We start from the raw sequence: 72,089 nt of genomic DNA, 5'->3' as shown, positions 1-72,089 counted from the left end.
GTAAAATATCAGCCGCGAGCCACAATGTAAACATGTTTTACGAGTGAGCGCAGCGAACGAGCTTAAAAGTTTCACATTATCATGATAACGTCGAGTGGCTGATATTTTACGATAGCTATACGACAAAATCCCGATTATCTGTTTTTCGTTTTATTACTGGTCTTTTCCCTCTTCCTAAGACAGTTTTAAGCATGATTAAAACAAGCTTGATGACGTCTCCTCTCGCATTGTGACGTCACTGATAACTTCTCCTCTCACATTGTGACGTCGCTGATAATGCCTGGTCTCGTTTTGAAGCCTTTCTACGATTACTACGGAGTGACAGAACAGGGTGATTTAGGCGTAGGGAAGGACAATAAAACCTTATATATGTGTATCGAATGTCAGGCGATTGTAACCTATTTGTGACTTGTACTGAAGTTTCCATGATGCATGATGATGTCGTTGCTATATATTAATATTGTTAAGGCAATATAATATTTCTAATTAAAGGCTAAACAAAGGAGTATACTTACTAGTTTATACTCGCATATGTAGCGATTAATAGAGGTACAGGGTTCTCGACCCCAAGACCATGTACCCCATAAGTTCGCAATGCTCACACAGGCTTCATTTCTACTAACGGAATGGCCTGAAATAATTTACCGAACATTAATTTTGAATTTCGTATTAAATAACGCAAAAGGGACATTTTCAATTGTTTGATACCACTTTTAGAGTTAAATCGGATTGTGATTGTATTAGAAAAAATTATAAAAAAACAAATATACAAAACGATCGTCAAACCCATTTGTCAAAAAACAAACTTTAGTAATTGTTGTTCGGAGTGAGCAAAGGCTCCGTGTTGAAGATAGTAATTTGACAAATGATAGTTTACTTTTACAAATTGTGACTTGGCTGGATAGCTATTTCATTGACACTTTTATCCATCTTCTTTTATCTATTCACAATGCAATGAAAAAAACCCGGAATTATACTAAGAGAAAACAAAAGTAAATGAAATACAACATATAAAAACAAGCGGTGATGTCAGGTGCTCTGGAAGGGTAAGGAGATTCCACCCAACTAGTGGCACATGTTGGTTGTAAATGTAAGTACAAATCCGTAGTTCAGTGAAATTAGGTAGATCACATTCGAAAAATAACTACTCGTTTTTATTTTTTTATCTTGTTATCGACCAAAAGAGAAAGTGTTGAACACTATTAATCTATTAATTTTTCCCAACCTTTTTATACACATATATTGTTGAATACAATGTACTGTCCTGTAGATGACGCAGTTTTTTGTGTTGTTTTTTTTTTTTTGCTGTCTCATCGACTTTTGGTGTATATACTTTTGCTAAATTATCATAAAATTTACCTGATCCAAATGGAAGGTCATTAAATGAAAAGGGACCATTTTCTATGGCAAATGTAAAGGTTCCATCGTTGTCAATATCATTTGCACCAGTCCATATAGGAAAACTATCGGCTGTAAAGAATTAAATGTAAATAAGCTTCATCATGTTCATCAAAAATCAGTAGATAAAGGAAGAAAGGTATAGAAATAAATATGCGACGTCAAACTGTGACATATATCGGTAAAAAATGCATTTTTCGACTGATTTTTTTATCATTCAACTGATTTAACTTGAAAACGAGTTCAAGGACCTCTCTTTTTTTTAAATGACGTTTGTTTTGATAACGTCATAATATATTTTGTACAAATTTTCTTGAAAAAAAAATAATGCAATTTGAATGCTAAATATTCATCAAAAGGCCCTTATTTGGTCAAAAAATTACTGCAAATTTAACAGTTTTCATACATATTCTTAAATATCTGAAAACTTGACTAAGGTTCAGGGTATTCAGATAAACAAAACAAATTTGGCATTAAACAAGTTACCATGGCAACAATACATGACTTGATTGCATATTTTCTAAAATTTTATAATTTTCGTGGTTTTTATCAAACTTTAAGTATATTTTAGATTGAAAAAGTATGTGCGCACCCATGAAACAGCTTTATATTTGGTGAGATTATGTCAAAAGTTACAATAAAGTTTTGTTAAATTATGTTATTGTTTCTTGGCAGCGCACGAGGTTTCCACAGCGAAAATAAAGATCAAAACTGCTTACATGTACATTCTGTATTTTTTATCGTTTTTGTGAATAACGGTAAATATTATGAAGTAATTTTGACGTCATCAGATAAAAAACTTTATTGTTTTTTTTTATATTTCTTGACCTTATGCATTTCTAAACATTATGTGATAATTTTAAATAGTTACCAAACATTTATTTTCTTGTGCCAAAACCAGGTCTGAATGCCCCTACAGATCTGTACATGAAATTTTAATTATTTTGTTATCACAGTTTATTTTTTTTATTATGTAATTCATGATTACGGAAAAACTTCATTTAAAAATAATTAATAATACATTCTCAACTTACGAATATTAAATTCATTTTGAACAGCATTGGCTTCTTGTGCAGTGTTCGGTCTCCACAGGTAGGCACCATCTGTCGAGGCACAATTATCCTTAAATTAAGTAAATAGTTATCAAAGGTACCAGGATTATAATTTAGTACGCCAGACGCGCGTTCCGTCTACATAAGACTCATCATTGACGCTCATATCAAAATATTATAAAGCCAAACAAGTACAAAGTTGAAGAGCATTGGGGATACAAAATCCAAAAAGTTGTGCCAAATACGTAGATGACATTCATATCATATTTACATTTCGTTCATTTTCGCAGATTTCGTGGGTATAGATGAGCCACGAAAAAAAATCTTCAACGAATGAAAAATTTTCTATAAACCTGTATATAGATATAAAATGAGGTATGAGTGCCAATGAGACAACTCTCAATCCAAGTCACAATTTATAAAAGTAAACCATTATAGGTCAAAGTACGGTCGTCAACACAGTGCCTTGGCTCACACCTAACAGCAATTTATAATCGGCCCCAAGCAATTTCTAGTGTTAAACCATTCAAACGGTCAAATATATATATATAAATATAGAGAAGCGAGAAACACTTAAGAACCGAATCAACAAACGACAACTACTGAACATCTGGTTCCTGATTTAGGACAGGTACAAACAATTGCAGCAAATTTAAACGTTTAAATGGTACCGCACCAATACCTTTATCTGAACCAATAGGTGAGTATTGCAACATAGAAAGACACACTATAAAATATCTATTGAAATGGCTTTACTCAATCAAAAGATGTAGTAACACAAATGAACATACACAGAACAAATTAATTTTATCTATGCTACAAAAAAAATACAAAAGAATTATAATAAGGGATGAATAATAAATCAAAAGTTTAATGTTTAAAAATTTCAGAAAAACTTTAAACCTGAAAACAATCAGCCATTTGCAATAATTTTATACACAGCTAAATGAAAATAATTTTGTTGTTACTTCTTTTGTCTGTATTACCTTCCGTTTAGGAACACCAATATCTTTTTTGTATAGCAATAAAACTATCCTGAAAATTGGTACACGTGGGGTGAATATTTATCAACAATAAAACTATAAAATTGGTGCTCGATAACACTTTGTGTTCTTTATGTATAAGTGCCAGAGGTGTGATGTGCATACAGTATAAAAGGAGAAAGAAAATAATATCGATGTTCAAAGTACGAAGAAGTGACATTATATTAATTCTAAACACTAATCAAAGCTAGTATATTGGCCAGATGTATGTATGCTATATTTTTCTCTAATTCACGAAAACCGAATTTTGACTCCGGGCTCTTATAATTGTTTTGACAAGTTTCCACTGTGGTAGGATATTCTGATATTCAGGCAATAAAGGGGCAACCATAAGAAGCTAAATCAAATATATAATCAGTACAATGTTGGGGGAGCGGGGGTTAACTTTTTTTTTTTCGGATAGAGTCGTGTATAAAAACAGTAAATTTTCGCTTAAATTTTGAATTTGCTTATTTTCTAAGCTCTTGCTTGACCGGTTTACAGGATATTCTACCACAGAGAAGGTAACCTGTCGAAAATATTAATTTCCGGGGTCAAAATTCGGTAATATGAAAAAGGTCTGTGGGGAGTCAGAATTACTCCAAAGACCCTTCAGTTAGTTGGTTGTACTAGTACTATTATAATCTATTATCAACATACCATTGTTGATTCAGATAAAATTCTGTCCAAATAATTTCGGCATCGTTCAACACCACTTACAGCAGGATCTGCCTACCCTTCCGGAGCACATGAGATCAACCACAGTTTTTGATGGGGTTCGTGTTGTTTAATCTTAAGTTTTATGTTATATCATGTGTACTTTTGTTTGTCTGTTTGTCTTTTTCATTTTTAGTTATGGCGTTGTCATTTTTTTTTTCGATTTATGAGTTTGACTGTCCCTCTGTTATTTTTCGTCCCTCTTTTAAAACGTCACATGGTATTTAAATATGAAAAATTAACCGGACTTTCAACAACGTACTCTATAAATCAAAAACAGATACAATGACATAATTATGAACACTGTAGAAAAACTTTTTAAGTCAGGAATTAAGAATTCTGAAATGTCACTTGATCAACATATTAAACATATAGTTACCTGTATTGTAATCTTATATTAATACTATCGTCTGCTTACAGATTAAGTAATGTATTGTTTATTGTTTATGGTTTTTGATTCTTGTTTGTTTTCGAAGAAACAGACACAGTCTTGCAAATGAGGATTCACTAACAAACTCACCGCAGCTGTATTCCAGGTAACTCCATTAGCATCACTAGTGTAATAACAATTAGCACTACTTGGTTGGTTTGATAATAGCTTGAACCCTTTTGGGCAAGTTTCTGGAACACATGGCGCTTTGAAAACTAAAAAAGAATACAATTTTAATACAATCGAAGTTAAATCATAAAAAAGATAAAGCGAAGACGTAATTACAATAACGGTATAAAAGGAGCTCAATGTTTAGTCGATGCCACTGCTGGTGGACGTTTTGCGTCCGATGGTTCCACCAGCCCAGTAGTCAGAACTTCTGTGTTGACATGAATATCAATTATAAGGTCATTTTTATAAATTTCCTTTTACAAAACTTTAAACTCTATGAAAAACTAAGGATTTTCATAACCCAGAAATAGATAACTTTAGTTGCATTTTGCACAATTTTTTTTTATAATTTTTGTGCGGTATTTACGATAACGATTTTCAACTTGTACTTGTTTGGCTTATAACTATTTTTATATGAGCGTCTGGCGTACTAAATTATAATCCTGGTACCTTTGATAAATATATAGCAATCGTCGTTTTAGTTGAAAGTAAGTCGACATTCATCAATATAAAAATAAATGCGAAATAAACACATGCAGAAGTAAAGTCAAATCAAAAGGAAAACAAAACAAATAATCTGAAAATGTTAACATAAAGAAATATTTAAGGACACATCTGAAACAACATTCATTAATTGCTTGGAAAATTAAAAAAGTCTTTGTTGGTTGTACAAAACGCCATCATTGTCGATGTTAAGCACAAACTAATTCAGAAATGGGAATGAAAAACTGTTCCAGGCTTCTTTTTTCCCCAAAAATCTATGTCTGTGAGTTTCTTTTACATTTCATTCGATTTGATATACAGTGACAAAATCTATCGCCTGATTTATTTGTCTACTTACATTTGCAACATGGTCGTTCATTGCAGCATTTTCCGTTATACGTCCATTCAGACCCGAAAGTCTCATTACATGGAACACCTTTTTTTCCACAGGTACCGTTGGAAGAGTGGCATATCCCAGAAAGAACTGAATAGTACAGTACTCCGATACAATATAGCATGATTTACTTTGATATATACGTTAACATAATACAATAGGAATATAGATACAACGTATTTGTTTATTTCTCAAAATGATTTGCTTAACCATGTTGAATATAGGACACACATAAGAATTTTGTATTTTTTTTTCAAGAAAAAGTGTATATATTATTGTTGCGCTATGATTTCTCATGAATAAAATTAACTGAATTTGCTGGAGATGCTCGTAACTCTGCGTAGAAAGTTTAAAATTAGTTCTCCCTAAATACAGATTTTTTATTGTTCTTATGTCAACCTAGGAAAGTAGTGTTGAACAATTTCGTACAGATCCGTAGATCAACAAAAAGTACTGATATTATCGTTGATATATATCTGTAAATTATATAAAAAGGTTCTTACTTTGTCTGTTCGTTTGGCTTTCGAATGCAGAACGTTTGATCAGAGTGAAAGGATTGTACCTTTTATATTATGAGAGAGTCTAGCAGCTTAATCTTTAATCTTCACTACAGCGTTTTAAACATAAAGGATACTTACTGCCGCCATTTGACACATCAATTGTGCAAAAGATGAAAACAATCAAACAACAACACTTCATCATAACTCTGAAATGAAAACTCGTCTATATTAATTAAGATTCCACGTTATTTAGAAATAAACTCATTATCCATACAGGATTGAAATTTTATATTTGCGCCAGACGCGAGTTTCGTCTACAAATGTGGAATCATTTAGAAAGACCCGTAAACCAGAAGTAAGCGCAGTGAGCCTGTATGCATTAAATGCTATATTTTGATCGCTAATTTCAAGTTCCAAAAACATGTAACAGTTTTTAAATTAAAGTCTCAACTTACCAATAAAAGGGTTTGGATGATGTGTGTTGTACGCATTTCATTTGTTATGATTTTGCTTTCAAAATATGTTAATAACGAGCATTACTTATCAAAACCACGGTAACTCCATTTTTATGTGTTAAAATCGGAAGTGGGTAATCGGACTATCAAAAATTAAAAAAAAAACTTGAATTATTTGTGTTAGGAATTGTATTGATTTGTTGGTTTTTAATTTTTGTTCTTTTTGATTTTCTATTTTGAATGCCATTATTGTAAGGACTACAATATCATGTGTCAAAAACGTGTTTGAAATTCAATATTTTATATTCAGTCAAGTTTAAGGTTAAGAAAACATCCGCAAATTTACAAATTTGGTACGCCTTATTGTTAAATAAAACTTAAGTCCTTTTTTATATAATCTAATATAAAGAAAAGTATATGTTGTGCAATATCAACATATAGTACTTCAGAGAAGTTGTTCTGTAACGGAAATATAACAGAACCCGAAAAGTGCTTGACAATGGACTAGCTAATTCAGAATATATATTTGTTACTAGGCTGTAAACAACAAAGCCATATGTTGTAGGCTAACGTAGTTGATTTACTCTTAAATATGACTTAATTATTATTTTTCATCGTTAGTAAAGTTTGTATTTTTAGTCTTACACATTTGACGTTTTGCTGAGTTGAAATTTATCTGATGGAATACTCTGTTATATTGAAACCTGTTTAAACCGAATCTCTTCGTAATTTAAGATTTTGTTCTGTTTTAGTCGATGTTCGGTTTTATCAGATTCACAACGTTAACAGTTTGTATGACGGTGTTAACAGCATGTTTGGTTTATACAGGTTTTCGATTTATACAGGTTTTCGGTTTAACCAGTTTTCATTGTATTACCTTTTTTTTTAAATTGTATTGAACAAATTCAAATAACTAGAATATCGTTTGTACGAGAATAATTGAAAACTTACCGTAATGTGAAATAGCAGAGTCGTAGATAGAAAGATGATTTTTGAAATACAGTGGCTACTTAAATACTAAGTTAGATAAAAGGATTGGTGAATGTTCTGTGTGATTTTAAACATCGATTAGTGACATATGTTGGTTTTCTGTCTTAATATTGACTGAATAAGCAAATATTGTTAAACGTGTTACTAGCTTTAACTGTCACTAAACTATTTTCAATTATTTATGGATATTGTAATTTAATCAGCAAATAGTAAAATCAAACAAAAATAAGAACTCAGAGGAAATTCAACGGAAAGGCTCTAATCAAATGACAAATTCAAAAGCTCAAACACATCAAATAACCGGATAACTTATGTTATATTCGTGACACTTGGTAGAGTCATTTTGTATTAAAAGAAATAATGGATTAAGCCTGGTTTTATAGCTAGCTAAACCTTTGCTTGTATAACAGACGCATCCAATTTAATCACTTTGACCACAATGTGTGAACAAAACAAACAGACAAAACAGGCAAAACTGAAAAATAGGGATACAGCAGTAAACATTGTGTTACAATAATAATCACCACAAAAACAAACAAATATGTAACAAAAAAGGACAAAAATATATAAAGACAATACACATTAGCCAGACTCGTCTTTCCTCTCAAAACGACACACCCAGGGCTTTCAACTCCAACGAGATGTCAAATTGAATAAACCAAACATACAATTGATAACTAGGGGAGGGCTGGGAACCCGTTAACATGTTTAACCCCACAACATTATATATGTATGTGCCTGTCCCTAGTCAGGAGCCTATAATTAAGTGGTTGTCGTTTGGTTATGTGTTACATATTTGTATTTCGTTAATTTTTTGTACATAAATTAGGCCGTTAGTTTTCTCGTTTGAATTGTTTGACGTTGTCATTTCGGAGCTTTTGATAGCTGCAATGCGGTATGGGCTTTGATCATTGTTGAAGGCCATACAGTGACTTATAGTTGTTAATTTTTGTGTCATTTGGTGTCTTGTGAGGAGTTGTCTTATTGAAATTCATACCACATCTTTTTTTATAGTTGCAATCAGAATGTTTACACTGGAAGTCGGAAATATTGAGATCCTGAAAATGTGTTAATAATTGAACATATTACTTATGATTGATTTGGTATATGTATAGGATAACATAGATACATATTTTTCTTCAAACAAGTGGTTTACATAAACTTTGGAATTTCATTTTTTTTTATTATTAATAAAGTATTTAATCCCGATATTGATATAATACTTTGATAGATTCAAATATAAAAGCAATTTAAATACTTGGTGATATTAGCTAGTAATGCAACACTGTTTGCTTTTGTTAATATAATCGATTTTGCACATTATGAATATCTTGATGTTGTTCGTGTAACATCTTTCTTACTTCGTCATCAATATATTAATTATGATTTCATCAGCAAAATTTCACATGTGTTTTTCAAAAAACACTGAAAATATAAATAATATGCATATATATATTATTATATACTAATTTTTCATTATTTTGCTAGACGTTCCAGTACATTTTCAGTTTCCAGTTGGTTCCTTTTATAGACGTATATATACATGTAAATGGCATATCAAATTATCTGCTTCCTATAGGTCACTTTTTTACAAATCTGAAGGTAACGTTTTCAGAATAAGGAATAGTATTTCTTGATTTATCAATCATCAAGATAACAGTTTGCTAGTCGTGCTTTTTCTCAACACACGACTCATCAGTGGGACTCGAATAACAATAAAATAAATGATAAAATTGGAAAACCAAGCGATATAATGTTGTTTGTACAGTTAGTAATTAAATTAACAACAAATCAACATCTAGATCGTCGTCTTTGTTGAAATTCCAAAGGAACATACAAAAACATGTTTCGTTATCAAGCAGTATATGTAATGACATTAACATACACAAACGAGATGTTGTGTAGAGCTTTGTCTGCGAAATCAACAAATTATTTGTCATACAGACACCGCAGCAATATTTGAAATAATTAAAGATCGGCTAGGATGTGTATTTATAGATAGATTAAATTCTGATTTACACCAACGACCTCACAGATTTAAATTATTCTGACCATGTGTCCCTTTTATTTTTCTTTTAGCTAATAGCATAACATTATTTTTATTATAATAGTATTTTTTTGTGTTTCAAATTGATGGGTTTCGGCCTTCATATAACACATTTCGCCGAAAAGTTTTATTGACAATGTTAAGGTCACTATTAGGAACGTGGCTACTTGAATTATATGTGAATAAAAAAAAAGCAAAGGTGCAATCTGGTATTTTACACCTCAAATTTGTTAATATTGAGATCTTGAAAAACGTGTTTGTATTTGGTTTGGTATAGGTTTAACATACAATAAATAGTCAATCTTCAAAGTAGGCAAGTATGTTTGAGCGAACGGGTTCATGATGAAGGTATTGGCTAAGTTAATATATGGTACAGACGACCACATACATGTACCTCTCAAGCTGTGTTTCTTCCGTTTAATACAATACATTTTTCTGGCATTGATAGGACATTTCTTTCACATAATTTCAATATGATATCTTATCATAAATATAAATATGTTTCGTTTGAGGTATATGTAGAGTATGGTTAACAGAAACTATGGAATTTCATATCTGTATTAGTATAATATTTCATTATGATATTGATATAATACTTTATTACATTCAAATATAAAAGCTAATTATGCAACATTTTCTTTGTTAATATAATTGATTATGCTAGTTATGTATTTCTTGGTATTGTACGTGTAACATCTTTCTTACTTCGTATCAATATATTTCTAATTATATCGTCAGCGGAATTTTTCATGTATCTATCGGACTATGCTTGCAAATATTTTTATAAAATAAAACGGATTTGCACCACCAATGATACTACAAAATGGCGCCTACAAAAAATTAGAAAAAAGACGTTCCCTTGTTGCGCCTATCCCAATTCAGGAGCCTCTATTCTTTGTTAGCCTTCTAGCAATGATTTTTAATTTAAGTTCATCAATATATTTAGAGTTTAGTATTACGTTCATTATTAGTGAACTAATACATTTATTTGTTTAGAGGCCAGATGAAGCTCGAGTCCGGATGTTGGATTTTCTCGCTGCTTTGAAGACTCTATGATGGCCATCGGCTTGTTTTTTTCTTTGGTCGGGTTGTTGTCTCTTTGAACATTCCTCATTTCCTTTCCTAATGTTATTGATAACGGTTTTTCTCGTGCGGACAACTTCAGCCGAGATGAACGTGTACAAAGCAAAGACAAGAAGGTCAACAAAATAGTCCCGATGATGGTGCTGACTTGATAAGTTATCACCGCATTCATTTATTAAATTTCATTTTGTTCAACGTAATCAGTGCGATATTTTACGTTTGAAGTGAGATTCAAAACATACCGGACATAGCTCTATAATAAAGTTAATTGCTGCCTTAGTTTGCTATTGATAAATATTGAAATGTGCATTGTCATTAAGTGCAATATCAGTATTAAGTTCAAATGTAATTTTGGGTCAGTCCTAGTTCTATCTTATTCATTCAAAGGACGTCATTTTTCATTTTTTTATGATATGTTTTACAAATTCAAATGACGTCATCATTTTTTTTGTCATTTTTTACAATTTCAAATATGACGTCACTTGGCGTTGAGGTTTAAACATATTCGGATGTGTCTACATTTTGTGTTGCAAATGTCTGGTTATGTAATGTATTTCAGTTGTTTCCTATAATTAGTTAATATTTCAGTTCTATCATGTACAGCTTGTGTTTATTAATTTTATAAATTTACTGTTTGCAAAAGTTTAAATTGTTCTAAATGATAAGGATGTTCTGGTAACTAACAGAAAACCCTGGCCGTTTTTGGCACAACTTTTTTGATCTTTTGGTCCTCGATGCTGTTCGACTTTGTGCTTGTTTCGGCTTTAAAACTTTTGTATCTGGGCATCACTAGTACATCTTGTGTGGATAAAATGCACTTCTGGCGTATTAAAATTTGCAACTTGTTGCCTTTTGTTGGCTGTTGTTCGTGTGTTTCTTTGTCAATTGTATTCTCCAATTTATTTATATTGCAGTCCTGTGGTGTTGAGTTAATGTTATATTTCACATGGTTATAAAAGGGGAGGTTTGACATGCCACAAAACCAGGTTCAACCCGCCATTTTTTTCTTTAAAAATGTCCTGTACCAAGTCAGGAATATGGCCATTGTTATATTATAGTTCGTTTCTGTGTGTGTTACATTTTAACGTTGCGTCGTTTGTTTTCTCCTATTTTTTAGTGTAAATTCACATTGCGTGTCACGGTACTTGTCTATCCCTAATTCATGTATTTCGTTTTGATGTTATATTTGTTATTCTCGTGGGATTTTGTCTGTTGCGTGGTCCGTTTCTGTGTGTGTTACAAGTGTTGTTTCGTTGTTCTCCTCTTATATTTAATGCGTTTCCCTCAGTTTTAGTTTTTACCCCGATTTTGTTTTTTGTCCATGGATTTATGAGTTTGAACAGCGGTATACTACTGTTCCCTTTACTGCTCCTCGAAAACTGGAAGCAAATCGAACAATATCAAAAACTATCCAAGATCTGTACCTGTCCACATGTACTAGATTTGTTTAGCCTCAAACACTTGCTGGAGAGATTTATCATTAAAACCCGCCTCGTTGTCTGCTGGCTATTGCAAGGGATGCAAAACAAACGATTTCTGGCTGAAGACTTTTAACGGCCACTTCACTGGTACGGAAGACACTGCAATGTTGAATGCATGTATAATTGAGAATGGAATAGGGGAATGTGTCATAGAGACAACAACCCGACCATAGAACAGACAACAGCTGAAGATCACCAATAGGTCTTTAATGCAAAAAAAAACCTCTCGCAAACGGAGGCGTCCTTCAGCTGGTCCCTAAACAAATATTTATACTAGTTCAGTGATAATGGACGTCATACTAAACTCCGAATAATACACAAGAAACTAAAATTTAAAATCCTACAAGCTAACAAAGGCCAGATGCTCCTAACTTAGGACAGGCGCAAAAATGCGGCGGGGTTAAACATGCTTTTTGAAATCTCAACCCTCCCCTATACGTCTAATCAATGTAGAAAAGTAAACGCATAACAACATGAACAATACGTACAGTAAAATTCAGTTCAAGAGAAGTTCGAGTCCGATGTCAGAAGATGTAACAAAAGAAAATAAACAAAATGACAATAAAACATAAATACATAAAAAGCAATAGACTACTAGCAGTTACTGACACGCCAGCTCCAGACCTCAATTAAACTGATTGAAAGATTATGACTTCATCATATGAATATCAGGCAAAATCCCTCCTATTAGGGGGTTTAGTATTATACCATCATGAAATATATGAAAAGAACATAACCCATGTCATGCCAACAACTTGTTTTAGAATAAATATGTGTAATTTCGATGCAAAGACCCAATAAGTGAATCAATATTAAAGCCAAAATATGCAATCTTTGATAACCTGACAACAGTATCGTAACTATATCCCTTCTTGATAAGTTTGTTTAAAGGTTTTGTTAGCTTTTGAGGTGAATACTGACATTTTTGTGCTCTGTTAAGAATATTCCCATAAAAGATTGGATGTGAAATACCTGAACGTATAAGATGTCTGCATGTTGAATTATATTTAATAATGATGTCCTTGTACCGTTGATAAAATTTATAAATGTTTTGACTGGTTTGTGATATCGAAAACCCTGGTGTAATTATTTTTCAGTAATGGAGAAATTTCTCTCGCTAAAATCTAAAAGGTTGTTACATACACTAGCGAGTCGTACAAGTTGAGATATATAAACACCATAAGTTGGTGACAAGGGAACGTCACCATCTAAAAATGGATAAATAACGATAGGAAATAAAAAATCATCTCCTTTATCATATTTTTTTGTATTAAGCTTTCCGTTAATGATATCAAGATAAAGGAAAAGGCTGTGGTCGTTGTTAGTATTAGCTTTATTTAAAGTAATTTCAACAGGACACATTTCTTTAGAACACATACTGAAGTCGTCATTATTTCTAACCAATATATCATCCAAATTTCTAACAGTATTATTATTTTTTTTTTCTTCTACAGTGTAAATGTGGTAAACAGAACCGTCATTTCACAAACTATGAACGTACATTGTAACGACTGTGCAAGCCAATCTTCCTCTTAGTTGACATTTGATATCCCCTTACCACACTAAGACATTTGTCAATCAACTGACCATTCCAATCACCGACCACAACACTGCTTGGTCTAGGGATGATAGTCTCATTCTGGATTTATTTGGATAAGAAAATTAAAAACTTTGTAACCAATGGGAACAATGAAAAGGTGAAGTTCTAATTTGTGTGTGCAGTATATATATTCAACCTTGTGATCCCTCGAAAATGCGTTTTATTTGCAGAGATGTTTTCAAAATTAATAGACGAATACCAGGTGTTGTCAATAGCAGAAATTCGTTCTATGGTCTAATTAGCAAACATATGGAAAGTATTTAGTAATAATTAGTTCAATAAATCTGCTATGTAACTATGATTTAAAAGGTTCTAAATTGATATTTCTTAAGAAAAAACAAAACAAATAAAAACAAGTGTTTCATCTCATTTTATACCTTAGGATGGATTGTTTGACATTTAAGGGAGGGAATTATTTGAAGATTTATTTTCTATAAGAAAACAATTCCTTATGTCTGCAGGGATGCAAAGATTTACTAAAACTAAAATTTTACATCGTATATATAAATGTCGATTTTTATATTCAGTAAACCATGAACTACAGCAAATATTTTGAAATTAGTGTATTGTCTAAACACAATATATTATAGATCATTTTATGTCGTCTGTTTAATTTCAAGTCTTGAAACATTGCCCAGCTTAATCTACCGTAATGAATATTATGTGTTGTTAACTTATAAAAGAAATCTATTTTGTGCAGTATAAATATTTGTTAAGCGCTACTTTAAATATTTGTTATATGCAATTGAACAATAAGCCAGAAAAAAAGTATATTTATAATTTCCACAATTGTTAACGGGAATAGTAAACGCATGTTTTCTAAGTGCACGTACACAGGTAAAGATGTTCAATCTGTAGTAAACGCCCTTTTTACTACCGACTAAACGGACAAAGATTAAACGCGCATTTACTCGAGTAGGAATTTGAAATTTCCATTTTGACCGCGTCAACGCAATAAAGGAAAAAGCGAAAATTGAGGTTGACGAATGAAATATGTGCATGTGGCGTGAACATGCGTCTTTTTTTTATGTTATGCTTGGTTTGCACCCAACTGTAGGTAAGAATGGTCACTTCCTGTGCGAAAAGTTCCATATGGAATGTACACGGAATATAGTAGGAATATTGCTCTGAATTCCTACCAGAAAAGAGTGATATTCTTTTCGGACAGTAGTAGGATTCCACACGGAAAATACCCGAAAGATTTAAATTAGCAGGAATTTCTTAGTAGGCATACCAATATTCCTACCAGGATTATGCAAATTAGCAGGAATAATTTGGTAGAAAAATAAAATTCCTGCTAGAAAACCTGGTAGGAATTTTTCAAAATTCCACCCAGAAAAAAAAATTCTGGTAGGAATCTTATATATACAAAATGTAAGTGTATATTCACAAATACACAACTGGATCAATGATTAAGTTTAAATCTCAACACCAAAGAACAAAGGAAATTCATAGAATACATTAATTTTTAAGAAAATGGACTTTTGAAATGTATAAGGAAAGTGCAATATATGCAAGCTAGAAATTGTGTTATACATAAACATGAAGATTACCCCAAAAATGCCTAAATGAAATTAAGAGTGAATTAAAAACCAATTGTTCAGAGAACCGTTGATGGTCTTTCCACAAGTAAGGATCTTTTTTTTATATGAAAATATTAAAATTTGGTTTTAAATGTCAATTGTAGCGTCAAATGACAGCTTATTAAACGCTGATTCCATTAATGTATGGTTTCTATGGAAAAAGATATAGATAAGGGAGATAATTGTTTACTTCCGGTTCAAACGATGCTTTTTCCGGTATAGGTTTATAGTATAATTGACACTGATTCCAAAAATATATGGTTCTATATATACATATGGAAAAAAGTATTGCAACACCTTGATTTTTTAAAACTTGAAAAATCAGTCTCTTATTTTGGATGGAATATTATTAGTTACATAGTGTGCTAGTGACCTAATACGGTATATATGGGGTCAGTAAATTCCATATGGGGTGAGAGCGAAGCTCGAATCCCCATATGGAATTTACTGACCCCATATATACCGTATTACGTCACTAACACACTATGTAACGAATTTATCTTACCGACTACTAGTATCTTAGCGTGTGAAATTAAGACTAGTGATTCTCGAAATGAGCAAGTCTTCAATACTGTTAGCATTAAGAAAATACTTCCTTTGATTCTACAAAAACAGATGCCAACAATAACGACTTTTAAGGTTTCAATGTGTTTTATGAATTTATTTCAATCTTAATCATCAATTTCTTCGTCTGTTGGAACTTTTAAGTTTTTTTCTCAGTACCGGTTTTTTTTTTATAAAGGGACACAACACCATTACTAACCTTGTATGAAATAAGCCCCGCCCCCTTCTTACCTAATATGGAATATAAAGGGACGTAACTCCACTACTAACCGTGTATGAGATAAGCCCCGCCTCCCTACTAACCTAATACCAAATATACACGGTTTGCATGCGGACGCTTTTAACCAATCATATTCCTGGAAATGTATAGGAGGTAAGATAAGATAAAATATTTGTAAAATAATATTGAAACGTAGTTAATGATAACATTCGCTTTAAAACGAACAAAAAGTGTATGAACAAAAAAAGTTTTATCTAACTAAAATTTTTATAACAAAATGAAGTGTTTTTTGTACAAAAAAAATGCATTTTACCTTTACTGTAGTCGAACTTTACAATGTCAGACATTTCAAAATTATTTTTTAGATTGTTCACATCATGGTTGGTCGTTATACGCCAAAGAATTAGTACTTTGTGCACAGCCTCCATTCAACCGGATAACCGAATCTTAACGTCTTCTGATTCCTGCCAAAAGTCGACAAATTTGTTGCTAAGCTAGCAGCAACCATTCTTGACGAAAGGTATTATTTATTTCGTGACTTGTTTGAACTGGGGTGTCCTTTCATGCTTTGTACGTCAAATAGTGTCCCATATATGCTCGATATGGTTAAAATTTGGGCTACGATATGGCCAAGAAAGACAAACCAAATTCCATTGGAACAATAGATCTTTCTCCACGACGCTAATTTTCAATTTTGGCGAGCTCTACACTATATTGGATACGGGCATCTGTGTGTCTGTTCGTAGGCAAAGGTCCCTGAAATGGTATTATCGCACGATAGCCAGTAGCGATGAGCCGATCTCGAACAGTTCTTGTTTAAAGGCTCCTGTATGGTCATGATTCTCTTTTTAGGATTGTATTGTTTGCAATCGGTTTCCTTCTGACCAACCTTCACTATGCTTTATTTTCCCTAGCAGATGTTATAGGGGGTCTTCTTGACCTCGGAAGGTCTTTAACATCGTTTCTTGCCTGATTTTTATTCTCAAAACGACTTATAGTGGAATGGTGATGACCAACAATATGTGCAATTATCACAGCGACATACCTGCTTCACTCATGCTGGATATCTGCCATCTTGCTGCAGTTATGAGTTGTGGATGACCAATTGCAAGGTGTTAATAACATAAATTTATAAACTTGGTTATTTTAAGTGTTGAAAACAATTAATGAGGATAAAAACATCTGTTTTAGTGTTTACGAGTACAGTAGCTGCATGTGCAGATAAGAACTGATAGAGTCAATATTTATTGATTAAACTCGGGTAATATTTAAATAATGTTTAATTAGTTCTATTTCAACAAATTATTTAACAAAAAATAAAAAGTGTTTTTTTGATTTGAATTTCAATTTGGTGTTGCAATACTTTTTTCCATTTGAATACTTTAACATTTATTTAGAACAAAAAAAGCTACTTCCGGTAAACAAAATGTCACTTCCGGTTGGCTTTAACAAGGTCACATTGCTTTCAACCTATTGCAAAAAGTCCCATGTCTTTATCATGCATACATATGAAATAAAAGCAAAGGTCAAAATCTAGAACATTAATTTTGCCTATGACCTTGAGCTCAATTTCAAGGTCAACAACCAAGGACCACAAATTAAAAGACCCTAGGCCTCTACTTTATATTGTTAATGAGTTATATTACCATACAACTAATATAAGATATAGAAGAAGAGAAAACTCGCATCAAATGTTTACGTACCCTTTTAACTAAAATTTACGTGTTACGACATGTCGCAACTCACAATTGTGTGAAAACATTTTGTCGATATCTTATATGGTTTCTGCAAATAAGTGATAAGCCAAAATCAAATTTTTGAACATGACCTTGACCTTTGACCTTGATCTCATTTTCATTTTTTTGAACCAAGGACCTCAAATCAAAAGACCCTAGGCCTCTATCACTTATGGTTTTCCAGTTAGAAATACATTTCACTTATATCAAACAAAAAAGGGGATTTAACTCTCATATGAAGTCTCCGGATAGCTTCGGTTAAAATTGATCAAATCATCTTGAGGATATAACAAGCAATTTGGTAAAAAAAATTGTCAGTTTCTAATACGGTTGCGACATATAAGTAATCAGTGTTCGGGGGATAACTCTTATTTGGAAAAGATTTTTGTTACGCGGTGTCAGTTTCTAAAGCGTATTTACTGTTCGATATCATATACAATATATCTAAGCGACATCTTGTGAAACAAAATAGCAGCGAAGGAAAGAAAATTAGACGGAAGAAAAAAAATAATAATCAGAAGAAGAAAACCCATAGGTCTTTCCACGGAAAAGTGGAAAGACCTAATTAATGAGTGAAATTATACACTACACATAATTGATTACAAAATAAGTTTAACAGGCAGATAAAAAATTCATTTTGAATGTTTAAGAATTACCTTCAGTCTTCATAAGCCATATGTTCTTTCATTTCTACATTGTAGTTGTGTGACCCTAGCTTGCAGCATTTTGTTCCAACATAACTTTTCATTCTTTTCCCCTCAAACTTTTGAATTTGTGAACTGGAACTTGCTTTGATTTAACACTGCAAAATGTGTGTCATTAGCAAACAAGAATCCAGTTCAAGATAACTAATAAGATTGCAGGTAGAAAGATTTTCTGGTAGGAATCGTGTACATGTAGTAGGAAAATATATATAATCAAATCAGATTTTCAAAACAGAAAAAAATCCATAGACTTTTTAAAATTCCACCTAGGTAGTAGGATTTTGGTAGTAGGAAAATAAAAAGTTCCAGTCAGAATTTTATTTTCCATGTCCGCCTACTTTCTATATGGAAGCTTTGATTCTAGGTAGATTCCTACTTTATTCCTACTAGTGTCTGGGTGGATTTCTACTACTTATTTCGTACGGGTTCTTACATTTTCATAAAATTTTCTACATACACAATACATAAATTATTTTCAATAGCCTATTGGAGAGGATAAAGAGAAAGTTTACAAATAAGACGTTTTATTTCATTAAACAAGACATGTTTTTGAAGAGAATGCTGAAATACATTTTACGCACGGTTACGCTAGATAGAATTACTGTTTATAAAAAAAACACATTTTTCAGTCTTATTGAAATGTTATAATTAGAATTAATCCCAAACTAAAGTCAGTCAATAAAGTCGAAATGTGTCCGATCTGCCTATTAGTGGACATCAAAAGTATATACGATCGGTTTAAAGTCAATTTTGTCTACCTCACAAAATCTTGTTAGGCACTATAAAAAGACATTTAAATTGCGAGTTTTGGCTATTCGAAATAAGCAATCGTATAAGGATATGTTATGTTTCTAGTGACCGGTGATTGATATACTGCAGTTACACATAATTTCGGTCTCTATCGTAAATATTAATGTTGAAATATGAAACTATTCATCATAATTCGTAAAAACAACACCTATCAAATGGTAAAAATCTAGTTATTTTTTATTTGAACAAAATACAATATTTATCTTTTTCCAAAATCAAATTTAATTGTGAGTTTTATTTGGCTATTTAAAAAAAAAAGAAATGGCATTAATTTATGTATGTTGTCTATTTAAATCTGACCTACAATGCTATGATGGAATTTGTTTCTTTGTTTTTATACTGTAATAAAGAATTTTAATCACTGCCGAAAGTATCTGAAATGAATTGACAAAAGAGATTAACAAATCGTTTTTGTATGAATAGAGGGAAAACAATATATTTCCAAAAGTTGGACTCGTCTGTCCTATATCGGGCATGAGAGTTAGTTAAACCTTGAGAATCCGACATGCATTGAAAAAAGCACACTGTTCTTCGATCCCATCTTTATTATGTTTATTGGATGTCAAAAGGTAAAAACTAAAAAAGACAACATGCAACAACCTTAAAGTACAATAACGAACAAAAATGTGTTCAATAATACGATTTCGAATACAATGTCAAACAAATATTTATCCAAATTTATGACACAAATGGTGCCCATAAAAAAAATCTAACTGAAAATGGGGACAACTAACAAAGCAAAAAAGTTGGAATTTTAGAGGGCAATAGTATACATACCAAATACTTACACAATTTTTTTTTAACTTTTATACAACGTATTTAACTTACTAAAATACACAAAAACTGACAAAATATTCAACAGTATTGACATATTAATATAATATGTTAATATTTTATGTGGCTGCGTTATTAAACAACCTGATACTCGACTTTAGCAAGGTTTCACTGCCGAACGGGAGAAGACAAGGACTTAACATAGTTCTATAAGAGCAAAGGAGGACTAACGAAACCCATTACGTTACTAAATTTTCTTGAATGTTACAGTTGTTAACGTGTAGTTTTGCTTGCTGTAATATTGATATATGGTTTTTACATTTGACATTTCCTTTGACTTTGGCATGTTTGGTATAGTTTACGATATGCATCTTAAAGTGTTTAATGCAAAATATTAAAATTATATCTTGAGTTTATCAGCCCAATTAATCCGTTGTTAGGCAAAACATTATGAGAGATAGACCCAAAATGCCACATTTTTCTAATGTGGTATAGAGTTTCAAAATGACAAATTAAATAATTTTGGGATGTGGCCACAAATGGTCCTTTTCGCCCATTGCCCTATAATAATTTACATAATCGTTTGCAATTCAACATCAGTGCACTACCTCCACATTAACAACATGGATATACACAACAGTCACGTGACCAACATCAGTGCACACTACCTTCACATTAATAACATGGATATACACTACAGTCACGTGTCCAATATCATTGTACATTGTGGTCACGAATAAACAGACCAATGAATTTTTCAGTCACAAACGCGACTTAAATGTATTCTTCAGACACGTGTTTAACATGCAGTCATTTAAACAGAATCATGTTTGTAGACAACAGCTGCACCAACACATATTTGACTTTGAGTCATTGTCTGAAATCAAATTGTTATTTCAGTTTAGTTTTTATACACTGTAAGATACACAGCTCCATTCATCATACCACCGGTTGCACCAATAAATACTGTTGCATATCGAACACCAATTGGTGGTTCCTCAATCGCAATCCATACTGCTTCGACGACCCCCGCACCAAATTGTATTACGTGGATCAACACATAAAGGGACAGCTTTAGAGCAAGACGTCTAGCGTTGACAGCTGATTGTTGCCCGAAAGATGCATTCATCGCAGTTGTTTGTCTTCTTATATAAATCCACATAGTAATGTACAAAGCCGTAATTAAGACTAGTGAAACAAGGAATAACAGTCCAATTTGTAGAAAATGGGAGGTAAAAAATCCACGCTCTTCTTTCAACAAACAACTAAAAAATTTAAAATTTAAAACAAATCAGTAAAACGAATGTTCTAACCTATACACAGTCAACTAGGCAAAATAGTCCCTTCATGAATTTTAAACTTCTATTAATCAAATAGATCATTGTGTCAACATTTAACAATTCAGCAGAAAGGACGATGTAAAATACGAGCCTTTTTTTGGCCTCTGAAATAGCAAAAGTAGTAAACTTATCCAAACCTTTCAAATTTATTTCAATTTTATTGACAGATGAACAACTTACTTTAACTGGATACTTCAGTGCATGAAGTTGACGACTGACGTCACTATGACGTCATACGCATGTCGAAATATGGGCGTCCGGCGTACCAATTATAAGCCTGGTATATTAAATGAGTTTTTGATTTTGTAAAATGGCCTTTTCACGCATATGTTTTGGTGTAATTATATATGTGCAAGCATTTTACCCAAACAGATATGTTAAAAACATGTCCACCTTTGTTAAATACATCTTGTGGCAAAATTGTTGCTCATATCTTAATATGGATGACACGATTCCAAAATGAGTCTATTTTGACAGTGTTGCTGTTGCCACTGAATATAAGAAATTTAAAGCCTTAATACTAATATTTTAGACAGAATTCAAAAATCTAAATACTGATGTCTGACTGACTAATATCGTTTGCACATCTGAAGGATTTTATTAAATAGATTGATTATATTAATACATTAAATTTGTAAAACACATTTTACATCTACTTATCTTGTTTGCCTAGCTTATTTCATTACAAAATTTAAAATCTATTTGTGACATAGACTTTTAAAATTATTTTTTACTTCATACGTCTCTATATTACAACAAAAAATTGTCAAAAATCAATCGTTCCAAAAAAAAAAAAAAAAACATTCAACATATATATTGTCAAAGACAAGTTAATATGCTGTCCATTTAAATCTTGAATATATTCATTCAGCATCTTATATAGGAGTGATATATATTTTTTATAACATGGATCAAATTTCAGACAATAACTGTACTTACGAGACTGGGTTTCTTTCAAATTGATTAAAGAATGCTGCTATGGTAAGTGAAACCAAAGGGATTCCGAAAGCAGGACACAAGAGATAAGCATCCCACTTCCCTAACGGCATATTTCGACTTCGCATCACAAGAGTAAATGCATACATGGCTGTTGTTACATTTAAAATCACTTGTGAAAGTTGAAACTCCATGATGAATACCCCGTAAATTGTGCATTCCAACTGGCTGATATCAATGTCTAGGAATCTTTCTAACCAATCATGAGTTCCATATGCTGTTTGAGAACAATAAAACAGGATGTCACAGATAACGGTATATAGACTAAATCTATCGATGACTTTCCATTTGAAGAAATTTCCCTTTTTTGTCTTCAATAGGACAATTAAGACTATAGTGGAAATAACTATACTACAAAATGTAATAACGATCATTGGTATACCAACTTCTTTTGGTGTTGAGTAAACATTATGAGTGTCATTCATCAATTTGTTTCTGTGCATCGTTCTTCAGCTATCGATTTTTTTTTCGTACAATATGATCGATTGTCTTGTATATGAAAAGTAATAAAAAATGGTTCTTTCACTGCCTTCATAGATATCCGGGTTTAATATGAGTGCGTAGATATGTTTAATAAAGGTTTGACGAATACAATGGTGCGATGTTAACATGTTTTACTTCACCTTATAATATAGCCTGTTGGGCGTGGTTATGTCTTATCGTATCAGATCAGTATCTCCCATTTTAATGTGATTGGTAAATATGGATACAATTTTAGGAAATCATGACACGCTAAAACATAGAAAATGCATTAGCTATAATATAATGTACGTGTTTGTGTTTAAAATATTAAAAGTTCGAAATCTACAAGAGTTATTACCTAATCATAATAATTATACCTATTTTTTTTATACTATATGTTAAAATTAAGGTAACCGATTGAATGATGTATATTTGTCTTTTTTTTCAAAATTAAGTATCATGTATTTCTTTGTGTTTTGGGCTAACCAGAAAAGTACTTCATTCCTTTAGAGAAACCTATTGATATAGAAAAATGAAGATGTGGTATGATTGCCAATGAAATAACTGTCCACTAGAGACCAAAATAACACAGACATTAACAACTACAGATCACCGTACGGCCTTCAATAAGGAGCAAAGCCCATACCGCATAGTCAGCTATAAAAATCCCCGATACGTATTTGAAAATGTGTTTTCTAAAATTGTTAACTGTACCGTGCGTTGTTGTTATTAATAAATGATAAATGTCGACAACTAAAAAGAAATTTGAATTGAGAGTTTTGTTGGGCTGTTTGAAATTAGAATCATATTGCAATATGTAATGTTTCTAGTTCGGTTAATGATGTATTGCAGTTACACTTAATTTCAGTTTGTATCGTAAATAGTAATTTTAACATCAAACTGTTCATCATGATTCGTAGCAAGAATAAAACCTACCTAATGGTAAGGCTTTAATTATTGTTTAGTTGTACAAAATAACGTTCTTAGCTTTTTCAAAATCACATTTAATTGTCAGTTTTGTTTGGCTATTCGAAATAAGAAATCGTATTAAGATATGTAATTTTTCTAGTGACCGGTTATTGATATGTTGCAGTTACACCTTATTTTAGTCTTTATCGTAAATAGTTATTTTAACACCAAACTATTCATCATGATTCGTAGCAATAATAAGACCAATCAAATGGTAAAGATCTAATTATTGGTTTGTATTGTACAAAATATCAATATTTATCTTTTCCAAAAGCATATTTAATTGTGAGTTTTGTTTGGCTATTCGAAAAAAGAAATCGTATTAATTTATGTATTATTGTTATTACAGGTTATTGATATGTTGCATCTACACTTACTTTCAGTCTTTATCGTAATTATTAATGTTGATATATCAAACTATTCATCACATTTCGTTATTACAAGATTCATCCAATGGTAAAGATCTAATATTGTTATAGTTCTTCAAAATGCAGTTTTATTTTATAAAAAAAACAAGATTGATCAGTATTCCTGCTCCCTAATACCTTAATTAAATAAAAAGTAATTTTTCTTTTTGATGTAGTTTTTTATTATAAATATGCAAATGCAATGCTGTGATGGAATTGGTTTCTTTGTGTTATCATATTGTAATTATTGTATTTATTTATGTTGGCCTGATTTGTGTTGTGTGGCCTGATAGTTGTTTACAGAATAATCTTAGAACTGTGCAGTTTAGAAATCTCTGGAACAATTACAGAATGATTGGAACTTTCCAGAATGATCCTAATAAAAGATGCGTTATATTAACTTCTACATTTTACTAGAAACTTCTGTTGTAACTTTCTAGGATGTTCCATTATAGACTGTTCTAGAATCTTCCATGACAACTATATATATACAGACACTAAAGTTAAACACTCACTCTTGGACTTAGACTTAGACATTGATATACATTAATATTCATAGCATTTGGATTGACACTTTTATTCTACAAACAACATCATACTGGATTGTGACCGTAGTAGTGAACGTAATATGCAGATTGGATTCCAAAAGATATCCGGATACAGATAAAGATAAAAGATTGGACTCATATTTTGACAGTTAAGTTGACAGTAATATTTGTGTAATACTTCTTGTAAATTTTTGTATAATAAATATTGTTAAATTTTACTATTGACTTGTGTCTTTTGTTGGCTACAATTTAAAGGCGATTTCTGGCCGTAACATTTGTTTTGATACCGTAACAAAGAATTTTAAGTTGAGTTGTCTCATTGGCACTCACACAACATCTTCCTATATCTATCATTGTGCCAAAATCACTCATTCAAACTAGGCACACACAAAAAAAAAGAATACTGTCAAGAATGTTGAAAAAATTTAAAAAAAGAAATAAGGGAAAATATAGATTTCGAAAGTGTGAAAATGTTTAAAGAATACATGTGTAGTTTAAACTTTTTATCAAATTTTGTAACATTTCTAAATGTATATATATATATATATATATATATATATATATATATATATATATATATATATATATATATATAACATAACAAACTAATCATTTTACCAGTGATTATGAAAGCAGAAAGTTGTTTGGTTGTTTTTATAGATAGTCATCTCTTTTTAAAGTCTATAGTTTGTCTGCATATGTACATATTAATTGAAAACCTGCACGATATATTCGATTTACCTTAGGAGGATACAAAAGTTGTGTATGAGAAAATCATTCATTTGATAAATGATAATGTTAAGAAATGATACATGTAGTTTAAATTTTCACTAAGAAAGAATGCCACTTATGTAATAAAAAAAGTTTCACGGGTAGCCGACCTAGATATCACGTCAATAAACCAACAGTTGAAAGCTAACATTAGTGATGATATTGATCTGCTTTCTCTGAGGATATTTAAGACATTTGGGAAGATGAGCAAGCCCATTTAAAGCCGTCAATGTTGAAAGATCACTCGTTCATACTGGACTCATTAAAGGAAGAATACGGTAAGTGAATTGTGAATACAATTCAAAATATTGAAGCCAATCAAGGAATTATATACATTTCGAACGTGTAAAAACTGCCCAAAAAAATACATACAGTATAACGTGGATTAAACATCCTATCAAATTACGGAATATTTCTAGATTAATTTTTTAAAATAAAACATGACAAATAATTCTTTTTACCACTGACGTCAGTGATGCTGAAAACAGAAAACTGAATTGTTGGTTTTAAGATATTGATCGGTATTGAAAGTTTATATGTAGTCTGTATATGAACATTATACGCTAAAAACCTGCACGACATATTTGAAATACCTCAAGGAGGATAAAGCAGTTGAATATGAAGGTAACATTAATTTCATTTATTTAACACCGTGATTATGTAAATCAATGCTACATGTAGTTTGTAATGACAGTAAACTGGTTCAAACTGGAAGCAATAGAGTTTGGAATGTCAGCAAGGAACTATGCCAGTCATTTCAAACAATCTAAAACATGTAAAAGCTCCACTGGTAGTTGAACTAGATATCACGGCAATAAACCAACAGTTAAAAACATAATATGGGAAAATGAGCAAGCCCATTTTAAGACATCAATCTTACTAATTATTCGTCCAAACGGGAGATAACAGAGAAAGTATATTATATGGACATCTGGAATATAGTTCAAAAACTTGAAGTCAAACAAGAAATGATACATTTTATAAAGTGAAAAATCAATCTGCCAAAAATATACATACGTGCTAGGTTTAGACTTTCTATCATTTACATAATATTTCTTATATCATTTTTCTTCATAAAACATTATTTCTTTTCTCACTGATGATGAAAGCAGAAAGCTGATTTGTTGGTTTATAGATATTGATCTCTAACAAAAAAAGTTTGAAAAATACCAGAGGAACAGTCAAACTCATAAAGCAAAAATAAACTGGCAACGCCATGGCTAAAAATTTAAAAAGACAAACATACAAATAACAGTACACAAGAAACATAATAGAAAACTAAAGACTGAGCAGCACGACCCCAACAAACAAGTGGGCTGATCTCAGGTGCTCCGGAAGGGTAAGCAAATCCTGCTCCACATGTGGTAGTCTGCATAAGGACAGTATAATTACGAAATGAGTACTCAGCAGGGTATACATTCATATTACATTAACAAAGTTGCAAATGGTTACTAAACAGCAATCCATTATTCTATTTTTTCACTTTTATCAATTCCTCTGTATGTTTCATTTTCTCAGATTATCATCTTAACTCTAACCAAATCCAATAAGAAAGCTATTAAATAGTTTCTGAAAGGAAATTTCTATTAAATGGAGTTATGTGGTTGCCATCTCAACATTGATAGAAAATAATGTTTGACTGGAAAAGGCTGAAATGTTACAATGATGAAAAGTTATTTGCTCAAACATCAAACTCATTCGTAATCACTTCTTATATTGCTCGTAATATTACTTCATGTCAGCATACAAAATATAATGTCTTGTCGATTAATCAAATAAAATTATTATTTATGGATTACTTATAAAGCAGACAACAATTGAATGATACTTTCCATCTATTGCAGACTATTTTTAATGATATTCCTTCTATAATTCTGGCAAATAATTTAAAGAATGGAATTAAAAGGACTTTGTGTATTGATATCTGTGACAAATTGTAGTCACATTTAAATCACAAAATACCGAACTCTGAGGAAAATTTAAAACGAAAAGCCTCATATCAAATGAAAAAATCAAAAGCTCAAACATATTAAACGAATTGATAACAACTGTTATACTCCTGACGTGAAATTAGGCATGTTCTGAAGTAGAAAATTGTTGAAAAAACAACTTTTATTGCTAGCTTAACCTCTCACTTGTACGGCAATCGAATAAAATTCCATTAAATTGACAACGATTTGTGAACAAAAAACAGACATGATAGGTAAAAATTTCAAAAACAGTCAACTTTAAAAAACCTAAAGCAAAAGCAAATTCACAGAGAAGTAAAATTTTTCAACCTGTAAAACAACAGGAATAAAGTTTGAACAATGTTTTTTCCCCTTCATGTCAAAATTGTCTATAGCGAAAAAACTAAATAGCCTATATATTAGATCTTACTTTGTTTGTTGACCTGGATAAACATTTGACTTTAAAATGATCGTGGCGCTGCTTTTTGCTTCTACTAGATCCAAACATGTTTAATTTTCCTTTGAAATAAGCTATTTATTAAGCAGACTGAAACAATATTGTAATGCCCACTTTTTTTCATCTAAATTGATTTACATTGTCATTTCGGGACCTTTTATAGCTGACTATGCGGTAGGGGCTTTGCACATTGTCATTTCGGGACCTTTTATAGCTGACTATGCGGTAGGGGCTTTGTACGTTGTCATTTCGGGGCCTTTTATAGCTGACTATGCGGTAGGGGCTTTGTACGTTGTCATTTCGGGGCCTTTTATAGCTGACTATACGGTAGGGGCTTTGTACGTTGTCATTTCGGGACCTTTTATAGCTGACTATGCGGTAGGGGCTTTATACGTTGTCATTTCGGGGCTTTTTATAGCTGACTATACGGTAGGGGCTTTGTACGTTGTCATTTCGGGACCTTTTATAGCTGACTATGCGGTAGGGGCTTTGTACGTTGTCATTTCGGAACCTTTTATAGCTGACTATGCGGTAGGGGCTTTGTACGTTGTCATTTCGGGGCCTTTTATAGCTGACTATGCAGTAGGGGCTTTATACGTTGTCATTTCGGGACCTTTTATAGCTGACTATGCGGTAGGGGCTTTGTACGTTGATATTTCGGGGTCTTTTATGGGTGACTATGCGGTAGGGGCTTTGTACGTTGTTGAATGCCGTACGGTGACCTATAGTTGTTAATTTCTGTGTCGTGTTGGTCTCTTGTGTAGAGTTGTCTCATTGGCAATCATAACACATCTTCTTTTTTTATATATAAAAGAAGTGAGAATTGAAATGGGGAATATGTCAAAGGCCAACAACCCGACGTAAACTTAATCACACAAAAAATTGAACTCCGAGGGAAAATTCAAAACGGAAAGTCCCTAATCAAATGACAAAATCAAGAGCTCAAATACATCAAAAGAATAGATAACAACTGCCATATTCCTGTCTTGATACAGCGATTGAACCTCTCACTTGTATGACAGTCGCATCAAATACTATTATATGGACAACGATGCGTAAACAAAACACACAGACATACTAAGTAAAAATGTCAATAATACATAAGTCAACATTGTGCTAACTTCTTAACCCTTAACAAAACATACAAACATGTAACAAAGAAGCACGAAATGGCTTACAGACCAACTATATTAGTAAAAATTAAAGATAAGAATACACAAATTTACCATAGCACAATAGCACAATAACGGGATGTATAAGTAAAGAGCCACGTCCTATATGTAACGAAGAAACATAAAAAGGCATATAGACTAATATGTCTTCAACGTATTGAGTCAAAATGTGCCGATTAAAGGTATTTTTCTCAGATAAAATTGAAAGAAATTTTATTTTCGATAATATATTCACTCTAACAAACCGAAATGTGGTACTTAATACACAGGTTTTGGAAAAACAGGACAATACTTTTGGCAAACGAACACGAACTCATCTTTATTGCTATTTATCGACCAAAGAAGTCCATGAGTTTGATCTACTAGAATGTATGTACACAAACACAATATGCCTTTGATCAAATTCAAAACACTCGAAACCGCACTGCAATTAACAAGGACAATAACATAAACCTTTTCATGATAAACATTATTTTTTCCAACTGTCTTTCATTAAAAGACTAAAAACATCATTTACACTCGGTCTGTCCATTTGAAACAAGGACACATACTTAAACATCCTTTACTGAAATTGTTTTTGAAATATAACGTTAGCATATGTGCAATCGATATCAAGTTGCAACATATTACATATCGTTTTGATTGACTAGAGAATGGAATCGGGTACTTTTCACTCTTATCTATTAATAAAAACAACAAATACAGTAGATATCAAGTATAACGCAAACTAGGTTGAATACCAATACGTGAATGGCATCATATCTATAACGAATGTCATACTTTTTGGTCATTAGGCATAGGTTTTGTTAATCTTCAAGATCTAGTTATCATGATATATGTACTTTTGTTTATTGTAACTGTATGTTAATCTCTAGATGTCGTTTGTTTAGTTTTGTCGACGGGTTGTTTTCTTTTTTAACCACAAATGTGAACACACATCTTCTTTTAATTTTATTTGTTACATAAACACATAATTTTTTTACACAATGTGCGAAATAAAAGAATTGACATATCATAAACACAAAAGCATTTTGGAAACCGCAGTTTTACTTTAATATAAATATATATATATGTAAACTTCATTTTCATTCACTGCGCTTGTGATTGCTGACTCACTCAGACATATCCAACATTTCTTAATATAATGGGGTCATAACAAACAATGTAAACGTTTATAACTAATCGTTATAAATAATTGAATTTACCACCAAAGAAATTTTATTCTTTACTTATCAATAAAATGCCAACTCAGCATAAAACAAGATTATTACTACATCATATCGCTTGATGATTTCCACATTAACCTTATTTCATTAAGTTACGTATAGATTATATTGCTCGTCCGAGTACAATAACGTCATGTTCCACTATCTGAACAAACATTATCTATTGTGTTCTTTAAACAAATATCTATGCACCTTTTTTAACGTAAAAAAATCGTTTTATGTTCCGACGGACTTCTGTGTTGTGTTAACAGACCAAAAACAATGACATCGTTTATTAATTTTTTCAATCTCATGCATCTCTGCCACAAGCACCATACCCAGTACTTCGGTACTGTCATGAACATACAGATTTTGTGTAATATATAACACATTGCAAAAAGCTGGAAAAGATAGTACTGATTTCACGTAAATATCAACGGGTATTTACTACGCTTAAGGTAGATCATAAGTGTATATTTTTTTAGAGAGAGTTTTCTTATAATTTTCCTAAATGAAGATTTTAATATTCTTTTTTCAAAAACATAATAAAAAGTATGGGTCACCGTGCTATATTTCAAGCTTTGAGTCGTTGTAAATTGCTTAAATTTGGTTAGATTGCTCATGAAATGCTTATTCATTTGTGTGAATAAAACAAATTCCATGAGATAGAATTTTGAAATAAATTGTGAGAAGATAGGTTTTATTACATGTTTTAAGAAAATAAAATGAAAAAAGGGGGTCACCAAACTCGTTTTCTTGCTACAAGTAAAAATAAATATTTTCCCTATAAGTCCAGTAAAAAGAATTTTACAAAAGAGTAATCTCCCCTTAAATGGCTCATTTTGAAAAAATAATTTTAAATACAAAAGAAAATGATGTTTGTTTAAATATTTTGGAAAATACAATAAATCACCAAGTTTTTTCTTAAATAAATAAACAGTCTAACTATTAAATTACAAATATGTCTCAAAATTTGTAGATTTGGGCAAATAACTAGACCGATTTTGCACTGTGATCGTACAATCCAAGATGGCGGTATACCATGACACGACAATTATGTTTTTTAATTGAGAATGGAAAAATCTCGTACACGGACGCCGGCTAACTCTAACCCCTAAACACAAAAGTGTACTTGTTTAGGGAAAATAGTAATCACACTAAACTCCGAAAAATTTAATAAACAAATATAAAAAAAACATACAAGACTAAGAAATGCCAGATTCTCTTTACTAGTGGCAGGTTGTAAACATGCGGCGGGATAAACATGTTTAGTAAGAAATCTAGCGGGAGCTCCCCCTATACCCTAAGCCAATGTAGAATAAACAAACACACAGCAATTAGTTAGATGGATCGCAGTGTTTAGACCGGTTTAGTACTACGTTTACCTAGTTAGTTTGTCTTTCATCCTTTATATCCCCTGCCAATGTTTATACTTCCATTTGAATACTGTGACTTGTCTGTCTTACTTATACATAAAAATGTTTGCTTCTCTTGTTAATGACTGTATGCCAAATATTTAGCATCATGAAGTTTTATTAGTGTAGCACACCCTTTTTATTTCTTTTTCATAGTTAAATTGAAAATAGTTTAAAAAGTTTGAAAAAATAGTTTTAAAGGAAAAATGTTCCAATGTTAAATGTACAAACAATCCAGATATCTCAAACACATCATTTGGTCTTTTTTTTACGTTTCTTTGCCGATAATTTTCTTTTAAAAAACTAGTAAATTTGAAATAGAGGTGCGAACATCATTAACAGATTTTGGCTTTTGTGTTAAAAAGTTAAACTTTATAATGATTGGAACAAACTGTATGGATTGTAGAATTCAAAATGTTCAAATATTCATTTGAAAGGTTTTTTTCATTGTACGTGACGTTATATTACATCACATATATTTATCAATCTAAATTTGTCATTTAATAGCGTGCTTATAAACAGCTTTGGAAAATAAATCTCTTCACAGTGTGAAGGTTCTGATCTTCTGTATGATAGATTAGTCTACATTGTCAATCAAGCCAAACACAAGTACGCTGTCTGAAATTGAAGGCAACCATAAATGAATAGCATTGAAGTCAAATTAGTTTTATTTATAACTGCACCGGTATTTAGTAGAAATAAATTCGCACATTTTTTGCTTAAAGTCTAACGAGAAATGTATTTTAAGGATGTTAGTTAATTCAATAATAATATAAGAATGACCTGAAAGTATAACTATATGTACTATTATAGTAATCATGGTAATAAAAGAGAGAATAGAGTATTCCATATTAACAATTTTGACTCCGCAATTTAAAGTTATTGACAGATTGCCCTCCGTGTGGTCAAACTACATGTAGTACTCGGTCAAAAAAGAGCAACGTGAATAAGTAATCTTAAGCTTTTCTAGGTACAATTTCTAGGTAAATTAATCGTTTGATGTTTTCTATACAATGACTCAATAATCATACAAACAGTACTCTTCTTCCAAAATTGCACCGAATATGTATTTGATTTAACTTCTTTTGGTTGCTCTTAATTAACCTAGTACCAAATGTCCTAAATAATATATAGAAAATTATATAATGCGGAGTCAAAATTTGGTAATATGAAAGTAGTTTGTAGAAGGCGAAGACGACACCGAGGTTCAATCAAACATTTCTTACTTGTTTTTGCTTACATAATGTTGCTTTCTTGCTTTTACAAGACAGTTATAACATACAGTGCTAAAAGAAAGAAAGAAGAAATGCATTTAAATGTCTGATAAATTTACACGAATCATATCTTATTCAAATAGTTCTATAAAATAATATTATGATGCGAATTTAGAGGTAATGTTCCATTTAAATATCAAAATGGACAGTCAAACATTTTGATACCAAATGTTTGTATCTATGAAAGGATTTGTTAAATTTGTTTAGGCAGCAACCATTTGATTTTCTGGGGGGGGGGGGGGGGCTATGTTTTCCAAAAAAAAAACATAGCCCCCCCCCCACCCCCCACCCCCAGAAAATCAAATGGTTGCTGCCTTAGTGAGTAATGGTATCAAACTTATGACTTAATAATAAACAGCAACACAACACAGAATACTTTCTTTGAAATTAAAAATGTCACTCAAACACAGGAAAAGCTAACATAATCACTTCAAGAATAAACAAAAAGATTTATATTAAAACGTGTTATGACATAGAGTAAACAATAGTTATCAAAGGAAAATGACATTTCTTATATATACCTGTTTTTATATGGTAGAAGAATTTTTGTAATACTTTAATTTTAATTGATATTATTTTTTGTAGCAGCCTCCTCCAAGTAATTAAAAATTCCTTTTTGTTCATGATCATTTTAAATTGAGTGGCTACAAACATAAAGATCATATTTTCTGAACAGATATAGTTTTTGTAAATTTTCAATATAATCCAACCTATTTGGATCTTTTTTGAAGCTTGGATGTATCAGTTAAACATGCATATTTAACCTTACTCATTTGCTCAAAATGTAAAATTACAAAAAAAAAATACCGAACGTATATGAACTTTCACAACAAAAAGTCCCTAAACAAATGGCAAAAAAAGTTCAGACGCATACATCATATTGAAAACAACCATTATATCCTTGACTTGGTACAAGTATATCTTTATGTAGAAAATGTCCAGCTAAACCTTCTTTGTACGACTGTCTTATTTATTTCCATCAATCATATTGGTATTTGAGCAAATCTACATTTGAAGAAAAATTGTGTCGCGTGTGAAATAGGAGCTGCTCAGCTATCCAGGACTCTGAGGTTATCCTCTTTTAATCTTTGGTTTTCTGTGTAATGTTCTGTCATTGTTTCTCGCCTCGATCTTTGTCGTCTTCATTGTTGACAATGGTGCTGTCTGCTATTATATAGAAAGGCGTAAACAGTTCAATAAAATGCGGTTACAACAAAGATGTTCTTAAGGATATTTGCTACTATTGCATTGTATTGGTTTTGACTTTTTGTCAGATATTTTGAGCTCAATAGTTTTCTCAATGTCAAACCATTTCCAAAATTGCCCGCTAAACCCTACTTTTCTTTTCATAATTTCATGACACATTGTTTAAAATGCGATATTTGAAAATCTTATAAAATCCTGTTTTTTTCATAATTTTTGAAAGAAAATACGACAAAAGAGGGACGAAAGATACCAGATACCAAACTCATACATCGAAAATAAACTAGCACTGCCATGGCTAAAACTGAAAAAGACAAACAGACTTACAATATTACACTTGACACAGCATAGAAAACTAAAGAATAAGCAAAACGAACCCCACCAAAAACTAGGGGTGATCTCAGGTGTTCCGAAAGAGTAAGCAGATCCTGCACCACATATGGTACCCGTCGTGTTGCTCATGTTATAACAAATCCGGTAAATAATCCAATCGGTAAGTCATATTCATGAAAGAGAATGGGATTGTAGTTACGACGTAAGAAATATTTAGGTACCAGGATTATAATTTAGTAGGCCAGACGCGCGTTTCGTCTACATAAGACTCATCAGTGACGCTAACGCCCGTTTCGTCCACACAAAACTCACCAGCCACGCCCACATCAAAACATATCCGATAATATGAGAAAGGCGCTACCTTAAATGCCAGCTTTATACTAAGACAATGTCCTATATATTTATTGGTTGTTGGTTGTTTAACGTCTAGTGGCCAATATTTCGTGCATGTTCAGAATGAATGTCCTAGGCTACATTAACATACTGTTTATGTCTAAAATAAAATTAGGGGACGACCATTTGATATTCTTGGGGGGCCAGGAGGATTTAAATAACTCAGCCTGGATAATCACAAAAATAAATGGTTTGTTCTGTGGTAGTTTGAAAATAAATAACTTGACTTGCAATGTATTGAAAATAAATAACTCAGCAGGTCTAATCGAAAGTATGAGATGGCACCAGATTCTTCATAAATTCATCTTTTTTCCCCAAAAAAATCAGGAAACACTGTCCAATTTTTTTAATAAAAAAAGAATAAATATTATTTAAATATACTTGAAATGTCTGAAAATGCCTCATGTAGGAAATTTTAAAACCAAACACTTGTCTCCATTAAATTGTGTTCACAGCCAGTGCTTTGCAAGAAGCAAGTTCTGTTTTCCCTCAGAAGTAGCCTTGATTTTTCGGGATCAATGTTTCTTATTTATTTGTCTTTTGTTTATTGATTGCCCTTCATTCCTATTGTAATTTAGTAATTTTGTTATGAACTTGATCATGAGTTAAAAAAAAACCAGCAGCCACAGACTTAACTATGTGAATTCCATTTTTGGTTCATCATGCACATTGGGCTTTTGATGTTGTCCCTAGAAACTTAAGTCTTAGTCTTACACTGAATTTATACATTTTGCTTTGAGACCACAATATTGTCAAATATAATTAAAACAAAACTTGCATTTTCAGATTAAGAAAGGGTCTTTGTAACACCCAGATAGCATGATTTTGTATCATTTTTTCTATAGCTTCTTGGGCCTTCGGTGGCTCCAAAACCCTTCAAAAAATGTTTGACTCGCTCCGCTCGGCGTAATATGTTTGCCAACTTTTTTAAAAGAGACTAGTTACAACCAAACTTTAATACTATGTATGTATGCAATACATGTATATGCAGTTGGCAATATAAAAGATTCATTTCTGCAGAGAATAATGATTAATTCTGATTAAATAGTACATAATGACTTGACTATACATGTATTATTTATAAGAAACAAATCATTTCGACGCTGGGCTTCTAAAATGTCGTATATGACTTTTTTGGCTAAAAATACTTTTTGACACCAATTGTCTGGGCGGGAGGAAATCTTTGGTATTACAAAATAGCAAACAGTTAGACCAATCAAAATGTGTGAAATAAGACATATTACAAAATTGACAATGTCAGTTGTTTGTAAAGTTTGCTTCCAAAATGTTGTATGGAAACTTGAAAATCATTGAAGAATGGCTTTGGGAAAAAGATAATTGTTCATTTCTTTATTTCTGTGAAAATAATTTAAGTTCTTGGATAATCAAGATTTGTCAAAGTTTTTATTTCACTGCTATCTACAAAAATGTTCAATTTCACATACGACATTTTGGAAGCATGCATTTTGCAAAAATTTTCAAAGCCTGTTTGTGAGATATTTTTTTCTTGAAAAATTTGTAATTTACAACATTTTAGAAGCCCAGCGACGATTTATAAATTGAATGTTTTTGAATATCATAAATATAGTTGCGAAAATGAATAAATAGTCCCTTGCTTCAATAGTGCAGAAAATGAATAATATGTCCTCTTAGTTTACAAAAATAAATAACCAATCAAAAACAAATCCTCTTTCCCCCCCCCCCCCCCCCCCGAATATCAAATGGTCGTCACCTTATAAGTTCAAATGGAAACTGTTTAGGGAACGATTGAACTTGAAAAGGCATGAGGAGTTATGGTATTTTTCTGAAATAAAATATTCTGATTCCCAATTGATGAATAAAAAATTTGTTTAAGCATCGGACAAAAAAAATATTTTGATTCCAGATCTTCACCAAAAATGATGTTATCTTTCAGATATGCAAAGTAAATTTAACTTTTATATATCTAAAGACATAAAAACTTCCCAAACCGCACATGTAAGTCTGTACACAGTAGTTTTTTAGGTGATAATAAGGCCGTATTTGGAATAATAGGTAGTTTCGTTTTTGATACTGACTATATCATGTGGAATATCTAGACAAGCCCGTTAGGGCGAGTTAAGATATTCCACATGATATAGTCGTATCAAAAACGAAACTACCTATTATTCTGTTTATCGGTAATTATGACGTCACTCAATGTATTGCCTAATATTTTCAGTGATACAGCCAGTACGTTGATACTCGAAAATATTAGGCAGTAAGACCAAAGAAAAATTATACGAATTACCGATAAAATTTTAATTGATAGCGCTGAAGGGCTTCGGTAAAAAAAATCTGACTCGAATAAAAAACATTTATATTTCTGATCATCTTCAGTTTGTGAGTTTAACATCAATTTCATGTACTAATTCAGAGTCGTTTTTATGTCATTTCTTGCATATATTTTTTTTGTTACATGTACATAATGTAGCTTACTTTTCAAGTTTTTATATGACAGTAAAATAAAATTGAGAATGGAAATGGAAAATACAAGCATGTCAAAAATTTGCTTTCGAGTAATGCTTAATCATGTCATAGTTGTTTTCAAGAAGACACATTTGGTTTCCAGACAATAACTTGAGAATAAGTTTAATGGATCTCTATGAAATTTTACTAGAAGGTTCAATACACAAAGGGAAGATTATAATTGATTTTGGGGTTATGGTACAACATTTTTGGGGGTGTTTTTTTTCCTTCAAAATACTGATTTGGCAGGAGATGCACTCAACATAGGGTGTTTTAAATATTAACTGTAATTTGTGCATTTTTCCTTTGATGTGTACTTCTTGATAATGTCGACGTGAGTATCATGATCAAGAAAATATATTTGGTAAGTATATATATATAGTCACAATTGACATGCGCCAGTGCACTGCAAAAAGATCTTCTTTCCCTTTCATTCCCAAAATTGCACATGTTTTTTCTCTCACAGAAACACATGAGTTATTTGGTAAATAAAACACTTGTCATTGTTTGAAACTTTCAGTAATAAAAATTTAGTTTAGGCTGTTTGAATGTTTCACTGATTGTGTGAAAATTTTAACAGAAAATGTACAAAACACTTGATAAAATTGCATTATCTGCAGAATTATTGATAACTTTCCTCACTTTATATTCACAAGGACATATAACTAACATATTGTCCATGCTATTCTGATCTGAGTTTTTATTCATACATATACTGGCATGGCTGGTGCTGTTCCAAGTTGTCTTCTTTTTCTGTTTCTTATTTGTTTAACCTGTTCAGTCACTATAAAGTGTTACAATTCTTATTTAGACGCAACACATAAATAGTGACCAAAAAGGTACCGCTTTCACATGAGAGAAGCTAGAAAAAAATTAAATGTACACATTTTCAATATTTTTGTAGGACTTACTATCATATGAAATTAAGGAGTCAGAGACTTCTGCTGAATAGAAATGTTTGGGTTCACCTGATACCTGTTTTTAAATTAGTCCATATTGAAGTTTGAAGGGTCCAATATTAAAATATGTTTGATTTCAACTGACATAAAAAATTTGATGTTTTTTATATGCTAAATATACATCTGTGGTCATATCAGGCTGTGCGTGGCAAAGCATTTTATTGCCTTACGAATTGTACTTGTTTTTTGGTCATGAAAATAAATTTGTTGTTCTGTTGTGAAGTTGCTAACATGAAAATACCCGAATTGCACCTATATTGTCAGTTTTTTTCACCAACTTTTTTTAAATGTACCAGGAAAAAGTTTATTCTGTGCTTATTTTGTAGACTGTCCTTGTTTATAATATAGTAACACCAATTTAATTTTGAGTCCATGTAGAGTTATAGAAAAATGGGGTTGAAATGACCTCCAAACAATCCATGATACTGTAATGAGGTCAGTACCCAAATTCCATACATCATTACATGACTGTATGGTTAATTTCAAATCCTTAAAACTGGAATATAAACATATGTGTTGTTTTATTTCTTCAAATATTTCAAACAATTTGACATTATTCCATGCTTCAACTATTATTTTTTGAAGAAAAGGATCCTGGTAACAAATTTAATTTGCTCATTTTAAAAAGATGATTTAATTAGATAATGGTGAAAGAAAACTTGTAAGATTTCTGCAGTTTGCAATTTTGGTACTGTGATGTTATATACATGTAACCATTAGTGTGTATTGCTAAATAGATTGAAATGTGAACCTGATAGTGATACATGTATATAGTGATAAAGTACTTTAGTAGAGCGAAAATGTTTTGATCAGGTTTAAACTGATGCATAAAATATACAGGGGACTGCTGCATCTTGAATTTTAAAGGATGTACCACATACTTCCAAGTAACATGCCCTGCATTATATACCTATCAAAGCATAACCCGAATAATTCAGTCGTTATATTCCGCTTACTACATTAACAAGTAGGAGAGATCGATTACGGGGAGGGACTGAAATATTCGGTTAATCAAAGCATGGTATTCACGTGTGTTATCATAATAACTCCATCTTCCCATAAAATCCAATTTTGAACAATAATGAATATGGGAGCATACACAGTATACAGTACTAAATGTACTACTCAGACTCAAGTTTCCTTTTTATGATTAAACTTAGAGAGAGAGAGAAAACAAAACAGTTTCCTTCTCCTGGGACTTATAAGGTAGACATCTGAAATGTGACATAATCAATAAAAATATTTGTTGAGAGTTTGCCATTTTAGGAAGTACAGAATTAGAAGATTGTGAATTATTTGAATATTTTTTTGTTTGTTTTAAACTGTTGTTATTAAAGTTGTGATTTAGTCTGTGGGCTACCATAGGCGGATCCAGGGAGGGGGGGGGGGGCATTTTCGTTGGAAAAAACTGTTGATTTCATAGGGAATCGCTTAATCATGACTGGAGCGCCCCGTCAGCGTGCCCCCTTATGAAAACTTCTCGATTCGCCATTGGCTACACATGAATAACCGTGATCACATTCAACAGTATAACCAACGTCATTATCACTGGTCCTTGATGTGCGGAATTATGTGGCAGATGAACATAAGTAGTCAAGGTCAACCAGTGCACCGGAGTTTACCCCGCATGCCGCATGGTCATTATAAAAACAAAAATCCGAAATGTATTGCTTGTAGAGGTTTTTTCTGTCCCTATGGCTGGACGGAACTTTTACGCTAAATCTGTTATCGTTAATTATGATTTTGTGACTTTTAAATGAAGGACCTGTGATTATTTAAGTAATTTGTTTAGACCTCACTGATAATAGAAAAATGAAGCAGACGAAACATGGCGTCAGTTGTTGTTGTCCTAACTTCGGTAATTTCCGTGGTACAATAAAATTTAAAAAAACTACACAAGTTACCAAAATTTCTGAATTCTTGATTTTGTAAACAAATAAAAATTAATGTCGTATTAAACATCGAAATTATTCCGATCTGTTCCGTTTTTTCAAGCTCGCGTTGAAACGTTAAATTCGACCGCCATTAAAAAAAATAATCGTACGAGATTTAACGAGAGTGACGAAACTTTTCAGATGGGTCGTGTAGAGAGAGTTATCGTTCTTTATTCTAAAACGATGCTTCTACCATAAGTGCCAGCTAAAGCTGGCATATCATATGTGAAATACAAATGTTTAATGTATGAAAAATTTAAGAATCATTCCCTGACGCACACGGACTCTTTATTTGTTCTGCTGTTGGGTGTCTTTATTTTTATTCATAAATTTATAATTATAGTCTTGTAAAAAAGATTATTTTTTTCAAGACGGAGTTGCAAATATCCTTAAGTTTCTAAAATTTGCGCTTTAAATGTTTCAATGTAACGGCATTATGCATTGTGTTCTATGTAAAGGATATAAGCCCATTCTGTAAAATATTTAACAGTTCTGAGGCTGCAGGCCGAAGACCTGTTCAATATTTTACAAAATGGGCTGTTAGAGGCTTATATCTTACTTAAAACATTGTTTAACACTTCAAAAAGGTAAAACAAAAGAAAAAGCAAGCAAAGATTTATCTTCATTAAGTATGAACATTGTTTTGAGAATAAATTTCTTTACATTAAAATATATCCTACATGTTGGCCCCTTAAAACAGTAGCTCAAATAATAAAAATAGACAAAAATAAAGTACCGCTAAAGGTACACAACATGTATTGCTACATGAAGAATAAGACACAGGGTATGCGTATCATAGTTTTTGCCTGCACAAGGACAACTCATAGTTTCCGGACATAGTTTCCATGAATACTTTTACATGCGTTTTGTGTTTCAAAATGGATAAAGTGGTGAAATTATATTCTTAATGGAAAAACAAAGAAAGAGATGTCGTTATTAGTTTTTGTGTTGTTTCAAACTTTGGATTAAAATCAAATGTGTATTCAGATTCTATTCAGATACATTATTTAAGTGTGGATTTAAAAGAATATAGCCAAAGCAGCTAATAATGGCAAGTTTTATATATATTATATTTCAAAATGTAGTCCTCTCCTATTATTTTCTTGTTTCTTCTTGGGTTTTATTTTTTACAGGGCTAATGAAAAAAAAGAATAGCATATGAAGACAGGTTCTTGTTAATCCATATCGAGTGCACTGCAGTCGATTTTAACTCAAATACATAATAAATATGAACAAACGAAGAGCTATCAACATGCAATCAGTTATATTCTTTTGTTTGAATTTTCAAGTGACTGTTATTTTTTACTCAAACGGTACCACCTGAATACCCCCCTTTTTCTGTTTTTTTTTTCTTCCTGCAAGGGCGTATCGCTCTCTTTTTGTTTATTTGTGTATTGAGTCCCTTTTGTTTTTAAATTTTACCGAAACGTAATTTTGTCTCGATTTTCTTTTGAAAAAAACCTTTTATAAAACGATCACTGCGAACAAAGTGCGAATCGAACACACGATTGGTTTGTTTGACAGATAAAATGCGGTAATGTCTTCCTTTATTCTGCTTCCCATATTCATCGTTATTCATAAGCGAAGTGTTGCATTATTTTTATATTCAAACAATAACTGTAAAAATCAACAACTTGTAAATCAACGCCGAAAACTGAAAATTCTAAAAAGTATTATAGTCCCCTAGTTCATGAAGGAAGTTTTAGATTCGCACTTTGTACACAGGATAATTTTTAGGTTGTTACTGGTCCTTGTATTGCGGCATGATCTATCAAATTTAAGAAGTATTACTTTATCGTTTTTTTTTTCATTTTAATGGTAGTTGAAAATGATGTTAGGAAGAATAAGAGCAACACCAGAGGTCAATTTTGATTACCTAAAGACGCACGATGATAAATCTTTTGAAAAAAGAAATTAAGACTGGCAACAAAAACAAGACTTACAACAAGCATACACAACCTATTGAATTAGTGCAAATAGAGAAAATGGCTGTGATATAGGAATTGGTAGTGTTAACAAGAACTATCTTTAAAAAAGATATCCGACGTATTTAAATTTGAGTATATGTTTAAAACTATCATTTCGATAACCTTCAGAAGCACAAAGATACCATTTAAATTACGTTTTCTCTGTTTGTGTTCAGTATTCTCGGTCCTCGTATCTGTCTGTTTACATTCATCAAAATCCCGCGGAAATCTCACATGCGTAGGTGCGTTCTAAAAGTCATGTACGTTCGTACATCAAAGTTTACATTAAAAACTATATAATTGTCCCGAATAAACAGCTGTCACGGATGCAAAGAGCTATTAGAGAAACAATTATTTAATAAAAATATAAATCTTTGTAAGATCTTGACTAGTTCAAATATTTATAGTTTTTCACTTGCTTTCCATCACGATATAATTAACGAGACGTTTTTTCAAACACAACCAAATCACCCACTATGACAGCATTTTGTCCAATCACAGAAATGATTTTCGAGCATGCGTATTTTGTTGCCATAGTTAAGCGTCCTTAAGTTCAAAGGGCACAAACCGAAACTATACCGACTACGTCGGAAAAATCAATTTGAAAGTGATTTTTTCCCTCAAAAAACTGTTTTGATGAGTGACAAAATTATTGTACTGGAAATTGACTGTAATAAAATGTTATTTTAATTGTCATTTGTTCTTTGGTTGTATTTTTTTACATGATGAAAACAATTAGGATATTTAATAGTTTTTCTATTTCAGTGTTTGAACTATGATCATTCACCTGTAAGAATCAGATATATATGCTATCTTTAGCTGTCCAATAATTTTAAGAAAGAAGAGGGCTATTCTTAAAAATATTGGACAGCTAAAGGTAACATAATGGTTTCTTACAGGTAAATGATAGTCTAATCACCGAAATAAAGAACAGGCAAAACAATTGAATGACGTCACAACAATGTTTTAACTAGTACATTTAATACTGTGAAAGTACTTTAATTCGTGGGTATCAATTTTCGTGGTTTGAGCAACATTTACATGTTCATGGGGTTTTAAATTCGTGGATTTTATATTTATAAAAAAAACAATTGAAAAATTGAAGCCATTAGAAACGAAGGTTACAAATTGTCTGGATTGAAGGAAATTGCAAAGTAAACATTGACCCGTGTAAATCGTAGTGATCACAGTAATTAACCCGATATAGAGTCATCAACAGATTAAAGACCATCAAAGATGTTAATTAGGCCATAAACATGTCAACTAAAGAAATCAGTTACATAAACAATTGCTATAAACAATGGATAAACTGTAAACAGCAAAATTGTTCAATAAAGTAAGATCTACAAATAAATCAAAATTGACCCCTTAAGAGATTTTGTCCTTCATAGTAATTTTTTTTAATTTTTTTTTTAATTTTTGTACTCTTGTAAAACGTTATTCTCCTGAAACTACTTAGGCAAATTTAACTAAACTTGGCCAAGTCAAAGAAACTAAACAGACTAAAAGATCAGATATACAAGATCACCAAAATAGAGATTGCTGTCATGATCAAGCCTCTCCTACAGTGTTTGAGAGTGTCCTTTGTTTGCCCATAGACCAAGGTGAGCGACACAGGCTCTTGAGAGTCGTTAGACCTTTTGTAGCTTGCTTTACGGAGACAAGCCTTGGGGACCATACTTTCTGATATGTACCTAGTGTCATTTTGTTGTTAGGATGTACAAGCTAGTACCTGTCTATGTCCACTTGTATGAGTTAAGCCTTTTTAAACTGATTTTTATAGTTCGTTTTTATGTTGTACTGTTATACCACTGTCATAGGTTAGGGGAGTATTGGGATCCCGCTAACATGTTTTACCCCGCCCCATCTTGTATGTATGTGCCTTTCCTAAGTCAGGAGCTTGTAATTCAGTGGTTGTCGTTTGTTTAATGTGTTTCATATTTGTTTTTCGTGAGGCCGTTATTTTTCTCATTTTAAGTGTTTTACAATGTAATTTCGGGGCCTTTTATTGCTCACTATGCGGTATTGGCTTTGCTCATTGTTGAAGGCCGTACGATGACCTATAATTGTTAATTTTGTGTTATTTTGGTCACTTGCGGAAAACTGTCTCACTTGCAATCATACCACAGCTTCTTTTTTTATATTGGACCTATATTTGTTTACTTTTTGCATATTGTGACATGGATGGAGATTAATGTCATTCGCTCAAATACCAAATCTTCTTATTTTTATTTACAGACGTTTTTACTAAAAAAAAAAAAAATCAAGACTTAATGAATACATTATTTTTTAGTGATTTTTTATTTTGTTTTCAATATTTTATCATGTACTAGGTACAGTTATTAAAATATTTTATTATAACTTAATTTTCTTTGAAAAACCTTCATAAAAAATTACCAAAATAGGACTTTTTCATAGTAAAGAGTATTTCATTTATCTTATTTTAATCAGAATACAATACACAAAATAAATCTAAATTCAATGATCTGCATCAAAACTAATATCTAGAAGTTATTATTCAAAAAATATTTTCGATACTTACTTTAGTTTATTTTTAGATTCCTGTCCATTCGGAGACCAGTCGACTGGTATCGCAGCTCATGGTCTCACTTGTGCTCAGATCAAACATCCAGAGCATCACTGGCGTTGCTATGACAACCATACAGGAAAAAAAATGTGGTAAAACTTGTCAATCTATCTTACGAAATGACCAAGGTACATGTGTGTTTGTTGTTTATATGTGCTTGAATACTCACAGAACGAAAAACAGATGTGTTACTGGGGACATAGCCTCACAGAACGATAAACAGATGTGTAACTGGGGACTTAGCCTCACAGAATGATAAACAGATGTGTTACTGGGGACATAGCCTCACAGAACGATAAACAGATGTGTTACTGGGGACATAGCCTTACAGAATGAGAAACAGATGTGTTACTGGGGACATAGCCTTACAGAACGATAAACAGATGTGTTACTGGGAACATAGCCTCACAGAACGATAAACAGATGTGTTACTGGGGACATAGCCTCACAGAACGATAAACAGATGTGTTACTGGAGACATAGCCTCACAGAACGATAAACAGATGTGTTACTGGGAACATAGCCTCACAGAACGATAAACAGATGTGTTACTGGGGACATAGCCTCACAGAACGATAAACAGATGTGTTACTTGGGACTTAGCCTCACAGAACGATAAACAGATGAGTTACTGGGGACATAATGCAGATTTATGTTGCGGCTCGTGTTCTAAATATGGGATATGGCACATCATGGTACGTAACGTCTAGTTTTGCATATTTGAGAGTATAATTGTCCTGCCTTCATACAATGTAACACATAGTTTGTCATTAGTTGTTTTGAAAAGGTAAAAATATCGACAAATGTTATTCTCAAAATGCGTCTGACTTCATTCAAGTAGTTAGCATTGACGTTACATATCAAGGAATAATGCTTACAAACAGTTTTTGAAGTATTTCAACCCGAAATTAATAATCATGACAAAATTGGAAGCAATGATGCTTCATACGGATATAAAAATTTCAAGTAATGTAACTGACTTTATTTATATGTTATGACTTAAAAGTCCATTGGGCTGGGTGTAATTAAATTTAAATATTTCAAGTAATGTAACTGACTTTATTTATATGTTATGACTTAAAAGTCCATTGGGCTGGGTGTAATTAAATTTAAATATTTCAATATTGTACACATTTTTGTAATACACAATGTCACTATGATGAACATAATTTTATTTGTATTGTATTGTATAAAATAAAAAAATAAAGGTATTATTTATATATTGTGATACTTATTTTCTAAATAATAGAATTAAGATTTTTTTACATAAATTATGTGATTTTGATTTTACCGTGTCCTTTTTATTCAAATGATAATTCAATAATGACCAGAACTGATGAGTCTTTTGTAGACGAAACGCGGGTCTGGCATACATACAAAATTTAATTCTGGTATCTATGATAAGTTTATTTAAAGATTATTATTGTTTTAAGATAAAGATTGAACGTACAGATTAAACCTTTGTGGTTGTAAGAATTGTTAAAGCAGGCAATCGTGCAATCTCGGATGAACTCGTTTCTGTTCGTATGGAATCGGAATACGAAATTTATTCTAGTTTCAAATAAAGCTCAAATGTTTTTGGATTATTATTTACAACAGGTTGTGAATTTGGAGATAAACAAAGTGGATGTGTCTTATCTAGATGTTCTCATTATAGTTCAAGCCACAGGGAAAGTGTTGCTTGAGTGCTCTGTTAAAGTATGAACATTCAACGGAAAAAATATAAAAAAAAAGATTTACTTTCATTGTTTTATTCAAGTTCAACAGTGCATGCATATCTTAAAATGAACTGTAAAGTTATCGACCGGTCCATGATGTTATGAAAAAAAAATGAAATTCTGGTGATTATTTAAACTCAAAAGGATCTTAGAATTATATAAAATAGTCTTTATGTTTATGACACTATAGTATATGAAGTTTTTTTTATGTTAATAAATACATCAGTACTTTGAGAAGATGTATCCCCCCTTTTTTCATAAAACAACGACAGACATGGTTGCCGTTTGTTAGTTTAAACATATTCTATAGCGGATTGGGAAACAAGCTATTGCATTTTATATTAATCCCTTTTGCGGGTGCGAATGCTGCCTTTTAGCGGCATTATCCTGCTCTTTTTCGAAATCTACAAAGGTGTCACGGCCAGCGAAAGCTCTTTTTTTGAGAGCCCAGGTGGTCGTGTGGTCTAGCGGGACGGCTGCAGTGCAGGCGATTTGGTGTCACGATATCACAGTAGCATGGGTTCGAATCCCGGCGAGGGAAGAACCAAAAATGTGCGAAAGCAAATTTACAGATCTAACATTGTTGGGTTGATGTTTAGACGAGTTGTATATATATATATATATATAGATTAGTCCGTTGCACTGGTTTGACACTAGTATTTTTTTGAAGCCCTTACATTTCGGTGTGAGTCAAGGCTCCGTTCTAAAGACCGTACTTTGACCTATAATGGTTGACCTTTACAAATTATGACCTGGATGGATAGTTGTCTCATTGGAACTCATACCACGTCTTCTTATATATAGAAACAATGGAATATATAGCAGACTTGAAAGCCCGATATATATGTGAACTACAAACACAGTTTCACAGGGATATTACGCTTCAAAAGTTGCTGTCTATGTGTAATTATAATACACTAACACTAGACATCAATATGCACATCAATTTGAAAAGGTAACGGAATACTAGAAAAACAAGTGGATGTCATTGTATGGCGCCGACAATACTCATGAGTTCATTCAGATAACCCTGTACTGATTGACCATTGCTTTTGGGGTCATTTTGATCTGCGGTGAATTGATTTTCACTGCAACATATGTGTCAATATAGGAACCAGCTAGAACGACAAACTTTGATACATGCATGTTTTTCCCGACCCCTTGTACATGTTGTAATTGTCTTCCTTTGCCAATTTCGATTAGAAAAGACGTGTTGCATCCTGTAAGAGTGCAACCTGCTGTTGGTGTACTAGACATTAAGGGTCCAATAACGTTTAAAAAGTTGCTTGTGTCGTGAATAGGTAAAAACTGTCTTGTGGCTTTGGTTGAAGAATCGCCTCCGGTCTAAAAATCATAATTCATCATGTTTGACATCTGAGGAAAAACCTCATTAGAAATAAAACATAACTGTCATGATTTTGATATGATGAAACCCTTGGAAGTCTTTTCAATATCTGTTCATTGGCAAAAAAAAGGCGGCAGAATAATTCTTACATCTGCCTCTTTAGTCACTTACAGATCCTACACAAAATTACTTCACAGTCTATAGATTTTGAAAGAAATATTTCGTCATGTTCTTGCAAATCAAAATCATTTTAGCTGACTATGTGGTATGGAATTTGCTCATTGTTGAAGGCCGTGCGGACACCTATAGTTGTAAATATCTGTGTCATATGGTCTCTTGTAAAGAATTGTTCCATTGCCAATCATACCACATCTTCTTTTTATATACACCAATGTCCGATATAAGGAAGGGTTGGGCGCCCGCTGACATGTTTAACCTCGCCAAATTCTGTATGTGGCTGACAGAAGTCAGGAGCCTGTTATTCAGTGGTTGTCATTTTAATTTGTTGCTGTTACATTTTTGTTGTTCGTTTATTATTTTGTACATTAATTAGGCCGGTGTTTTACTCGTTTGAATTGTTTTAAGTTGTCAATTCGGGCCCTTTATTGCTGACTATGCGATAAGGGCTTTGATTATTGTTGAAGGCTGGACGGTGTTGTAAATGTATGTGCTATTTGTTGTCTTTTTGTGGCGATTTGTCTAATTGGCAACCATACCACATATTTTTTAGATTATCGTTTTAAGGCAGTCATTGGCCAAATCTCAATAACTTGTACCATTTTACATAATCACTTTTGACAATACCAATACCATCTATCTGCTCAGGAGTGTACTGATTTTTCATAAAGGAATATCACACACTCAGTTAAAGTATACAGTTTCGATGACTATCAAATAAGAGTGCATTGAAATCATTATCCATTTCTAAATAATTGTCATCTACTAACCAGGCAAAATATTTAGCAGAGAGGTTTGAATACTTGTATCCCCCCTAGTTTTTGATGGGGTTCGTGTTGTTTATTCTTTAGTTTTCTATGTTGTGTCATGTGTACTATTGTTTTTCTGTTTGTCTTTTTCATTTTTAGCCATGTCGTTGTCAGTTTGTTTTAGATTTTTGAGTTTGACTGTCTCTTTGGTATCTTTCGTCCCTCTTGTAAAGATAGAAATAATTTGAAATTTCGAACGATCGTAAACAGTTTTTCACATTTTTTTCTTCTTCGCAAAATGCAAATTCTGTAAACAAATGTAACTGGCAAACTATACAACAACAAACATGTTTATTTTTTCTTTCTTTCGCAAACAGATCATCATGTAGACTTTATATTAGTATTTGAAAAGCAACATCATTCCCCAAATAATTTCAAGCATCAAAAGCAAATTATTTTTAATTTCATCAAGTAGTTAACATGGTTAACAGTGCATGCTGAATATTTAAGCAGCTTGTCCTAGAAGTTATTTATGAAAAGTAAACCCCCCGCTGGATGGCCTGCCTAATAATTTGTGTCATTTAAAACAATATCGGCACGCTCAAATGACTCGACATGCCTTAATTGCTTAGTTTGTTGTATGACTAGATATTTTTATCAGTCATGGTAATGCCATGAAGCTTGTTTTAACGAAAGTTGATTCCTCGTTACATGCATGTTTTTTTCTCTCACTAATTCAAATGCTTGAAAAGTTTAAATTTGGACATGTAAAGGCTAAAAAACACGATATAAGCTACTTTGTTTGTTCTTATTTAATAGAATTAGCACGGACAACAAACTTTTGAATGTGTTCCAATGTGGTTTACAATTAGTATTTTCGAAAAACAGGAATCAAAGCACCTCAAACATTATTAAACCTTAGCATCTTTACTTATTCAATCACACAGACACAACTATTGATACACATATATATTCTTTTTTCTAAACTTAATAAAATGCAAAATTAATTCATTGCATTTCATATGACAGTGGGAAATAGGACGGGGAACGTTACATGACTTCCTGAGGTGAAAATTGAGTAGTAATACTGCTATGTGATGAGTTTTATGAAAACACTTGTAAAAATTGATTTGTATTTTCTATCAAAATTTTATATATCAAAACTTCTTAGTATTGGTTGTTCAACTATTTTTTGTGAGCATTTACTATTATAATAATGATTGGTGATATGTATGAGAAATGTAATATACTTTGACAGACGGTAAGATTGAAAAAAAAATGTTACATACATTTGAAAATCGTCTAATTTACTCAATTTATATGTTCATATGATATTAAAGTTTGATGTCAAATAAAACCTAATACAACACTATTTCATCTGATGGCGATTTTTGGATGATATCTTCATTCTGGAATTTATTATAAGCGTTCCCGTATTTGAAAATGAAAAAAAAAAATCCGAAAATTACAAAATAAAACTCTTTAAATAAGCGCCTTTTTCTTATTTGTCAATCCACTAATAGATGAATTTATGGAACACAAAATCTGTAAAGGATTATTCTCATTTATCACCGTATTTGGGTAACGCAACAGGTACTTCTCCGGCTTTTGGTGGGGTTTGCGTTGCTCAGTCCTCAGTTTTATATGTATTGTATTGAAAACTGTTGCTTGTTTGCTCGTTGCTTTCAGATTTTGCCGGGGTGTAGTAAATGTTCTCATCGACTGGTTTGAATAGATATAGGAAGATGTGGTGTGAGTGCCAATGAGACAACTCTCCATCCAAATAACAATATTAAAAAGTAAACCATTATAGGTCAATGTACGGCCTTCAACACGGAGCCTTGGCAAACACCGAACAACAAGCTAAAAAGGGCAATGTCAATTTGCTATCTTTTGATTGCTTTGTTTGCATTGTTAACATCGCTCTATTCAATTCACAATGCCGGAATATTGTCAACATCGACCTATTCCTTTACTTTGTCTTATTATTGTCAACATTGTCTTATACACTACAAACTGCTCAGAGTCTGAATTGACCAGTTTTTGTGCTCCATCAGTAAAATCTAGCACACATTTTACTCGACTAGTCTCGACATTGTCTCGACTGTACTTGTCTGTACTTAAGTGTACTATACTAGGTCTCGACTTTACTTAAATAGTCTGATTCAGTACTTGATGATCTTTGTGTAGTCTGAAATGGTCTTGACCAAGGCTCGACCTGTCTCGACCTGTCTTGACTAGTCTCCACCTGTCTCGACTAGTCTCGACTCAGTCTCAACCAGTCTCGACTAGTCTCGACTCAGTCTCAACCAGTCTCGACCTGTCTCGACTAGTCTTGACCTTCAAATTTAGTTTGTAAATCAGCCCATCTAACTAAATTAAAAATTGATCTTACAAAATTCAAGCTTATTAGGTAGTTTGATTTATTGCTGTGAAATGAAAGAATTTAATTTTACAATATGTAAAAATAAAAATTATTATATAAAAATTCAGATAGGCATCTTTAATTTTTTTTTATAACTTTTTCAAATCAACTTGGATTTTCATCATTCAAACTATGCAGCTATCTTAGATATATAGCAAGCTTACTGAATCCCATTTCATTTAGTTTTTTGTTGTATTGCTGTAAAATTTAAGAATTAAAGTAATCTTGAATTTTGTAAGATGGGCTGATTTACACCAGTCAAAACTAAATTTGAAGGTCAAAACTAGTAGAGACAGGTCGAGACTGGTTGAGACTGAGTCGAGACTAGTCGAGACTAGTCGAGACAGGTCGAGACTAGTCAAGACAGGTCGAGACAGGTCGAGCATTGGTCAAGACCATTTCAGACTACACAAAGATCATCAAATACTGAATCAGACTAATTAAGTAAAGTCGAGACCTAGTCCAGTACACTTAAGTACAGTTAAGTACAGTCGAGACAATGTGGAGACTAGTCAAGTAAAATGTGTACTCGATTTTACTGGTCGAGCACAAAAACTGGTCAATTCAGACTCTGAGCAGTTTGTAGTGATACTTATTCCACACTGTATAAGATGCTGTCAACGTCGTCCTAGTTATTTTACTTATATATTGGAAATTTGGAATTCATTAGTTATACAAAAAAAAAAGATCGAAATTTTAAATTATCCAGAATTTTTTTTCTTCTAGAATCCACAAACGAATAATACAACAATGCGAGTTCACAGTTTCGTAGTCAAGGCCGTAACTACCCTTGAGGCAAGTGAGGCAATTGCCTCACTAAAATTTCGACACTAATTTTTTTTTTTAAACATATATATATATAAATATAATAATCGTTTGTTGTTCTGTCTCAACCTTAATTTCTATAACTTGTCATCACTCCTTTTAAACTATTCTTCCTGGATATAACTCAGCATCTCAACGGGTGATGTTTCTCGATTACATTAACCTAGTAACGATAATCATCATGGATCTCTAGTTAAAAACAGGCTCTTGCAGAAAAAGGAAAAGTGACACTGAAGGTAAAGAAGGAATAATTCTAGTAAACTAGTTTTTTTTGTGAACAGAATCTGAGTATTGCATATAACTTCATTAGAACAATCCAAAAACGATAAGTAGACTGACAAATCAAGTACTGGTCTTCGGTAAGGGGCAGTCCTGTCTGCGTATTCATTTCTCCGTTTCACCAACTTTTGACAAATCAAGTACTGGGCATCGCAAGGGGACAGTCCTGTCTGCGTATTCATTTCATGAACTTTAATCTTTCTCTTTACAGATAAATAAAATATAAATAATATGAAACATGCATGGATTAGTTTTTATCCATGTTTCTTTAACCTTAAAAATTGAAAGAATATCCCATATTCCAGTTTGATATTATTGAGGAATGGTAAAACCTTTAACACAGGATTTTGTCTTTACTTATTCGGGACTTCGGAATTTCGTTTCTTTATATTCGGGGTTTCGGAATCGAACACCCCAACCCCCAACCCTAAATTTATAGATTCTGGAACTAAAATACCACCAACTATTTCCAGAAATAATTTGAAATTACGGACCTACATGTAAACGTCAAAAACTCCATTCCAATTCCCCTGTACCCATATCATATATACTTACTCTAGATAGAATCATATACATAAATCTTATCTCATTATATCCCTAGTTTGTCTACTCTTTGTCAGCGTAAAAGCGAGTTTAATATGTTGTAACTGCGACTGTATGGTGGTGCTTACAGGAAAGCTTAATTTCCTTTTGCAAACAAAACTGTTACTACCGATGCTGCTACCGAATTGTTGATGGAGAAGGAATTGGAAGAAGACATTGATCATTGTGTTGATGATGGTGATGATAATGTGCTACCTTTAGAAACACTGACTACCCTGAAACGACTGAAAACTTGGAAAAGAGCATGCATGAGTGGCGAGAGATTGTGCGGTCTTGCCATGCTCCCTTCATCGCGATAAGGATATCAGCAGACCAAATTATGATTCTGAAACGATTTGACTGAACCGGCCATAGCAAACTCTGACTGAATCGATGTTTGTTCTATGTTCTGGCAGCAGACTCAAATCAGTGATATTTGGATGATTATCTAACACATAAATTAAATAAAGTTGTTAAAAATTTGGTGTAAGTAAAAGTCTTAAAATATGAAAAATTTATATAAAAAGTGTCCAAATTCAAATCATTATGAAACTCTCTAAAAATGCCTAGAATGCAGGATTTTGCACCATTCATTTCATACCCTCCAAAAAAAATTTTCGCCTCGCTTCGCTCGGCTCACTTATTTTGCCTCACTAAAATAAGATGCCTAGTTACGGCCTTGGTAGTATTCTTAAAGACCATCTTTCGCTGCGTACATATTTGTCAATCTAATGGACAATTCATTGGTGGAGGATACAGATGAGCTGCAATGTACAGTGCTTGTATGGAATTTTGTGAAACTAAAGTATCCAATACAATACAAGGTAGGTCTTCCGATTTAAAGTTCAATGGAATGTTCATTAAAGCCACGAAGGACTTTTTATTCGACAAAATGTCATCCTTTCAAATGCTATATGTTTTTGTATGTGGGATTTCCTGAGTGCTTATTTGTTACTATTTCTTTTAGAAGACAATCGTAGTATTTACATGCAGACACACTATTCTTTAATGCTCTATATCCGCAGGAGCATCAACATACATTTCGTGAACAGATGATAAATATTGAACAGTTTTTTTTATATCTGTTAACGGATTTGTGTCGATCATTCACACAGTTCTCTAAATTAAGGACCATGTAGGTGCACCTATACTGTAGGTGCAATAGTTGGGATGTAACTGTAGGATACAATAGGAATAGACTGATTTTGAAAATATAGTGGAATTCGAAAATTTACCTCCTTGTGATGTCGAACATAGCTGATGCTTATTGCATATCAATTCCTTTATTGTAAACTAAACAGGGAGGACTTTTCTTTTTCATTAGGGAAGTTAAAGAGCTACACCAGATAATATATTGGAGAACATGTATTTATGAATAATTTGTCAAGTGCGTACGTAGTCTCTCAAACATTTTTTGAAAATAAACAAGCAGAGAATAGTTTAATGTATTGTAAGCCTAGCGGATTATGCAAATGTGAAATATTAAAAAGAAGATGTGGTATGATTGTCAATGAGACAACACTACACAAGAGACCACAATAACAGAAATTAACAATAATAGGTCACCGTAAGGCCTTCATCAATGAGCAAAGACTGTCATCAAAGCTCACAAGGGAAATCTACATTTAGAAGACTTTTTTCACATTCCTCATTTAACATTATCATTGCAACTATATGTCAATGTAATACCTAGTTCCCTTATTCAAACATTTTCTCTAAATATTCGGAAAAGGGTACGTAGTATAGGTCGTTAAGAAGAGGGGCGAAAGATCCCTGAGGGACAATCAAAATCATAGATCGACAATAAATTGACCACGCCATCGATGCAAAGATTCATCTTAAACAATAGTGTATCATCATAACATAGAAAGACACACTCGAAAATAACAACTGTAATGCCTTCCTCAATCAAAAGACATATTAACACATGCGAACATACACTGATCGAATACATTTGAAAAAAGGGTATAGTTCTAGCTGTCCATTTTTTGTCTAAAATTATCCAGCAGGTCTCGTGTATGGATTATTTATCTTTAAGTTTTCAACGATTCTATTTTCGCTTTCCCTTAGTGTGTTGCCTATGAAGAAGCTTTATGCACCAAGGGTTTCGATTTAATTTACGTTTGATGATTGCCATTGGAAGCATTACAATTGCAATCATGGCTTAGTTTCTCCTTTTAGAAAATACGTGTCAATATTGACTACGAATGTATACTATCGTCATGACCACAGTTCTTTGAATTTTTCCTCGATTGAGGTGGTACACTACAGGGCAATAACTCTATTAACATCAGCTGAACGTTTTAAATACGTTCTGTTGATAAGGATTTTTTTCGATAAAGTGTATGGTTGGCTGGTTGACGTTTCGTCCCCGATGATATCACCAGCCAAGTAGTAATCACTTCAATGTTGACATAAATATCAATTATATTGACATTTTTATAAATTTCTTGTTAACAAAATTATGAATTTTTCGAACTACGGATTTTCTTATCCATGGCATAGATTACTTTTGCCTTATTTGGCATAACGTTTGGGAATTTTAGGTCCTCGATGACCCTCAACTCTGTGAAGCAAATATTTTTTCTAAATGTTAAACGAGCCAAATTAATTCAAGTCAAGGTGTTTGGTATCAAGCGAAACACTTATATCTGCATGACATGACCACACCAACCAATGCGATAGTGGAAATGAAACTGATCACTTTCATAGTTGATTCTTTTTGCTTGGGCTTTCATTTGCCTTTGGGGGGGGGGGGGGGGGGGGGAGGTTGTAAATCTTTGTTTTGTGGTTTGGTGCAGCATTGATATGTCCGTTCTATTTTGTTTTCCAAAGATAAAGAAAAATCATCTTTTACAATTTTATTACATCAAGTACTGCAATGGCCTATATCCTCTCTACGGACACACTTTCTGAAAAACACATACTAAAAAATCAACAGACACATAAAAATAACTAATATCTGAATTAAAAATTGAGATCTCATGATATATATTTGTATAGGTTAGAAAATATTAGTCAACAAGTGAATCTGTGAGCTACTGCTCACTAATGATACAATCGCCTGCTTAAAGTATTCGGCTACAAATATAACAGGAAGGTTTTAAGTGAGTTATCTGAAAACGCATCACACAGTTCAACTAAGTTATATAAAGACTTAACCCTAAATTCAGAAATACTATAATATAGTTCATGAGAACAGTGTGATAAAAATTTTCAACTTGGCTATCATGTGTAAAATGATACAAGTGTTCAGTAAACAGAAAATTGTTCGGTGATGAATCTGAAAACGCCTCACATGATAAAACTGATTAATATTAACCCTTAAACAAATTTTAGATATCCTTGAATTGTAGTTCCTACGAAAAGTTTGATGAAAACTTCGCTATCATGTATCAAATGATACAATTGTTCTGTAAACAGGAAGTAGTGGAGTAATGAATCTGAAAATGCATCAAATGGTAAAGTTTACTTATATATATACGTCTGAGTCAGTGACAACCCTACAACAGATGTATCCATCGGATCGCCATCAATGATGGTGATACATGGCTGTGTATATATATATATATATACAACTCGTCTAAACATCAACCCAACAATGTTAGATCTGTAAATTTGCTTTCGCAAATTTTTGGTTCTTCCCTCGCCGGGATTCGAACCCATGCTACTGTGATATCGTGACACCAAATCGCCTGCACTGCAGCCGTCCCGCTAGACCACACGACCACCTGGGCTCTCAAAAAAAGAGCTTTCGGTGGGCATGTGTTACCTTTCCACGTCAGTTTTAATCTAGCGGCGTACTACAGTACATGATATATAAGGCATGAAGATGTTATTGTTACAGATCAGCTAAATTATCTATAGTAAAGGATCCTACAAATTAATGTAAGATACAGTCACAGAAAATAAATTTACATATCTAACATTGTTGGGTTGATGTTTAGACGAGTTATATATATATATATACACAGCCATGTATCACCATCATTGATGGCGATCCGATGGATACATCTGTTGTAGGGTTGTCACTGACTCAGACGTACTTATGAATATAATTATTTTCTGTGACTGTATCTTACATTAATTTGTAGGATCCTTTACTATAGATAATTTAGCTGATCTGTAACAATAACATCTTCATGCCTTATATATCATGTACTGTAGTACGCCGCTAGATTAAAACTGACGTGGAAAGGTAACACATGCCCACCGAAAGCTCTTTTTTTGAGAGCCCAGGTGGTCGTGTGGTCTAGCGGGACGGCTGCAGTGCAGGCGATTTGGTGTCACGATATCACAGTAGCATGGGTTCAAATCCCGGCGAGGGAAGAACCAAAAATTTGCGAAAGCAAATTTACAGATCTAACATTGTTGGGTTGATGTTTAGACGATGTAACAAAAACCCCTTATACAAAAGAGAGTATCAATATCTTATTTCTAAATAAGTATAGATTGTCGGATTTTCTACACATTGATACAGTAAAATATCAGCAGCGAGTCACAATGTAAACCTGTGTGGCTGGTGAGTGCAGCGAACGAGCTTAAAAGTTTCACATTACCATGATAACGTCGAGTGGCTGATATTTTACGATAGCTATACGACAAAATCCCGATTATCAGTTTTTCATTTTATTACTGGTCTTTTCCCTCTTCCTAAGACAGTTTTAAGCATGATTAAAACAAGCTTGATAACGTCTCCTCTCGCATTGTGACGTCACTGATAACTTCTCCTCTCACATTGTGACGTCGCTGATAATGCCTGGTCTCGTTTTGAAGCCTTTCTACGATAACTACGGAGCGACAGAGCAGGGTGTTATAGGCATAGGGAAGGACGATAAAACCTTATATATGTGTATCGAATGTCTGGCGATTGTAACCTATTTGTGACCTGTACTGAAGTTTCCATGATTCATGATGATGTCGTTGCTATATATTAATATTGTTAAGGCAATATAATATTTCTAATTAAAGGCTAAACGAAGGAGTATACTTACTAGTTTATACTCGCATATGTAGCGAGCAGTATCGGTACAGGGTGATCGACTCCAAGTCCATCAACTGCCGAAGTTCACAATGTACACACAGGCTTCATTAATATCAAAGGGAAGGTCTGAAATAATTTACCGAACATTAATTTTGAATTTCGTATTAAATAACGCAAAAGGGACAATTTCAATTGTTTGATACCCGTTTAAAGTTCAATCGGATTGTGATTGTATTAGAAAAAGTGAAAAAAACAAATATACAAAACGATCGTCAAACCCATTAGTCTAAAAACAAACTTTAGTAATTGCTGTTTGGAGTGGGCAAAGGCTCCGTGTTGACGATAGTAATTTGACAAATGATAGTTTACTTTTACAAATTGTGACTTGGCTGGAGAGCTATTTCATTGACACTTATATCCATCTTCTTTTATCTATTCACAATGCAATGAAATAAAACGGAATTATACTAAGAGAAAACAAAAGTAAACGAAATACAACATATAAAAACAAGCGGTGATGTCAGGTGCTCTGGAAGGGTAAGGAGATTCCACCCAACTAGTGGCACATGTTGGTTGTAAATGTAAGTACAAATCCGTAGTTCAGTGCAATTAGGTAGATCACATTCGAAAAATAACTACTCTTTTTTATTCTTTTATCTTGTTATCGACCAAATGAGAAAGTGCTGAACACTATTAATCTATTAATGTTTCCCAACCTTTTTATACACATATATTGTTGAATACAATGTACTGTCCTGTAGATGACGCAGTTTTTTGTGTGTTTTTTTTTTTTGCTGTCTCATCGACTTTTGGTGTATAGACTTTTGCTAAATTATCATAAAATTTACCTGATCCAAATGGTAGCTCATTAAATGAAAAGGGACCATTTTCTATGGCAAATGTAAAGGTTCCATCGTTGTCAATATCATTTGCACCAGTCCATATAACAAAATCATTGACTATAAAGAATTAAATGTAAATGAGCTTCATCATGTTCATCGAAAATCAGTAGATAAAGGACGAAAGGTATAGAAATAAATATGCGACGTCAAACTGTGACATATATCGGTAAAAGATGCATTTTTCGACTGATTTTTTTATCATTCAAACTGATTTAACTTGAAAACGAGTTCATGGACCTCTATTTTTTTAAATGACGTTTGTTTTGATAACGTCATAATATATTTTGTACAAATTTTCTTGAAAAAAGACAATTATGCAATGTGAATGCTAAATATTCATCAAAAGGCCCTTTTTTGGTCAAAAAATTACTGCAAATTTAACAGTTTTCATACATATTCTTAAGTATCTGAAAACTTGACTAAGGTTCAAGGTATTCAGATAAACAAAACAAATTTGGCATTAAACAAGTTACCATGGCAACAATACATGACTTGATTGCATATTTTCTAAAATTTTATAATTTTCCTCGTGTTTATCAAACTTTAAGTATATTTTAGATTGAAAAAGTATGTGCGTGCGCATCAGCTTTATATTTGGTGAGATTATGTCAATAGTTACAATAAAGCTTTTGTTAAATTATTTTATTGTTTCTTGGCAGCGCACGAGGTTTCCACAGCGAAAATAAAGATCGAAACTGCTTACATGTACATTCTGTATTTTTTATCGTTTTTGTGAATAACAGTAAATATTATGAAGTAATTTTGACGTCATCAGATAAAAAACTTTATTGGTTTTTTTATATTTCTTGACCTTATGCATTTCTAAACATTATGTGCCAATTTTAAATAGTTATCAAACATTTATTTTCTTGTGCCAAAGCCAGGTCTGAATGCCCCTACAGATCTGTACATGAAATTTTCAATATTGGATCAAACGTTATCGTATTCAAGATAGAAAGGTATGAATATTAATACCGACTTTGATGAAAATATTAAGTCCTTAAAACTTGATAAACTAAATCCCTAGTTTGTCATATTCCTGACTAGAATTTTCAAAGAAACAAGATAAATTAATTATGTTGAGGTTGTAATTAACAAAAATAAGAGTAACATCTATGTGAACTGTTATAATCTTTGCCGCATCTAGCTAGGTAAATTATTTGTATGAAAAAATGGGTTAAACCTGATTTTATAGCTAGGACAAGATTATAATCATAATTTATAGTATTTTCAAGTTGTAACCAGTTTTTGTAAACCTTCTTTAGTTTTTCAAGATGTGACCAATGGAAACTAGATATATCAGTCGTTTTACCTTAAGTTTTGGTAAGTCTTTAGGAAAAAAAATATTGTTTCGTTAAACGAAAGCCTTTTAAGGACCTAACAAAAATATAAATCAAAGTCGATATCACGATTTAAATCGTTATCATGAAATACAAAATTGTTTTCACAGAATAAAATATTCATCATAAATTTTTGGAACTAGTTACAACATCTTTAATATTTGTAAATCTTTATAACTTATCAATTTCGTTGTCACATTTTTCGAAACGAATTTAATTATTTTGTTATCACAGTTGTTTTTTTTTATTATGTAATTCATGATTACGGAAAAACTTCATTTAAAAATATTTAATAATACATTCTCAACTTACGAATATTAAATTCATTTTGAACAGCATTGGCTTCTTGTGCAGTGTTCGGTCTCCACAGGTAGGCACCATCTGTCGAGGCACAATTATCCTTAAATTAAGTAAATAGTTATCAAAGGTACCAGGATTATAATTTAGTACGCCAGACGCGCGTTCCGTCTACATGAGACTCATCATTGACGCTCATATCAAAATATTATAAAGCCAAACAAGTACAAAGTTGAAGAGCATTGGGGATCAAAAATCCAAAAAGTTGTGCCAAATACGGCTAAGGTTATCTATGCCTTGGATAAGAAAATCCTTAGTTTTTCGAAAAATTAAAAGTTTTGTTAACAGCAAATTTATAAAAATGACCACATTATTGATATTCATGTCAACCCGAAGTGTTGACTACTGGGCTGGTGATACCCGCGGGGACGAAACGTCCACCAGCAGTGGCATCGACCCAGTGGTGTAAATAGTTATCAAAGGTACAAGAATTATAATTTAGTACACCAGACGCGCGTTTCGTCTACATAAGACTCACCAGTGACGCTCATATCAAAATATTATAAAGCCAAACAAGTACAAAGTTGAAGAGCATTGGGGATACAAAATCCAAAAGTTGTGCCAAATACGTAGATGACATTCATATCATATTTACATTTCGTTCATTTTCGCAGATCTCGTGGGTATAGATGAACCACGAAAATAAATCTTCAACGAATGACAAATTTTCTATAAACCTGTATATAGATATAAAATGAGGTATGAGTGCCAATGAGACAACTCTCCATCCAAGTCACAATTTACAAAATGTATAGGTCAAAGTACGGTCGTCAACACAGTGCCTTGGCTCACACCTAACAGCAATTTATAATCGGCCCCAAGCAATTTCTAGTGTTAAACCATTCAAACGGTCAAATATATATATATATAAATATAGAGAAGCGAGAAACACTTAAGAACCGAATCAACAAACGACAACTACTGAACATCTGGTTCCTGATTTAGGACAGGTACAAACAATTGCAGCGGATTTAAACGTTTAAATGGTACCGCACCATTACCTTTATCTGAACCAATAGGTGAGTATTACAACATAGAAAGACACACTATAAAATATCTATTGAAATGGCTTTACTCAATCAAAAGATGTAGTAACACAAATGAACATACACAGAACAAATTAATTTTATCTATGCTACAATAAAAATACAAAATAATTATAATAAGGGATAAATAAATCAAAAGTTTAATGTTTAAAAATTTCAGAAAAACTTCAAACCTGAAAACACTCAGCCATTTGCAATACATTTATACACAGCTAAATGAAAATAATTTTGTTGTTACTTCTTTTGTCTGTATTATCTTCCGTTTAGGAACACCAATATTTTTTTTATAGCAATAAAACTATCCTGAAAATTGGTACACGTGGGGTGAATATATATCTACTATAAAACTATAAAATTGGTGCTCGATAACACTTCGTGTTCTTTATGTATAAGTGCCAGAGGTGTGATGTGTATACAGTATAAAAGGAGAAAGAAAATAATATCGATGTTCAAAGTACGAAGAAGTGACATTATATTAATTCCAAACACTTAACAAAGCTAGTATATTGGCCAGATGTATGTATGCTATATTTTTCTCTAATTCACGAAAACCGAATTTTGACTCCGGGCTCTTATAATTGTTTTGACAAGTTTCCACTGTAGTAGGATATTCTGATATTCAGGCAATAAAGGGGCAACCATAAGAAGCTAAATCAAATATATAATAGGTGCAATGTTGGGGGAGCGGGGGTAACTGTTTTTTGCGGATAGAGTCGAGTATAAAAACAGTAAATTTTCGCTTAAATTTTGAATTTGCTTATTTTCTTAGCTCTTGCTTGACCGGTTTACAGGATATTCTACCACAGAGAAGGTAACCTGTCGAAAATATTAATTTCCGGGGTCAAAAGTCGGTAATATGAATAAGGTCTGTCGGGGTCAGAATTACACCAAAGACACTTCAGTTAGTTGGTTGTACTAGTACTATTACAATCTATAAAATTAACCGGATTTTCAACAACGTACTCTATAAATCAAAAACGGATACAATGACATAATTATGAACAATGTAGAAAAACTTTTTAAGTCAGGAATTAAGAATTCTGAAATGTCACTTGATCAACATATTAAACATATAGTTACCTGTATTGTAATCTTATATTAATACTATCGTCTGCTTACAGATTAAGTAATGTATTGTTTATTGTTTATGGTTTTTGATTCTTGTTTGTTTTCGAAGAAACAGACACAGTCTTGCAAATGGGAATTCACTAACAAACTCACCGCAGCTGTATTCCAGGTAACACCATTAGCATCACCAGTGTTATAACAATTAGCACTACTTGGTTGGTTTGATAATAGCTTGAACCCTTTTGGGCAAGTTTCTGGAACACATGGCGCTTTTAAAACTAAAAAAGAATACAATTTCAATACAATCGAAGTTAAATCATAAAAAGATAAAGCGATGGCGTAATTATAATAACGTTATAAAATGAGCCCCATGTTAAGTTGATGCCACTGCTGGTGGACGTTTTTCGTCTGCGGGTTTCACCAGCCCAGTAGTCAGAACTTCTGTGTTGACATGAATATCAATTATAAGGTCATTTTTATAAATTTCCTGTTACAAAACTTTAAACTCTACGAAAAACTAAGGATTTTCATAACCCAGAAATAGATAACTTTAGTTGCATTTTGCACAATTTTTTTTTATAAGTTTTGTTCCTCAACGCTCTTTAACTTGTACTTGTATGGCTTAATAACTATTTTGATATGAACGTCTGGCGTACTAAATTATAATCCTGGTACTTTTTATAAATATATATCAATCGTCGTGTTAGTTGAAAGTAAGTCGACATTCATCAATATAAAAATAAATGCGAAATAAACACATGCAGAAGTAAAGTCAAAACAAAAGGAAAACAAAACAAATAATCTGAAAATGTTAACATAAAGAAATATTTAAGGACACATCTGAAACAAAATTCATTAATTGCTTGGAAAATAAAAAAAAGTCTTTGTTGGTTGTACAAAACGCCATCATTGTCGATGTTGAGCACAAACTAATTCAGAAATGGGAATGAAAAACTGTTCCAGGCTTCTTTTTTTCCCAAAAATCTATGTCTGTGAGTTTCCTTTACATTTCATTCGATTTGATATACAGTGACAAAATCTATCGCCTGATTTATTTGTCTACTTACATTTGCAACATGGTCGTTCATTGCAGCATTTTCCGTTATACGTCCATTCAGACCCGAAAGTCTCATTACATGGAACACCTTTTTTTCCACAGGTACCGTTGGAAGAGTGGCATATCCCAGAAAGAACTGAATAGTACAATACTCCGATACAATATAGCATGATTTACTTTGATATATACGTTAACATAATACAATAGGAATATAGATACAAAGTATTTGTTTATTTCTCAAAATGATTTGCTTAACCATGTTGAATATAGGACACAAATAAGAATTTTGTATTTTTTTCAAGAAAAAGTGTATATTTTATTGTTGCGTTATGATTTCTCATGAATAAAATTAACTGAATTTGCTGGAGATGCTCGTAACTCTGCGTAGAAAGTTTAAAATTAGTTCTTCCTCAATACAGATTTTTTTATTGTTCTTATGTCAACCTAGGAAAGTAGTGTTGAACAATTTTGTACAGATCCGTAGCTCAACAAAAAGTACTGATATTATCGTTGTAATATAAAGGTGTTTGTCCCCGAATTACTATAAAAACAAATGGTAGATAATTGTGTTAACATGATAGAATATCTGTAAATTATATAAAAAGGTTCTTACTTTGTCTGTTAGTTTAGCTTTCGAATGCAGAACGTTTGATCAGAGTGAAAGGATCGTACCTTTTATATTATGAGAGAGTCTAGCAGCTTAATCTTTAATCTTCACTACAGCGTTTTAAACATAAAGGATACTTACTGCCGCCATTTGACACATCAATTGTGCAAAAGATGAAAACAATCAAACAACAACACTTCATCATAACTCTGAAATGAAAACTCGTCTATATTAATTAAGATTCCAGGTTATTTAGAAATAAACTCATTATCCATACAGGATTGAAATTTTATATTTGCGCCAGACGCGAGTTTCGTCTACAAATGTGGAATCATTTAGAAAGAACCGTAAACCAGAAGTAAGCGCAGTGAGCCTGTATGCATTAAATGTTATATTTTGATCGCTAATTTCAAGTTCCAAAAACATGTAACAGTTTTTAAATTAAAGTCCCAACTTACCAATAAAAAGGATTTGGATGATGTGTGTTGTACGCATTTAATTTGTTATGATTTTGCTTTCAAAATATGTTAATAACGAGCATTACTTATCAAAACCACGGTAACTCCCTTTTTATGTGTTAAAATCGGAAGTGGGTAATCGGACTATCAAAAATAAAAAAAAAAAACTGTTGAATTATTTGTGTTAGGGATTGTATTGATTCGTTGGTTTTTAATTTTTATTCTTTTTGATTTTCTATTTTGAATGCCATTATTGTAAGGTTTACAATCTTATTTGTCAAAAACGTGTTTGAAATTCAATATTTTATATTCAATCAAGTTTAAGGTTATGAAAACATCCGCAAATTTACAAATTTGGTACGTCTTATTGTTAAATAAAACTTAATTCCTTTTTTTATATAATCTAATATAAAGAAAAGTATATGTTATGCAATATCAACATATAGTACTTCAGAGAAGTTGTTCTGTAACGGAAATATAACAGAACCCGAAAAGTGCTTGACAATGGACTAGCTAATTCAGAATATATATTTGTTACTAGGCTGTAAACAACAAAGCCATATGTTGTAGGCTAACGTAGTTGATTTACTCTTAAAAATGACTTAATTATTATTTTTCATCGTTAGTAAAGTTTGTATTTTTAGTCTTACACATTTGACGTTTTGCTGAGTTGAAATTTATCTGATGGAATACTCTGTTATATTGAAACCTGTTGAAACCGAATCTCTTCGTAATTTAAGATTTTGTTCTGTTTTAGACGATGTTCGGTTATATCAGATTCACAACGTTAACAATTTGTATGACGGTGTTAACAGCATGTTTCGTTTATACAGGTTTTCGATTTATACAGGTTTTCGGTTTAACCAGTTTTCAATGTATTACCTCTTTTTTTTAAATTGTATTGAACAAATTCAAATAACTAGAATATCGTTTGTACGAGAATCATTGAAAACTTACCGTAATGTAAAATAGCAGAGTCGTAGATAGAAAGATGATTTTTGAAATACAGTGGCTACTTAAATACTAAGTTAGATAAAAGGATTGGTGAATGTCTGTGTGATTTAAAACATCGATTAGTGACATATGTTGTTTTTCTGTCTTAATATTGACTGAATAAGCAAATATTGTTAAACGTGTTACTAGCTTTAACTGTCACTAAACTATTTTCAATTATCTATGGATATTGTAATTTAATCAGCAAACAGTAAAATCAAACAAAAATAAGAACTCAGAGGAAATTCAACGGAAAGGCTCTAATCAAATGACAAATTCAAAAGCTCAAACACATCAAATAACCGGATAACATATGTTATATTCGTGACTTGGTAGAAGCATTTTGTATTAAAAGAAATGATGGATTAAGCCTGGTTTTATAGCTAGCTAAACCTTTGCTTGTATAACAGTCGCATCCAATTTAATCACTTTGACCACAATGTGTGAATAAAATAAACAGACACAACAGGCAAAACTGAAAAAAGGGATACAGCAGTAAACATTGTGTTACAATCATAATCACCACAAAAACAAACAAATATGTAACAAAAAAGGACAAAAATATATAAAGACAATACACATTAGCCAGACTCGTCTTTCCTCTCAAAACGACACACCCAGGGCGCTAAACTCCAAGGAGATGACATGTCAAATTGAATAAACCAAACATACAATTGATAACTAGGGGAGGGCTGGGAACCCGCTAACATGTTTAACCCCACCACATTATATATGTATGTGCCTGTCCCTAGTCAGGAGCCTATAATTGAGTGGTTGTCGTTTGGTTATGTGTTACATATTTGTATTTCGTTAATTTTTTGTACATAAATTAGGCCGATAGTTTTCTCGTTTGAATTGTTTTACGTTGTCATTTCGGAGCTTTTGATAGCTGACTATGCGGTATGGGCTTTGCTCATTGTTGAAGGCCATACGGTGACTTATAGTTGTTAATTTTTGTTTCATTTGGTGTCTTGTGAGGAGTTGTCTCATTGACAATCATACCACATCTTTTTTTATAGTTGCAATCAGAATGTTTACACTGGAAGTCGGAAATATTAAGATCCTGAAAATGTGTTTATAATTGAACATATTACTTATGATTGATTTGGTATATGTATATGATAAAATTGATACATATTTTTTTTCAAACTAGTGGTTTACATAAACTTTGGAATTTCATTTTTTTATTATTAATAAAGTATTTAATCCCGATATTGATATAATACTTTGATAGATTCAAATATAAAAGCAATTTAAAGTACTTGGTGATATTAGCTAATTATACAACACTGTTTTTCTTTGTTAATATAATTGATTTTACACATTATGAATATCTTGATGTTGTTTGTGTAACATCTTTCTTACTTCCTCATCAATATATTAATTATGATTTCATCAGCAAAATCTCACATGTGTTTTTAAAAATACACTGAAAATATAAATAATATGCATATATATATATTATCATAAACAATTTTACTTTTTAGACGTTCCAGTACATCTTCAATTGACTGGTTGGCTCCTTTTATAGACGTATATACACATGTATATGGCAGTTCATGTATCTGCTTCTTATATTTCACATATTTACAAAGCTTAAAATAACGTTCCAGAATAAGGAATAGTATTTTTGATTTAGCAATCATCACCGCAGCCACATTTGATGTATTTCAAAATCGGCGAGGATATATATTTTAAAGATTGATAAAGTTCTGATTTACACCAATGACCTCAAAGATTTAAAATATTCTGACAGAAAGTCAACGTTAACTTTTCCTTTAGCTGATTGCATGACATTATCCTTATTCTATTCGTATTTGTTGTGTTTCAAATTGATGGATTTCGGCCTTCATATAACATATTTCACCGAGAAACTTTATTGACAAAGTTTAGGTCACTATTAATAACATGGCCAGCTGAACTATATATCAATAAAAACAAGCGAATCCCTAATTCATATTCAACCCCACCACATTATATATGTATGTGTCTGTCCCTAGTCAGGAGCCTATAATTAAGTGGTTGTCGTTTGGTTATGTTTTACATATTTGTATTTCGTTAATTTTTTGTACATACATTAGGCCGTTAGTTTTCTCGTTTGAATTGTTTTACGTTGTCATTTCGGAGCTTTTGATAGCTGACTATGCGGTATGGGCTTTGCTCATTGTTGAAGGCCATACGGTGACTTATAGTTATTAATTTTTGTGTCATTTGGTGTCTTGTGAGGAGTTGTATCATTGAAATTCATACCACATCTTTTTTTATAGTTGCAATCAGAATGTTTACACTGGAAGTCGGAAATATTGAGATCCTGAAAAATGTGTTTATAATTGAACATATTAATTATGATTGATTTGGTATATGTATATGATAAAATTGATACATATTTTTCTTCAAACAAGTGGTTTACATAAACTTTGGAATTTCATTTTTTTTATTATTAATAAAGTATTTAATCCCGATATTGATATAATACTTTGATAGATTCAAATATAAAAGCAATTTAAAGTACTTGTTGATATTAGCTAATTATACAACACTGTTTTTCTTTGTTAATATAATTGATTTTACACATTATGAATATCTTGATGTTGTTCGTGTAACATCTTTCTTACTTCGTCATCAATATATTAATTATGATTTCATCAGCAAAATTTCACATGTGCTTTTAAAAAAACACTGAAAATATAAATAATATGCATATATTATATATATTATTATATACTAATTTTTCATTATTTTCTAGACGTTCCAGTACATTTTCAATTTTCCGGTTGGTTCCTTTTATAGACGTATATATACATGTAAATGGCATATTAAATTATCTTCTTCTTATATGTCACTTATTTACAAATCTGAAAGTAACGTTTTCAGAATAAGGAATATTAGTTTTTGATTTAGCAATCATCAAGATAACAGTTTGCTAGTCGTGCTTTTTCTCTACACACGACTCATCAGTGGGACTCGAATCAGAATAAAATAAATGATAAAATTGGAAAACCAAGCGATATAATGTTGTTTGTACAGTTAGTAATTAAATTAACAACAGATCAATATCTAGATCGTCGTCTTTGTTGAAGTTCCAAAGGAACATACAAAGACACATGTTTCTTTATCAAGCAGTATATGTAATGACATTAATATACACAAACGAGATGTTGTGTAGAGCTTTGTCTGCGAGATCAACAAATAATTTGTCATAGAGACACCGCAGCAATATTTGACATAATTAAAGATCGGCTAGGATGTGTATTTATAGATAGATTAAATTCTGATTTACACCAACGACCTCACAGATTTAAATTATTCTGACCATGTGTCACCTTTTTTTTCTTTTAGCTAATAGCATGACATTATTCTTATTATAATAGTATTTTTTGGTGTTTCAAATTGATGGGTTTCGGCCTTCATATAACACATTTCGCCGAGAAGTTTTATTGACAATGTTAAGGTCACTATTAGGAACGTGGCCAGTTGAATTATATGTGAATAAAGAAAAAATAGAGGTGCAATCTGGTGTTTTACACTCAAATTTGTTAATATCGAGATCTTGAAAAACGTATTTGTAATTGTTTTGGTATAGGTTTAACATACGATAAATATTCAATCTTCAAAGTAGGTAAGTATGTTTAAGCGAACGGATTCATGATGAAGGTTTTGGCTAAGTTGATATATGGTACAGACTACATACATGTACCTCTCAAGCTGTGTTCCTTCCGTTTAATACAATAAATTTTTCTGGCATTGATAGAACATTTTTTTCACATAATTTCAATATGATATCTTATCATAAATATAAATATGTTTCGTTTGAGGTATATGTAGAGTATGGTTAACAGAAACTATAGAATTTCATTTCTTTATTAGTATAATATTTTAGTACGGTATTGATATCATACTTTGATAGATTCAAATATAAAAGCTAATTATGCAACATTTTCTTTGTTAATATAATTGATTATGCTAGTTATGTATTTCTTGATATTGTACGTGTAACATCTTTCTTACTTCGTATCAATATATTTATAATTATATTGTCAGCGGAATTTTACATGTATCTATCGGACTATGCTTGCAAATGTTTTTATAAAATAAAACGGAGTGCACCACCAATGATACTACAAAAAGGCGCCTACAAGAAATTAGAAAAAAAGACATTTCCTGGTTGGGCCTATCCCAATTCAGGAGCCTCTATTCTTTGTTAGCCTTCTAGCAATGATTTCTAATTTGAGTTCATCTATATATTTAGAGTTTAGTATTACGATAATTATCAGTGAACTAGTAGTTGTTTAGAGGCCAGATGAGGCTCGAGTTCGGATGTTGGATTTTCTCGCTGCTTTGAAGACTCTATGATTGCCATCGGCTTGTTTTTTTCTTTGGTCGGGTTGTTGTCTCTTTGAATATTCCGCATTTCCGTTCAATGTTATTGATAACGGTTTCTCTCATGCGGGCAGCTTGAGCCGAGATGAACGTGTACAATACAAAGACAAGAAGGTCAACAAAAGAGTCTCGATGATGGTGCTGACTTGATAAGTTATCACACCTGCTCCTCGAAAACTGGAAGCAAATCGAACAATATAAAATACTATCCAAGATCTGTACCTGTCCACATGTACTAGATTTGTTTAGCCTCAAGCACTTGCTGGAGAGATTTTTCATTAAAACCCGCCTCGTTGTCTGCTGGCTATTGCAAGGGATGCAAAAACAAACGATTTCTGGCTGAAGACTTTTAACGGCCACTTCACTGGTACGGAAAACACTGCACTGTTAAATGCAAGACTATGAATGTTGTATAATTGAGAATGGAATAGGGGAATGTGTCAAAGAGACAACAACCCGACCATAGAACAGACAACAGCTGAAGATCACCAATAGATCTTTAATGCAGCGAGAAACTCCCGCAACCGGAGGCGTCCTTCAGCTGGCCCCTAAACAAATATTTATACTAGTTCAGTGATAATGGACGTCATACTAAACTCCGAATAATACACAAGAAACTAAAAGTAAAAATCCTACAAGCTGACAAAGGCCAGATGCTCCTGACTTAGGACAGGCGCAAAAATGCAACGGCGTTACACATGATTTTTGAGATCTCAACCCTCTCCCTATACCTCTAATCCATGTAGAAAAGTAAACGCATAACAATACGTACAGTAAAATTCAGTTCAAGAGAAGTTCGAGTCCGATGTCAGAAGAGTTAACAAAAGAAAATAAACAAAATGACAATAAAACATAAATACATAAAAAGCAATAGACTACTAGCAGTTACTGACATGTCAGCTCCAGACCTCAATTAAACTGATTGAAAGATTATGTCTTCATCATATGAATATCAGGCAAAATCCCTCCTGTTAGGGGATTTAGTATTATACCTTCATGAAATATATGAGAAGAACATAACCCATGTCATGTCAACAACTGGTTTTATAATAAATATATGTGTAATTCCGATGCAAAGACCCAATAAGTGAATCAATATTAAAGCCAAAATATGAAATCTTTAATAACCTGACAACAGTATCGTAACTATATCCCTTCTTGATAAGTTTGTTTAAAGGTTTTGTTAGCTTTTGAGGTGAAAACTGACATTTTTGTACTATAAAATTGTTACATTTTGGAGTAAAAACTACAAATTTATTAATGAGAAAAAAGTACAAAATAAAAATTGATAATTAACAGTAATTATGAATAGAGACAATCAAGTCAATTACACTTTTATATTAATATCTACACATATTTATGTTTAATTCAGTTTTAAAACTCAATCTGTGTTGCTTGCTTTGTTAAAGAAAAGGATACCCGAGTCCAAAAGTTCTTATACATATAAATGTAAGTTGTCTGAATTTTAAAATTTCTACAAAAATAAAAGTGAGTGATTTAAATGGTGGTCTCTGCATTTGTAAGTTAACAGCTACTTTTTAACATTTAATAAAATTGTCTTATTGCCTCATTCTAAAAACTGTTAGGAAATACTGCTTTTAGTTCTGTCAGATGATCTAGTGTTCTGTTTATATAAGGAGTTCTGTCAGGAGAATGTCTTGGGTCAAAAGTGGCCATACTGGTGGTCTTTCCGTGTTTATTGTTGTTTATCTTTGGTTTTGATAAATCCAGACTATTGAGTATTTGAGCCTTCTG

The 72,089-nt window shown here is 32.2% G+C and overlaps 2 protein-coding genes across 2 annotated transcripts in view; both read right to left on the bottom strand.

Annotated features, from left to right (window-relative positions):
- Positions 1–6,372, bottom strand: part of LOC143048872 (uncharacterized) — a 13,229-nt gene extending 6,857 nt beyond the window's left edge. The window contains exons 1-5 of the mRNA XM_076222740.1: positions 6,306–6,372; positions 5,632–5,757; positions 4,710–4,834; positions 2,433–2,520; positions 1,360–1,470 (exon numbers count right to left, since the gene is read on the bottom strand). Coding sequence (XP_076078855.1) covers positions 1,360–1,470; positions 2,433–2,520; positions 4,710–4,834; positions 5,632–5,757; positions 6,306–6,369 — 514 coding nt within the window. The 5' untranslated portion in view covers positions 6,370–6,372. The remainder of the gene's footprint in view (positions 1–1,359; positions 1,471–2,432; positions 2,521–4,709; positions 4,835–5,631; positions 5,758–6,305) is intronic.
- Positions 6,373–55,988: 49,616 nt separating this feature from the next.
- LOC143048985 (uncharacterized) lies at positions 55,989–65,967 on the bottom strand. Its single transcript, XM_076222817.1, has 8 exons — positions 65,919–65,967; positions 64,645–64,712; positions 63,907–64,032; positions 62,993–63,117; positions 60,681–60,768; positions 58,975–59,085; positions 58,137–58,252; positions 55,989–56,054 (listed from the first exon to the last, which is right to left on the bottom strand). The coding sequence occupies exons 2-7, from the start codon at positions 64,706–64,708 to the stop codon at positions 58,197–58,199; spliced, it is 570 nt and encodes a 189-aa protein (XP_076078932.1). The 5' UTR covers positions 64,709–64,712; positions 65,919–65,967; the 3' UTR covers positions 55,989–56,054; positions 58,137–58,196.
- Between the last annotated feature and the right edge of the window lie 6,122 nt (positions 65,968–72,089).

Source organism: Mytilus galloprovincialis, chromosome 10 (genome assembly GCF_965363235.1).
Source record: "Mytilus galloprovincialis chromosome 10, xbMytGall1.hap1.1, whole genome shotgun sequence".
Lineage (NCBI taxonomy): Eukaryota > Metazoa > Mollusca > Bivalvia > Mytilida > Mytilidae > Mytilus > Mytilus galloprovincialis.
The sequence above is the reverse complement of the archived record's forward strand: the minus strand, read 5'-3'. Positions and strand labels throughout refer to the sequence as shown.

Coding starts and splice junctions, on each gene's coding strand:
- LOC143048985 (XM_076222817.1), bottom strand. CDS start 64,708: ATGATGAAGTGTTGTTGTTTGATTGTTTTCATCTTTTGCACAATTGAT. Junction 59,086..60,680: donor TCAAAATGAATTTAATATTC/GTAAGTTGAGAA, acceptor AATTCTTTATAG/TCAATGATTTTGTTATATGG. Junction 58,253..58,974: donor TGAGCTACCATTTGGATCAG/GTAAATTTTATG, acceptor AAATTATTTCAG/ACCTTCCCTTTGATATTAAT.